Source organism: Sturnus vulgaris, unplaced genomic scaffold (genome assembly GCF_052056855.1).
Source record: "Sturnus vulgaris isolate bStuVul1 unplaced genomic scaffold, bStuVul1.hap1 Scaffold_499, whole genome shotgun sequence".
NCBI classification, from domain to species: Eukaryota; Metazoa; Chordata; class Aves; order Passeriformes; family Sturnidae; genus Sturnus; species Sturnus vulgaris.
Genome location: NW_028276498.1, coordinates 74,612 through 146,179, shown reverse-complemented (window position 1 = coordinate 146,179; position 71,568 = coordinate 74,612). Strand labels below are relative to the sequence as shown.

At 49.3% G+C, this 71,568-nt stretch overlaps 1 protein-coding gene and 1 long non-coding RNA gene across 2 annotated transcripts; both read right to left on the bottom strand.

The window, feature by feature from the left end:
- Window positions 1–42,341: 42,341 nt before the first annotated feature.
- LOC148217682 (uncharacterized) lies at window positions 42,342–45,010 on the bottom strand. The gene is made up of 2 exons (XM_088158515.1): window positions 43,638–45,010; window positions 42,342–43,311 (listed from the first exon to the last, which is right to left on the bottom strand). The coding sequence occupies exon 1, from the start codon at window positions 44,998–45,000 to the stop codon at window positions 44,068–44,070; it is 933 nt and encodes a 310-aa protein (XP_088014641.1). The 5' UTR covers window positions 45,001–45,010; the 3' UTR covers window positions 42,342–43,311; window positions 43,638–44,067.
- A 15,213-nt stretch (window positions 45,011–60,223) lies between these two features.
- Window positions 60,224–62,897, bottom strand: LOC148217681 (uncharacterized). Its single transcript, XR_015800869.1, has 2 exons — window positions 61,521–62,897; window positions 60,224–61,194 (listed from the first exon to the last, which is right to left on the bottom strand). It is a non-coding gene; the product is annotated as an uncharacterized LOC148217681 (long non-coding RNA).
- Between the last annotated feature and the right edge of the window lie 8,671 nt (window positions 62,898–71,568).

Here is a 71,568-nt window from a genome sequence, read left to right as displayed (position 1 = left end):
AGAATTGGAGTGTTGTAGTATATGGGCTGTTATTATATCCTAGGGGTTCTATTTATTTGGTTTGATTGTTTTCTAGTTATGGATAATTTTTCTCAAAAAACCATTTTCAGGATTTCAGGCGTGACACAAAAGAACACTCAGATTGCTGGAAGGGAAACGTGTGCCCAGATTGTCTCGAAGCAGTGCTGCTGTCGGTTCTCGTTCAGTTGTGTCTTCTGAAAATGAGACTGTTGTATTCATTGCGCTGTGCTAAACACTTGTCATTCTCCAATGCCAGGAAACAGATGAAGCTTGAAGAAAGAGGAAGGAATTTGGAAGCGTACAAACAAGCTGAGAAGAGGTTCAGAGATCAGGGTGCTCACTGGCAGCAGGGGCTGGGGTTAGGGCTGAGCAGGAGCAAAGCCGGAGCACATCAACCTCACCTCGTGTTTTCTCGGGGGCTTTATGGCCCTGGCAAGAGAGAGATGTTCACTGATGAGTCCCAGGCCGAGCCGTGAGCACAGCATGTTGTGTTGGAGCTGGGGGTTTTTTTTGAGACGTTCAGCAGCCACACTCTCTAGTCAAGAGTCCTGAGGTTTGTTGCTGCTCCACTTTCATCCTCATATCCAGCTTCCAGCCCTTTTCTTCTCTCTGTCCAGTGTGTCTTTTGTGTTCCTTTCTTGTCCTGTGTGCTCCCCATCCCATTCCCGTTCCCTACGGAGGGGGAGGGTGTGGAGACTGGGGGCTCCGACGTGGTTTGGGGCACCCCAAGGTCCCTGGGAAAGGGAGCCGGGCTGCGCTGGAGGAGCAGGTGAGTCGGGCATGGGGGGGGGGGGGGGGGGGGGGGGGGGGGGGTCATGGTGGGTGCCAGAACATTGAGAGGGAGGGGTGGGTGTAGAATGCATGAAAAACAGAACCATAAAAAATACCTAAATATAGTCTAAAAGGAATGTTTAAATGCTTTTTATTTGGGTAGAGGCACGGTTTTTATAGCTAATATAAAAATAAAATATAAAGAATAGAACTAGATTGGTATACATGTAAAGTATCATGAAATATAAGTAGCAAATATCTATGAAAAATCTAGTGTATAACAGAAATAATGCAAATATAAGAATATGTATAAATATAAAATAGAGCTATGAGAATGGTAATAAGAATGGGGTAAAACATCAGTGAGAAATGGAAAAAAACCACATGAAAAATGGGGAAAATCAGTGAGAAATGGAGAAAAATCAGTGAAAAACGGGGGGGGAATCTTTGAAAAATGGGGAAAAAAAATCCGTGAGAAATGGGGGAAAAAAAATCCATGAAAAATGGGGGAATAAATCAGTGAGAAACGGGGAAAAGTGGGGGAAAAAATCAATGAGAAATGGGGAAAAAATCAGTGAGAAATGGGGGAAAAAATCCGTGACGAATGGCGGGAAAAGTCATTAAGAAATGGGGGAAAAATCAGTGAGAAACAGGGAAAAAAAATCAATGAGAAATGGGGGAAAATTTGGGACAAAATCAGCGAGAAATGGGGGAAAAAGCAGTGGTAAATGGGGGAATATTCAGTGAAAAATGGGGGAATATTCAGTGAGAAATGGGGGGGGGGGGGAAATCAGTGAGAAAGGGGAAAAAATCCATGGAAAACAGGCAAACAATCCATGGGCAATGGCGGGAACAGAGCGAGCTGTTGTCGCTCGTGCTGTGGTGGCCGATGCTGTGGGAAAAAATAAGTGAAAATGGGGCAATAATCATGAAATGGGGAGAAAATCAGTGATTAATGAAGGGGGGAAAAATGCATGGAAAATGGGGGGAAAATTCAGAGAGAAATGGGGGCAAAAATCAGTGAGCAATGGGGGGGGAAAATCGGGAAATATCCATGGAAAAATGGGGGGAAAAAATCAGTGAGAAATGGGGGAAAAAATCAGTGAGAAATGGGGGAAACATCATGGTGAAATGGGGAAAAAAAAATCTTTGATAAATTGGGGAAACAAATCATTGAGAAATGGGGGAAAAAAATCAGTGAGAAATGGGGAAAATATGGGAAAAAATCCACGAAAATTGCGGGAAAAAATGCATGAAAAATTGGGGAAAAATCAGTAAGAAATGGGGGAAAAAATCCATGAAAAATGGCGGGAAAAATCAGATCGGCGATCGATAGCTAATGCGTGCCTATGGATTAGATCGGCGATCGATTGATCACGACTACCGATCGATTATATCGGCGTTCGATTGCTAATGCCTGCCGATCGATTAGATCGGCGATCGATTGATCGCGCCTGCCGATCGATTAGATCGGCGATCGATTGCTAATGCCTGCCGATCGATTAGATCGGCGATCGATTGATCGCGCCTGCCGATCGATTAGATCGGCGATCGATTGCTAATGCCTGCCGATCGATTAGATCGGCGATCGATTGATCGCGCCTGCCGATCGATTAGATCGGCGATCGATTGCTAATGCCTGCCGATCGATTAGATCGGCGATCGATTGATCGCGCCTGCCGATCGATTAGATCGGCGATCGATTGCTAATGCCTGCCGATCGATTAGATCGGCGATCGATTGATCGCGCCTGCCGATCGATTAGATCGGCGATCGATTGCTAATGCCTGCCGATCGATTAGATCGGCGATCGATTGATCGCGCCTGCCGATCGATTAGATCGGCGATCGATTGCTAATGCCTGCCGATCGATTAGATCGGCGATCGATTGATCGCGCCTGCCGATCGATTAGATCGGCGATCGATTGCTAATGCCTGCCGATCGATTAGATCGGCGATCGATTGATCGCGCCTGCCGATCGATTAGATCGGCGATCGATTGCTAATGCCTGCCGATCGATTAGCTCGGCGATCGATTGCTAATGCCTGCCGATCGATTAGCTCGGCGATCGATTGATCGCGCCTGCCGATCGATTAGATCGGCGATCGATTGCTAATGCCTGCCGATCGATTAGATCGGCGATCGATCGATTCGCGCCTGCCGATCGATTAGCTCGGCGATCGATTGCTAATGCCTGCCGATCGATTAGATCGGCGATCGATTGATCGCGCCTGCCGATCGATTAGATCGGCGATCGCTTTCCAATGCCTGCCGATCGATTGCTAATGCACACTATTTGCACACTCCTTGCACACCCTTTGCACTCATACAGAGGCAGGAGGTTTCTCAGTTCTGGTCGGGGTTTCTTGGGGCGTTCATTCCGGGGGGATTTCCTCAAGGATTGGGACACTCCTTGATTCCATCCCTTGCCTGTCTCCCAAGCGCCACCCTGTGGGCAGAGCGCGGTACTTGCGCGCCTGCCTCTCCCAAGATGGCGGCTTGGGTGTCGCTCCCCCGACCTTCTAACTCTGGCTGCAAAAGGAGGGGGACACAGCAAGGAGCCCGCTCGCTCTAGTGGGATGCCTGCGCACGACGCCGACACCGATCCCACGGGTGCGATTTTCGGCGGCGTTTCCAATCGTGCGGACATCTCCTTCAGCCCGCTTCGGCCCGGGGGAGAGGGGCGGGGCCGCCAGCGATGGTCCCGGCGCAGCCCGGGCAGGCTCGGGGCGGAGCCGGGGCTTGGCGAGGCGGGGCACGGAGGTCCCGGGGACGGGACCGGGCGGGGGCCGGGGCGGTGCTTTAGGGGCGGTCCCCAGTGGTCCCCGGGCGGCACCGGGGGCGGGGCCGGGTGATCCCGGAGCGGTACCGAGCTGTGCTGGGGACGGTGCTGCAGGGGCGGTGCCGGGCCCGCCTCAGGGTGATTGAATGCCCAGAAATCGCCTCATCTGCCCCGTGCTCACACTGAGCTGCGGGCTGCAGCGTGCTGTCGGAGCTCCGCACACAGCACGGATTTGGGCTTCCCCTCCTCTCAAACCCTCTCCCCCTTCTTCCTCCTCCTCATCTTCCTCTTTGTCCTCTGTCACTGCTGAGGCTCTGGAAAGAACTGAAATTCTGCAGGGAGAGATGTCCTCCTCGTGGCCCCAGGGACTTGCCTCGGCACGGGCCACGAGCGCCTCCGGCCCCTGCCTTCTCCTGCTTGAAAAGATCACCTGGAGCCCGAGCTCGGGGGGGTGAAATCAGCTGAAATCCAGGTAACTCTGTCAAGTGCCCCCCAGGGACATCGGCGGGGCCTGGGGGATGAGGGTTTGAAACAGCAAATTCTTTGGAATATACACCTGTCCCTGTGCCGATGCTGCTGAGCTTCCTGCCACAGTATATCCCCACTCCATGAGGCGCTGTGAGGTTATGGCAGTGGGAATTGAGCAGGGAATTCGGGGCTATGGGCATAATTCACGGGAGCTAGCAAAGCTGACAGCCAACCCCAAATCGGGGCACAGCACAGAGAACAATCTGTGTGCTGCCCTGTCAGCTCAAGCTCCTGGGCTGGGAAGTATTGGGAGTTAAATGTATGGAATTACACAAATCACAGCAACTGGCATCACCCAATCCAAGGGACAATCCAAGGCCCAAACAATTCCTCCACAGTCCACTCTGGGAAAAACACCCTGTGCCTGCCAGGATCTCTGACCCTGCTTTTCCTACCAGCTCCTGAGCAGTGTCAGGGCCACCACGACGCCTTTAAAATCCAGATAAACCCCAAATCCTACACAGTGAATAATCCAAAGAAAGTACTGAATTGTTGTCATTAAAAGCTCAAAACTCATTAAGAATTCTATGACAACAGTGTAATGGACTCCCAGGAACCTCATGAATGCTCTCGGTTTCATTTTTGTGTATTTTTACTCCCTCATTTGGCAGCTTGTAAAACTTATCCTGGAATTCAGAGGTCAAGCAGGATCGACTTTGGATTGACCTTCACCTCTGTTCCCACTTTGTGCAAACACAACTCGTGCCCAGGTGGGTGAACTCATCACCTCAGCTTTTCACTCCAGAGTATCCCCTCCTTATTTCCCTGTAGATGAACTCAGATCCACTCCTCACCTCCACTGGTCATCCAAGCGTCCATTCTGTTCCCCACAGGCCCTGGTGGCCCCAGGGAGCTCCCTTGGCCTTTCTCCTGCCCCTCTGCAGCCCGAGGTCGCTACACAAACAGTTCTTGTGTCCCCTCTAAATGACCCCGGGTTTTCTGCTCAATGAATGGCATGACCCGTGCCCACTGCTCATGATTCACCCAACCAAAATCAAGAGCAAATGTTGCTTGGGCTTTAAGAACTTGAAATAACTCTGAAGCAAAAGAAATCACCTTTTTCTTCTGGTTTTTATTTTTATTTTTTCATTTAAGATGCTGGACTTGCCTCTGTGGATGTGTGCTGAGCTCTCACTGCAGGGGACTGTCAGGCCTGAATGGCTGTGAGTTCGTGTTCTTCTCAGTAGGGAATCAGGAATTATTCTTAGACCATAGAATTGTTTTCTGAAACCTTTCCCCTTTCCTCTTTGTGCCTTTGAATTTTTCAGCTGTTCCCTGTTGTCACTTCCCCTGCCTGACTTCTGTGCAGCTCCTAGCTGGGAAAAACTGGGAAAACTTAGGGGGTACAGAGGTGGAATTTTTGGCTGGATTTTTCTAAACATTTCTAATTTTGCTGAACTTATTTCCCCAGTGAGAAGAGCACGAACTCACAGCCATGCAGGCCTGACAGTCACTGCGGGAAATCTGACACAGTATTAATAAGTAACCTTTCCTGAGAGCAGTCACCACCCCAGTCCTCCAGCCTTGTCAAATGTTTGCAATGAATGGAGCCAAGTTCTAATCCTTAATCTAAATTTATGTCAGCTTTTGTTAGAAAGATACCGGACAGTAAATCATACAAGAGAATTTAAAAATTGCACAAAGAATAACAGGCCCAGACCAAACCCAACCACCCCCATCACCGCTCCACCCCAATTTTGGGAGAAACAGTGATACAGTTTATAAATACTCTCCTTCCACACTATTCAGTCCTTCACCGCACATCCCCAGAGAGGAGTCCCTCAGACCTTGCTCCCCTGAACACCAGGAGAGCTGGAGTTTCACCCAGATCCCACATTCCCATGGCAGTTAATCCCAGCAGGGAGGCAAAGAGGAACCCTGCATCCTCTGACATAGCCCACAGCACGGGCAGCACCAGGAGCCCTCCAGGCTCAGACCTCTGGTGCTGAAGCCTCTGGGCTTTGGCTGATCAAACACCACAGCTCTTGGCAAAGATGGCAGGAGAGTCGTGATTCTTCCTGTCCTGAAAGAGAGGAGGAAAAGAAAATTAAGTCGACTGCAGAAGGATTCCAGCTCTCAACTTCTGCTCTGATTCCTCACTCTGGGGTTTTATCCATGACAAGTGACACCAATTCAGAGTGCCCTTTTCCAGCATTTTATTCCTAACTATTTCAGACATTAAAAGGATGCTCATTTCTCTTATTGTATTCTTTGCTTAATTTTATTAGAGGCATTTTCATCCCAGACCCCACTTGTCAGTTCTTCAATCCTTTAGCACTGGACTTGGCACAAAGGGATACCCGTGGTGCTGCATCACAAGAAATCCCAAAGAGAAACCCCTTCCAAACCTGACGGAGAAAGCTTTCAAGGCACTCCAGAACACAGACAGCTTTTCCTGCCTTGTCAGGCCACACCAATTCTGTCCCATCCACCTGAACTGTGCAGGTGAGGAAAAGGCTTTCCTTGCTCCTCGGGAATCACTGTCTGAGACCACAGATGTCCATCCTGGGCAGCACCTGGAAACAACGTGGGAAAGGCAAAATGAGAGTGTTTTCTATCAGAAAATTACTACTACTAATAAAAATAACAATCAGAACTTCTGGACAAATTTAGTAACATCACTTTGATATGAGAAATACAGGCCATGCCCATCCTTGTAGCCCAGGTGAAAACAGGAAGGAGAACTAGAGGAAAAGCAGAGTCCCTTATTTGATCTCTGGACACAAACTGAGGCCTTTTCCCTGTGAAACCAAACTCACCCTTCCAGGGTTCCTGAGATCAGCTACGAGGAGGCTTTTGGCACTCCAAGAGCAGCTGGGTCACAGCTGGATGCGGCTTGGGTCTGGGAGACACCGTGCTCCTTCTGGAATTATAGCACGCAAATGCCTGCTCCTGGCCCCAGGCCCGGAGATAAAATCTGTGGGGTTTTTCCTGTGCAACATTGTTCACCCCTCCCAGGTTCCTGAGATCTGCACAGAGGAGGCTTTGGGCACCCCAAAGGCAGCCAGGGTTACAGGTGGGGGCAGCTTGGGGCTGGGAGAAATCCTCATCCATTTGGAATTTTATCAGGCAGAAACCTGGCTGGGTGCACAGGTCTCTGGACACGACCAGTGGCCCTTTCCCCTGTGAAACAAAACTCACCCTGCCAGGCTCCTGAGACCACTTAGGAGGAGGGGTTTGACTCTCCAAGAGCAGTCGCAACGAGAGATGCTCACACAGAAGGCCATGCAGAAGAGGAAACGAGCGCACCCGCAGCCCCCCAAGGCGCGCCCCAACACGCCCCAGACCCGGCACCGCCAGCTCGGGCAGTCCCATAAAGCATCCCCCGCCTCCGCAGCGGCGGGACAGGCGGGGCCCGGGGTCCCGAGGAAACCGAGCGTGCCCGGAGGCGCGGCAGGACGGCAGCGCAGCGCCGCCTGGCGGCGGAGCAGGAGAGCAGCGCCGGGCCCCATGGCAGTATCGGTACCCGTGCGCCCCCTGCTGTCCGCGGCGATGCAGCGCCCGATGCCGAGTTCCACGCCCGTGTCGCCGAGGGAGAGGGGCACCGCTGGCTGGGGCCTCCCCGCCGACACGGACAGAAGCCGAAGCAGAAGCCCCGGTGCCATTGGCGGCCCCTACCCAGCGGGCCGGGCTCCGCCGGGCCCGCGGCCCCGCGCGGTATCGGGTCGGCCCGCTCCCGTCTTCGTCGCACCCGGCCCTGCTCCTGGCATGAAGCGCGTCACCGCCCCGCGCCGTCCCGCCCCCCGCGCGTCATCGCGTGCGTTCGGCGGCCCGCCCCGGGGGCGGTGCCGGGGGCGCTACCCGGGGCGGTGCCGGGGCAGTGCCGGGGGCGGCACCGGGGGCGGTGCCGGGGCGGTGCCGGGGGCGTTCCCGGTCGCCGTGCCGGGGTAGCCCGGGGAGCGGTTCCGGGAGCGGTTCGGGGGGCGGTGCCGATTGCAGTCCCGGTCACTGTCCCCAGTCCCCGTCCCCAGTCCTGGTCCCGGTCCCAGTCCCCGGTTCCTGTCCCCGATCCTGGTCCCAGTCCCAGTTCCCCGTCCCGGAACCCGATCACGGTCCTGGTCCCAGTCCCCAATCCCGGTCCCGGTCCCTGTCTCCAGTCCCCGTCCCCGATCCCGGTTCCGGTCCCTGTCCCTGTCCCAGGTCCCCGTCCGCGATCCCGGTCCCTGTCCCATTTCCCCGTCCCGGTCCCCGATCCCAGTCCCGGTCCACGTCCCCGATCCCGATTTTTCCCCCCCTTTCACACTGATTTTTCCCCCGATTTATCAATGATTTTTTTCCCCATTTTTTCCCATTTCTCACTGATATTTTCCCCCATTTTTCAGGGATTTTTTTCCCCATTTCTCACTGATTTTTTTCCCCATTCTTCATGGAGTTTTCCCCCCGTTTTTCACTGACTTTTCCCCATTTCTCACTGACTTTTTCCCCATTTTCCCCCATTTCTCACTGATATTTTCCCCCATTTTTCATGGATTTTTTCCAGATTTATCCCCATTTCCCACTGATTTTTCCCCATTTTTCATGGACTTTTCCCCCCCGTTTCTTACTTATGTTTTTCCCCGATTTCTCATTGATTCCCCCCCCCCATTTCGCACTGATTTTTTACCCATTTTTCCCCATTTCTCACTGATTTCTTTCGCCATTTTTCATGGAATTTCCCCACCCATTTCTAACGGATTTTTTCCCCACTTTTCCCCATTTCTCACTGATTTTTCCCCCCATTCTTCAGGGATTTTTTTTCCCCATTTCTCACTGATTTTTCCCCCCATTCTTCATGATTTACAGGATACTCTATCGTGAATGGAAAGCAATTAAAGGAAGGGGGGAGGTTACCAGCCACCTGGTCAGCTCAGACAGCAGAGCTGCACACGCTTGTGAGAGCCTGTGAATTATAGCAGGACAAGACATTAAATATATTTACTGATTCTAAATATGCATATGCGGTAATACATGCATTTGGAAAACTATGGGGAAAAAAAGAGGTTTATTAAGCTGCAGAAGAAAGAAGAAAAAAATTGGTTTACAAGGGATGGCAAGCAGTGGATACCAAAAGCTCTAGCCTTACAATTGTTAAAACAGCTTCATTAAAGGAGTCGTTCTGTGCCTTCTTTGGGGTGAGGAAAAAAGGCTGAGGGGGGCTCCGACGTGGTTTGGGGCACCCCAAGGTCCCTGGGAGAGGGAGCCGGGCTGCGCTGGAGGAGCAGGTGAGTCGGGCATGGGGGGGGGTCATGGTGGGTGCCAGAACATTGAGAGGGAGGGGTGGGTGTAGAATGCATGAAAAACAGAACCTTAAAAAATAGCTAAATATAGTCTAAAAGGAATGTTTTATTGGCTTGTGTTTGGATAGAGGTAGGGTTTTTTTATAGATACTGTAAATAGAAAAGATAAAGAATAAAAATATAGAAGCAAATATAAGAAACCAATATATAAATATATTACATTACATTATATTATGTTATGAAAATAGAAATATATAAATACTCAGACTTTAAAAGGAATGTTTTATTGGTTTTTATTTGGTTAGAGGAGGGTTTTTTGAAAATAATATAGGCAAAAATATACAAATATGCAAAAATAGATACTGACATAAAATGATTATAACTATATATGCATATATATATGTAAGTATAAATATATAGAAATAAATATAAATATAAAATACATGTATGTAGTAGGTAATAGAAATAATTTATCGATTTTAATATGTTATATTAAATAGTATGTTATAATAGAATGTAAATAGCATCTAGTATATTAATATACTAGTAAAAACTACATTAAATAGTATATAAATATAGAATACACAATATAGACATATAAATCTACAGATATAAATATGAAAACTAAATAGAAAAATATATTCAAATATAATTTAAAATAATCGAGTTTTTTGTTTCTATTTGGTTAGAGGCAGAGCTTTTAAAGAAATAATATTAAAAACTATGAACCTCCAAATATAGATGGATATAGATAAAATAGAAATAACATTAGTAATATAAATCTATGTATATAATGAATAATAAAAGAATATTGTATATATGATAAATAGAATAGCAATTAAATTGAATATATGAAATATGTCTAGATTATGACTAGAAATTAAATATTAAAAAATAGATGATTTATATATATAAAAGGTTTTTTTTTTTCATTTGGTCAGAGGCAGGGCATTTTTAGTTTGGGTCGGGGTTTTTTTGGGGCGTTCATTGAGAGGATTTTATGACGGGTGGGGACTCTGGTGCTTGGAACTCTCTCCCTTCTCTGGCTGTCCCTGACAGGGCGGCAGTGCCGGGCTGAGTTGGGCGGCAGTGCTGCCGCCGTGTGGACACAGGCGGGTACTGCACCGTGCCCCTCTCAGGATGGCGGAAGGGCCCGCGGGCCGGGACCCAGCCGTGCGGCAGCGCTCAAGATGGCGGCCTCTCTAGGACCCCGGCGGATAGGCGTTTACATAAAACGCCTGTCCGCGCTCGCCGGCGCCCTCACGCCCGCGGCACCGCGGACCGCGCGGCCGTTGTCGGCACGCTCTGACACGTCCGGGAAAATTGTCGGCGAGCGGATCGGCGTCGGCGATTTAATCAGGCATCTTATGCCTACACACCGGGGTCCTGATTTTTTCCCGCCCTTTCTGCCGCCATTTTTGGCAGGTCAGCCGGAGTGCCTCCCGAGCCGCCATTTTGAGAGTGCGGACACACTCAAGATGGCGGCCTCTCTAGGACCCCGGCGGATAGGCGTTTACATAAAACGCCTGTCCGCGCCCGCCGGCGCCCTCACGCCCGCGGCACCGGGGACCGCGCGGCCGTTGTCGGCACGCTCTGAAACATTCGGGAAAATTGTCGGCGAGCGGATCGGCGTCGGCGATTTAATCAGGCATCTTATGCCTACACACCGGGGTCCTGATTTTTTCCCGCCCTTTCTGCCGCCATTTTTGGCAGGTCAGCCGGGGTGCCGCCCGAGGCGCCATTTTGAGAGTCCCGACACGCTCAAGATGGCGGCCTCTCTAGGACCCCGGCGGATAGGCGTTTACATAAAACGCCTGCCCGCGTTCGCCGGCATAAAAATAAATATGCATAAATATAAACATAGACATAAACATGCACAAACGTTAACCTGCATAGATATAAACATAAACATAAACATAAACATAAACATAAACATAAACATAAACATAAACATAAACATAAACATAAACATGCAAAACAATAATAATAAATATAAACATAAATAGAAATAGAAATACAAACATTAATAAAATCAGTGAGAAAGGGGGTAAAATCAGTGAGAAATGGGGGGGAAAAACCATGAAAAATGATGGAAAAATCAGAGAGAAATGGGGGAAAAATCGGTGAGGAATGGGGAAAAAGATCAACGAAAAATTGGGAAAAATCAGTCAGAAGTGGGGGATAAAAATCAGTGAGAAATGGGGGGAAAAGTCGGTGGGAAATGGGGAAAAAATCAGTGATTAATGGGCGGGAAAATGCATGAAAAATGGGGGGAATAATTCAGAGAGAAATGGGGGCAAATATCAGTGAGAAATGGGGGGGAAAATCAGGAAATATCCATGAAAATTGGGGGAAACATCCATGAAAAATGGCGGAAAAAATCAATGAAAAATGGCGGAAAAAATCAGTGAGAAATGGGGAAAAATGGGGGAAAAATCCACGAAAAATGGGTGGAAAAATCCATGAAAAATCAACGGAAAAATCAGTGAGAAATGGGGAAAACATCATGGTGAAATGGGGCAAAAATCAGAGAGAAATGGGGAAAAATCATTGAAAAATGGGGGATAAAAATCAGTGAGAAATGGGGGGAAAATGGGGAAAAACATCAGTGAGAAATGGGGAAAAAAAATCTTTGATAAATTGGGGCAAAAATCATTGAGAAATGGGGAAAATAATCAGTGAGAAATGGGGAAAATTTGGGAAAAATCCAGGAAAATTGCGGGGAAAAATGCTTGAGAAATTGGGGAAAAAATCCGAGAGAAAATCCCCGGGAATCCCCGGGAAAAACCCCCCGGAATCCCCGAGAAAATCCCCCGGAATTCCCCGGGAAAATCCCCCCGGAATCCCCTGGAAAATCCCCCTGAATTCCCCGAGAAACTCATCCCGGAATCACCGTGATAATCCGTCCGCTATCCCCGAGAAAATCCCCCAGGAATCCCCCAGAAAATCTCCCCGAAATCCCCGGGATAATCTCCCCGGAATCCCCGAGAAAATCCGCCCCGAATCCCCTGGAAGATTCCCCCGGAATCCCCGAGAAAATCCCTCGGAATTCCCCGGGAAAATCAACCCGGAATCCCCGAGAAAATCCCCCGGAATCCCCGGGAAAATCCCCCAGGAAAATCCCCGGGATAATCACCCCGGAATCCCCTGGAAAATCCCCTAGGAATCCCCGAGAAAATCCCCCCGGAATTCGCCGGGAAAATCCCCCCGGAATCCCCCAGAAAATCCCCCCGGAATACTCTGCAATATCCCCCCGGAATCCCCTGGATAATCCCCCCGGAATCCCCAGGAAAATGCCCCGGGAATACGTGAGAAAATCTCCCCGGAATCCCCGAGAAAATCCCCCCGGAATCCCGTGGAAAATCCCCCCTGAATCCCCGAGAAAATCCCCCCGGAATCCCCGAGAAAATCCCCCCGGATTCCCCTGAAAATCCCTCGGAATTCCCCGGGAAAATCCTCCCGGAATCCAAGAGAAAATCCGCCCGGAATCCCCGGGAAAATCCTCCAGAAATCCCCGAGAAAATCCCCCGGAGTCCCCGGGAAAATCAACCCGGAATCGCCGGGAAAATCCCCCCAGAATCCCCGAGAAAATTCCCCGGAATTCCCCTAGAAAATCCCCCCGGACTCCCCGAGAAATTTCCCCCGGAATCCCCGGGAAAATAGCCCCCGGAATCCGCGAGAAAATCCCCCCGGAATCCACGCGAAAATCCCCCAGAAATCCCTGTGAAAGCCCCCCCGGAATCCCCAAGAAAATCTCCCCGGAATCCCCGAGAAAATTCGCCCGTAATACTCGGGAAAATATGCCCGGAATCCCCTGGAAAAACCCCCCGGAATCCCCTGGATAATCCCCCCGGAATCCCCGATAAAATCCCCCTGGAATCTCCAGGAAAATGCCCCGGGAATACGCGAGAAAATCTCCCCGGAATCCCCGAGAAAATCCCCCCGGAATCCCCTGGAAAAACCCCCCTGAATCCCCGAGAAAATCCCCCCGGATTCCCCTGAAAATCCCTCGGAATCCCCGGGCAAATCTCCCCGGACTCCCCGAGAAAATCCTCCCGGAATTCCCCGGGAAAATCCCCCCGGAATCCCCGAGAAAATCCCCCCGCAATCGCCGAGAAAATCCCCCCGGAATCGCCGGAATAATCCCCTGGAATTCCCCGGGAAAATCATCCCGGAATCCCCGAGAATATCCCCCCGGTATCGCCGAGAAAACCCCCCCGGAATTCCTCGTAAAATCCCCCCGGAATCCCCGGGAAAATCCCTCCGGACTCCCCGAAAAAATCCCCCGGAATACTCGGGAAAATCCCCCGGGAATCCCCGAGAAAATCCCCCGGAATTTCCCGGGAAAATCACCCCGGAATCCCCGAGAAAATTCTCCCGAAATACTCGGCAAAATCCCCCAAGAATCCACGGAAAATTCCCCGGAATCCAGGAGAAAATACCCCGGAATCCCCATGAAAATCCCCCCGGAATCTCCGAGAAAATCCCCCGGAATCCCCGCGAATATCCCCCCGGAATCCCCGGGAAAATCCCCATGAATTCCCCGGGAAAATAATCTCGGAATCCCCGAGAAAATCTCCCCGGAATCACCGAGATAATGGCCCCGGAATACCCGAGAACATCCCCCGGAATTGCCCGAGAAAATCATCCCGTAATCCCCGAGGAAATCCCCCCGGAACACTCGGGAAAATCCCCCCGGAATTCCTCGTCAAATCACCCCGGATACCCCGGGAAAATCCCTCCGGACTCCCCGAAAAATTCCCCCCGGAATACTCGGGAAAATCCCCCCGGAATCCCCGAGAAAATCCACCCGGAATCCCCTGGAAAATCCACCGGGAATTCCCCGGGAAATTCCTCGCTGAAACCCCTGGAAAATCCCCCCGGAATCCCGGAGAAAATCCCCCCGGAATTCCCCGGGAATATCCCCTCGGAATCCCCGGGAAAATCCCCCCGGACTCCCCGAAAAAATCCCCCCGGAATACTCGGGAAAATCCTCCCGGAATTCCCGAGAAAATCCCCCGGAATTCCCTGAGAAAATCGCCCCGGAATCCCAGTGAAAATCCCCCCGGAATCCCCGTGAAAATCCCCCCGGAATCCCCGGGAAAATCCCCCAGGAATCCCCAGGAAAATCCCCCAGGTATCCCCGATAAAATCCCCCTGGAATCCCCTGGAAAATCCCCCTGGAATCGCGGGGAAAAAGCCCCCCGCATTTCCCGGGAAAAATCCCCCCGGAATCCCCGATAAAATCTCCCCGGAATCCCTGAGAAAATCCCCCCGGAATCCGCGAGAAAATATGCCCAGAATCCCCGATAAAATCCCCCCGGAATCCCCGGGAATATCCCCCAGGAATCCCCGATAAAATCCCCCCGGAATCCCCCAGAAATTCCCCCCGGAATCCCCGACAAAATCCCCCCGGAATTCCCGACAAAATCCTCCCGGAATCCCCAGAAAATCCCCCCGGAATCCCCGGAAAATCCCCGCGGAATTCCGGTCCATTTCTGTAGGAGAATAGTTTGTAAGGATAGTGCAGAAGGCACTAGTTGCCAACGAGTTACAGCTGTACTGATTAGCAAGGAGTGGAAACAGCCTTGCCTGCCCAGTGAGGCTGGTTGTTATAAAAGCGTGGGTCAGCTGGCTGCCAGTTTCACTAAGCACAGCTCCAGCTGGAGGTGCAGAGCCTGCTGCAGTGTGGGCTGGAGCCTGCTGGCTGTGCTGCGAGGAGGAAGGGACACGTGGCCGTGCAAGGGATGGACAAGGTGAGAGGATGCTGTGTGTGGGACAGACAGGCTCAGGTGGCTGGGGAAGGGACAGGCTGGGGTTTAGCCAGTCGTACAGAGGAGAGGAGGAGTCGGTGCTGTGTGGAGCTGCCTGTGAGAAAAGGAGTCAGAGTTGCCTCAAAGAAATCTGTGGAGAGAAGGCGTGAAAAGTGTGTAATGAAAGACTAATGTTGGTGCCTGTCATGTCTGTCTTGATATAATTGCTACACGTTTTCTCGGAATGCTTGAATTTAGACATAAAATGAAAACTTTATTGTAAGAAAGGAATGCATTTCTCACCAAAGTGGTGTAGGGTGGGGGATCACAACTCACAGATGGCCTGGAAGCGGAACGGCCACAGGGGTTACTGTAACTGGGCCTCCAGTACCAAAGCCCCAGTGGGTTTAAAGGCTAGAGCTGGGCTGGGATTAGCACGGGCTATGCAGCTGGGCTCATGCACAGGTCTGTCAGCACTCCTACCCGAGGACAGTCCCTCACCTAGGGAGAGGTTCTAGGCCTGGAGATGAGGCTGAGTTTGGGAAGGGTGATGAGGACATGGTTAGGGAGGGATGTAAATGCATATCAAAAGACTTAATTTTGAGGGGTGGCAAGCATTAGCTATAAAACAGTAAGTATTTACAGCTAAAGGCTGGAGGTGGGGGCTGTCTGAGGAGGACAGGACTGTTTAAGGCTGAAGTTGGAAGAGAAACCTTGGTGAAGCTTTTGCGTTAGAAACGGCCTCACCTGCCAAATCAGATTTTTGTCTTCAGGATTGCATGAGTGAGGATGCCACAGCCAAGGAAAAGGTTCAGGTTTGGGAGGCAAAGGCGAGTTAGGCAGGGCTGCAGGGCTGGGGCTTGGCTGTTTCCATACTGCTCAGGGCAGCAAAGGGTAGCTGGCTCACTGGGCCTTGGATCTAGAACTCTTTCCGGAACAAGGTGGAGAGCTGAGGTTCATGCAAGGAAGGGGCCAGGAATTCTTTGTCTGACTGGAAAATGCCAGAGGGGCAGTGTGTGACTCGGATAGGATGATATGTTCGTCTGGCGAGAGTCACAAAAGAATATTTTGGTTTACTGATAACTGGGCAGCTCAGAAGTTACTACTTGACTTAGTTGCTGCTCCCATCTGTTGCACACATAAACAGAGCAAAGCAGACGAATTCTCTCGGAGCCTGAGGTCTTTGACTGGCCCTCCAAAAATGCTGCCCGCTAAAAAACAGACGTGGGGGAGGAAAGTTGTCAGATACAATAGAGCAAGAAAAGGCCACGGGCTTCAAAGTGCCCTCCAGCAGACCATGGAAGTGACGTGTCTGGAAGTGAAACCAGCAGTCTGCTTCCCCAGCCTCCTGGAAGCCTCTAACAGCTACACAGGCAGTGAGGGGAGAGAACAATTCAACCTAAAAATAATTTTCAGTAGCGTTCTGCACTGCTGTTAAAAATACTGCAACCAGGGAATGTGGTGTGGTGATAACTATTAGGCCTGTAAGTCTGGTAACTGGGGCTTTTAGCTCAAACATCTCGGTATGGCTACTTTGAGCCTTGTAAAAGCTGCGTTAAGTCCAATTTCTTGGGTAGTTCTACTAGCTCTAGCCTTGCTTTTCATCCCCTCAGTAACAAAGCAACTCCCTCTCGAGAATGTTATTTACTTTCCATATTATGTGCCTACCAATTTCTGGAATTGCAAATGTCTTTGGATACATGTGTAAATTTAAGTTTCAAGAAAGCTGTCAAGCTAAAACAAAGGCTTGCCATAATGCAGAAGAAAATGTTTTATGGAAGAACTGAGAGGTCCCTACCTGGGCATAGAATTTGCTATACGAAGGTGTGTTCCAAACGGATCTGCCATCTAAACAAGCAGAAAAATAGTTGGAATGTAGTGAGTTCAATTTAACTATTGCTAGAAATAGGAATTATTAGCAGAGCTTGGAGCATGATATCACTAGCAGCAGTAAGACGCTTTTAGCTTGCTTCTCATAAATTACTTGTCAAAAGCATTTGTACCTAGTGTGTAGCAATTAATATTTCCCCATTTTCTTCCCCCCCGCCCCCCAGTCTCAGGTACTCCTTTTATTTTACCCTTTTCTGTCTTGTAACATCACCTTCCTTTATTTTATTCTATCTTCTGTTCTCAGAACATCGCAGCATCCTCTGTCAATGTGAAAGCATTTGTTCATCCTGTCTTGGAATGGCTGTCAATGTTGCCCTCTTCTGGATCACTTTTTTTTTTTTTTTTTTTTTTTTTTTTTTTTTTTTTTTTGACAATATGTTGCTAAATGTCAGGAAAATTAATCCACAAACACCAGCGGTTTATGTCCAAAAAGGAAACAGAGGAGTCCTTTTTGCTTTATTCGAATAAAGGGAGAGGCCATGGGACATTCCCCTGGGATCTCTCAAATTTTTGGAGGACGCAGCCTCCTTTTTATCCTATTTTCCCGGCCGCATTTCCCTCTCTCTTTTCCCATTGGCTGAGGTACTTGAGAGGCACAGACTTCCCGGAACGCCTGATACCTGAAATTCCCCTCTAATGTATAACCCTCCCTTTTAATTTTTAATTCTTATAGAATTCATAGTTTCCCCCCGTTGCTTCTTTCATCTTTCGATATCCAATTTCATTTATCAGCAGCCCTGCAGTTTGTTTGTAAAGGCAACTATCTCTTTCCATTCATCAATCAGTGGAATCCATCCCATTGTTTCTTTTATCTCTCAGTGCTAGCCTTATCTACAGGCTGATCCACAGCTCATTTGTAAAGACAAATTCAACATTCCTCTCAGCTAATAAATGAGAAGTTAGCTGAAAAAAGTAAAAACTGGATTTTTTTTCCGGTGTGTGTCGGACAATACAGTGGAGAGAATTTGCGGGAGGATGATCGAGGATATCCTATTATAATATCGTTCTCGGACATTTTACTATTTTAGATCATCAGTTGTATTCTGAAAGAAATCTATTTTAATGATATGTGTACGTTTGCACGAAGTTATAGTTAAATATAGCTTGCGGCTGGGCTCTTTAATGAATAGGGGTATTTTTGGTTTTAATTCAATATTTTAGGCTTGTGGTGTGTAGTGTGCTGATTTATTTTTTAATGTTATTTACTACGTGCGCTTTTGTTTTTGAGTGAAGGTAACTTTCTGGATGGCTTTGTATTTGAGGCAGAATGAATTGAAGTAGGTTTTTAAAACTGATTTTTCATATGTACGATGGGGAGTTTAGTAGGGGCAGCTCTGATGGTGGGGGCTTGGTTGTTAATTTTATCAGACGGCTTTTGTTAGATACAGCTTTTAATTCTGGAAAGTTTTTTTTTCTAATGTCGTGCTTTGAAGGTGGTTTTCGAGGATGTATGGTATAGCTTTATTTTGTTTGTAGATGGTGTATGATAAGGGCTATGGTCTATTTATCTAATGCCATGTTTTTTCATTCAGGTGTTGATAAGGGAGTTCTTGAATGGCGTTTTGTGTTGTTTTTGTTTTTGGTGGGGCGTTGTTTTTAAAGGATACCTTGATAAGGTTTGCCGATGGCGTTCTAGGCTGTAGCATAAGGCATAGGGTAGTTTTTGAATTATTTTGTGGTGGCTTTGATTCTTGCCAGTATGTAGTGTTTGTTTGAGGTAATGCTGTGTAGCTAATTTCTGTTTTCTTATTAATATTAGAATTGGAGTGTTGTAGTATATGGGCTGTTATTATATCCTAGGGGTTCTATTTATTTGGTTTGATTGTTTTCTAGTTATGGATAATTTTTCTCAAAAAACCATTTTCAGAATTTCAGGCGTGACACAAAAGAACGCTCAGATTGCTGGAAGGGAAACGTGTGCCCAGATTGTCTCGAAGCAGTGCTGCTGTCGGTTCTCGTTCAGTTGTGTCTTCTGAAAATGAGACTGTTGTATTCATTGCGCTGTGCTAAACACTTGTCATTCTCCCAATGCCAGGAAACAGATGAAGCTTGAAGAAAGAGGAAGGAATTTGGAAGCGTACAAACAAGCTGAGAAGAGGTTCAGAGATCAGGGTGCTCACTGGCAGCAGGGGCTGGGGTTAGGGCTGAGCAGGAGCAAAGCCGGAGCACATCAACCTCACCTCGTGTTTTCTCGGGGGCTTTATGGCCCTGGCAAGAGAGAGATGTTCACTGACGAGTCCCAGGCCGAGCCGTGAACACAGCATGTTGTGTTGGAGCTGGGGGTTTTTTTTGAGACGTTCAGCAGCCACACTCTCTAGTCAAGAGTCCTGAGGTTTGTTGCTGCTCCACTTTCATCCTCATATCCAGCTTCCAGCCCTTTTCTTCTCTCTGTCCAGTGTGTCTTTTGTGTTCCTTTCTTGTCCTGTGTGCTCCCCATCCCATTCCCGTTCCCTACGGAGGGGGAGGGTGTGGAGACTGGGGGCTCCGACGTGGTTTGGGGCACCCCAAGGTCCCTGGGAAAGGGAGCCGGGCTGCGCTGGAGGAGCAGGTGAGTCGGGCATGGGGGGGGGGGGGGGGGGTGTGTCATGCTGGGTGCCAGAACATTGAGAGGGAGGGGTGGGTGTAGAATGCATGAAAAACAGAACCATAAAAAATACCTAAATATAGTCTAAAAGGAATGTTTAAATGCTTTTTATTTGGGTAGAGGCACGGTTTTTATAGCTAATATAAAAATAAAATATAAAGAATAGAAATAGATTGGTATACATGTAAAATATAATGAAATATAAGTAGCAAATATCTATGAAAAATCTAGTGTATAACAGAAATAATGCAAATATAAGAATATGTATAAATATAAAATAGAGCTATGAGAATGGTAATAAGAATGGGGTAAAACATCAGTGAGAAATGGAAAAAAACCACATGAAAAATGGTGGGAAAATCAGTGAGAAATGGAGAAAAATCAGTGAAAAACGGGGGGGGAATCTTTGAAAAATGGGGAAAAAAATCAGTGAGAAATGGGGGAAAAAAAATCCATGAAAAATGGGGGAAAAATCAGTGAGAAACAGGGAAAAAAATCAATGAGAAATGGGGGAAAATTTGGGACAAAATCAGCGAGAAATGGGGGAAAAATCAGTGGTAAATGGGGGAAAAGTCGATGAAAAATGGGGGAATATTCAGTGAGAAATGGGGGGGGGGGGGGAATCAGTGAGAAATGGGGAAAAAATCCATGGAAAACAGGCAAACAATCCATGGGCAATGGCGGGAACAGAGCGAGCTGTTGTTGCTCGTGCTGTGGTGGCCGATGCTGTGGGGAAAAAATAAGTGAAAAATGGGGGCAATAATCAGTGATAAATGGGGAGAAAATCAGTGATTAATGGGCGGAAAAATGCATGAAAAATGGAAGGAAAAATTCAGAGAGAAATGGGGGCAAATATCAGTGATAAATGGGGAAAAAAAAATCAGTGATTAATGGGGGAAAAATGCATGGAAAATGGGGGGAAAATTCAGAGAGAAATGGGGGCAAAAATCAGTGAGCAATGGGGGGGGAAATCGGGAAATATCCATGGAAAAATGGGGGGAAAAATCAGTGAGAAATGGGGGAAAAAATCAGTGAGAAATGGGGGAAACATCATGGTGAAATGGGGAAAAAAAATCTTTGATAAATTGGGGAAACAAATCATTGAGAAATGGGGGAAAAAAATCAGTGAGAAATGGGGAAAATATGGGAAAAAATCCACGAAAATTGCGGGGAAAAATGCATGAAAAATTGGGGAAAAATCAGTAAGAAATGGGGGAAAAAATCCATGAAAAATGGCGGGAAAAATCAGATCGGCGATCGATAGCTAATGCCTGCAGATCGATTAGATCGGCGATCGATTGATCGCGCCTGCCGATCGATTAGATCGGCGTTCGATTGCTAATGCCTGCCGATCGATTATATCGGCGTTCGATTGCTAATGCCTGCCGATCGATTAGATCGGCGATCGATTGCTAATGCCTGCCGATCGATTAGATCGGCGATCGATTGATCGCGCCTGCCGATCGATTAGATCGGCGTTCGATTGCTAATGCCTGCCGATCGATTAGATCGGCGATCGATTGCTAATGCCTGCCGATCGATTAGATCGGCGATCGATTGCTAATGCCTGCCGATCGATTAGATCGGCGATCGATTGATGGCGCCTGCCGATCGATCAGCTCGGCGATCGATTGCTAATGCCTGCCGATCGATTAGATCGGCGATCGATTGCTAATGCCTGCCGAGCGATTAGATCGGCGATCGATTGATCGCGCCTGCCGATCGATTAGATCGGCGATCGATTGCTAATGCCTGCCGATCGATTAGATCGGCGATCGATTGCTAATGCCTGCCGATCGATTAGATCGGCGATCGATTGATGGCGCCTGCCGATCGATTAGCTCGGCGATCGATTGCTAATGCCTGCCGATCGATTAGATCGGCGATCGATTGCTAATGCCTGCCGATCGATTAGATCGGCGATCGATTGATCGCGCCTGCCGATCGATTAAATCGGCGATCGATTGCTAATGCCTGCCGATCGATTAGCTCGGCGATCGATTGATCGCGCCTGCCGATCGATTAGATCGGCGATCGCTTTCCAATGCCTGCCGATCGATTGCTAATGCACACTATTTGCACACTCCTTGCACACCCTTTGCACTCATACAGAGGGAGGAGGTTTGTCAGTTCTGGTCGGGGTTTTTTGGGGCGTTCATTCAGGGGGATTTCCTCAAGGATTGGGACACTCCTTGATTCCATCCCTTGCCTGTCTCCCAAGCGCCACCCTGTGGGCAGAGCGCGGTACTGCGCGCGTGCCTCTCCCAAGATGGCGGCTCGGGTGTCGCTCCCCGACCTTCTAACTCTGGCTGCAAAAGGAGGGGGGCACAGCAAGGAGCCCGCTCGCTCTAGTGGGATGCCTGCACACGACGCCGACACCGATCCCACGGGTGCGATTTTCGGCGGCGTTTCCAATCGTGCGGACATCTCCTTCAGCCCGCTTCGGCCCGGGGGAGAGGGGCGGGGCCGCCAGCGATGGTCCCGGCGCAGCCCGGGCAGGCTCGGGGCGGAGCCGGGGCTTGGCGAGGCGGGGCACGGAGGTCCCGGGGACGGGACCGGGCGGGGCCGGGGCGGTGCTTTAGGGGCGGTCCCCAGTGGTCCCGGGCGGCACCGGGGGCGGGGCCGGGTGATCCCGGAGCGGTACCGAGCTGTGCTGGGGACGGTGCTGCAGGGGCGGTGCCGGGCCCGCCTCAGGGTGGTTGAATGCCCAGAAATCGCCTCCTCTGCCCCGTGCTCACACTGAGCTGCGGGCTGCAGCGTGCTGTCGGAGCTCCGCACACAGCACGGATTTGGGCTTCCCCTCCTCTCAAACCCTCTCCCCCTTCTTCCTCCTCCTCATCTTCCTCTTTGTCCTCTGTCACTGCTGAGGCTCTGGAAAGAACTGAAATTCTGCAGGGAGAGATGTCCTCTCGTGGCCCCAGGGACTGCCTCGGCACGGGCCACGAGCGCCTCCGGCCCCTGCCTTCTCCTGCTTGAAAAGATCACCTGGAGCCCGAGCTCGGGGGGGTGAAATCAGCTGAAATCCAGGTAACTCTGTCAAGTGCCCCCCAGGGACATCGGCGGGGCTGGGGGATGAGGGTTTGAAACAGCAAATTCTTTGGAATATACACCTGTCCCTGTGCCGATGCTGCTGAGCTTCCTGCCACAGTATATCCCCACTCCATGAGGCGCTGTGAGGTTATGGCAGTGGGAATTGAGCAGGGAATTCGGGGCTATGGGCATAATTCACGGGAGCTAGCAAAGCTGACAGCCAACCCCAAATCGGGGCACAGCACAGAGAACAATCTGTGTGCTGCCCTGTCAGCTCAAGCTCCTGGGCTGGGAAGTATTGGGAGTTAAATGTATGGAATTACACAAATCACAGCAACTGGCATCACCCAGAGGGACAATCCAAGGCCCAAACAATTCCTCCACAGTCCACTCTGGGAAAAACACCCTGTGCCTGCCAGGAGCTCTGACCCTGCTTTTCCTACCAGCTCCTGAGCAGTGTCAGGGCCACCACGACGCCTTTAAAATCCAGATAAACCCCAAATCCTACACAGTGAATAATCCAAAGAAAGTACTGAATTGTTGTCATTAAAAGCTCAAAACTCATTAAGAATTCTATGACAACAGTGTAATGGACTCCCAGGAACCTCATGAATGCTCTCAGTTTCATTTTTGTGTATTTTTACTCCCTCATTTGGCAGCTTGTAAAACTTATCCTGGAATTCAGAGGTCAAGCAGGATCGACTTTGGATTGACCTTCACCTCTGTTCCCACTTTGTGCAAACACAACTCGTGCCCAGGTGGGTGAACTCATCACCTCAGCTTTTCACTCCAGAGTATCCCCTCCTTATTTCCCTGTAGATGAACTCAGATCCACTCCTCACCTCCACTGGTCATCCAAGCGTCCATTCTGTTCCCCACAGGCCCTGGTGGCCCCAGGGAGCTCCCTTGGCCTTTCTCCTGCCCCTCTGCAGCCCGAGGTCGCTACACAAACAGTTCTTGTGTCCCCTCTAAATGACCCCGGGTTTTCTGCTCAATGAATGGCATGACCCGTGCCCACTGCTCATGATTCACCCAACCAAAATCAAGAGCAAATGTTGCTTGGGCTTTAAGAACTTGAAATAACTCTGAAGCAAAAGAAATCACCTTTTTCTTCTGGTTTTTATTTTTATTTTTTCATTTAAGATGCTGGACTTGCCTCTGTGGATGTGTGCTGAGCTCTCACTGCAGGGGACTGTCAGGCCTGAATGGCTGTGAGTTCGTGTTCTTCTCAGTAGGGAATCAGAAATTATTCTTAGACCATAGAATTGTTTTCTGAAACCTTTCCCCTTTCCTCTTTGTGCCTTTGAATTTTTCAGCTGTTACCTGTTGTCACTTCCTCTGCCTGACTTCTGTGCAGCTCCTAGCTGGGAAAAACTGGGAAAACTTAGGGGGTACAGAGGTGGAATTTTTGGCTGGATTTTTCTAACATTTCTAATTTTGCTGAACTTATTTCCCCAGTGAGAAGAGCACGAACTCACAGCCATGCAGGCCTGACAGTCACTGCGGGAAATCTGACACAGTATTAATAAGTAACCTTTCCTGAGAGCAGTCACCACCCCAGTCCTCCAGCCTTGTCAAATGTTTGCAATGAATGGAGCCAAGTTCTAATCCTTAATCTAAATTTATGTCAGCTTTTGTTAGAAAGATACCGGACAGTAAATCATACAAGAGAATTTAAAAATTGCACAAAGAATAACCGGCCCAGACCAAACCCAACCGCCCCCATCAGTGCTCCACCCCAATTTTGGGAGAAACAGTGATACAGTTTATAAATACTCTCCTTCCACACTATTCAGTCCTTCACCGCACATCCCCAGAGAGGAGTCCCTCAGACCTTGCTCCCCTGAACACCAGGAGAGCTGGAGTTTCACCCAGATCCCACATTCCCATGGCAGTTAATCCCAGCAGGGAGGCAAAGAGGAACCCTGCATCCTCTGACATAGCCCACAGCACGGGCAGCACCAGGAGCCCTCCAGGCTCAGACCTCTGGTGCTGAAGCCTCTGGGCTTTGGCTGATCAAACACCACAGCTCTTGGCAAAGATGGCAGGAGAGTCGTGATTCTTCCTGTCCTGAAAGAGAGGAGGAAAAGAAAATTAAGTCGACTGCAGAAGGATTCCAGCTCTCAACTTCTGCTCTGATTCCTCACTCTGGGGTTTTATCCATGACAAGTGACACCAATTCAGAGTGCCCTTTTCCAGCATTTTTATTCCTAACTATTTCAGACATTAAAAGGATGCTCATTTCTCTTATTGTATTCTTTGCTTAATTTTATTAGAGGCATTTTCATCCCAGACCCCACTTGTCAGTTCTTCAATCCTTTAGCACTGGACTTGGCACAAAGGGATACCCGTGGTGCTGCATCACAAGAAATCCCAAAGAGAAACCCCTTCCAAACCTGACGGAGAAAGCTTTCAAGGCACTCCAGAACACAGACAGCTTTTCCTGCCTTGTCAGGCCACACCAATTCTGTCCCATCCACCTGAACTGTGCAGGTGAGGAAAAGGCTTTCCTTGCTCCTCGGGAATCACTGTCTGAGACCACAGATGTCCATCCTGGGCAGCACCTGGAAACAACGTGGGAAAGGCAAAATGAGAGTGTTTTCTATCAGAAAATTACTACTACTAATAAAAATAACAATCAGAACTTCTGGACAAATTTAGTAACATCACTTTGATATGAGAAATACAGGCCATGCCCATCCTTGTAGCCCAGGTGAAAACAGGAAGGAGAACTAGAGGAAAAGCAGAGTCCCTTATTTGATCTCTGGACACAAACTGAGGCCTTTTCCCTGTGAAACCAAACTCACCCTTCCAGGGTTCCTGAGATCAGCTACGAGGAGGCTTTTGGCACTCCAAGAGCAGCTGGGTCACAGCTGGATGCGGCTTGGGTCTGGGAGACACCGTGCTCCTTCTGGAATTATAGCACGCAAATGCCTGCTCCTGGCCCCAGGCCCGGAGATAAAATCTGTGGGGTTTTTCCCTGTGCAACATTGTTCACCCCTCCCAGGTTCCTGAGATCTGCACAGAGGAGGCTTTGGGCACCCCAAAGGCAGCCAGGGTTACAGGTGGGGGCAGCTTGGGGCTGGGAGAAATCCTCATCCATTTGGAATTTTATCAGGCAGAAACCTGGCTGGGTGCACAGGTCTCTGGACACGACCAGTGGCCCTTTCCCCTGTGAAACAAAACTCACCCTGCCAGGCTCCTGAGACCACTTAGGAGGAGGGGTTTGACTCTCCAAGAGCAGTCGCAACGAGAGATGCTCACACAGAAGGCCATGCAGAAGAGGAAACGAGCGCACCCGCAGCCCCCCAAGGCGCGCCCCAACGCCCCAGACCCGGCACCGCCAGCTCGGGCAGTCCCATAAAGCATCCCCCGCCTCCGCAGCGGCGGGACAGGCGGGGCCCGGGGTCCCGAGGAAACCGAGCGTGCCCGGAGGCGCGGCAGGACGGCAGCGCAGCGCCGCCTGGCGGCGGAGCAGGAGAGCAGCGCCGGGCCCCATGGCAGTATCGGTACCCGTGCGCCCCCTGCTGTCCGCGGCGATGCAGCGCCCGATGCCGAGTTCCACGCCCGTGTCGCCGAGGGAGAGGGGCACCGCTGGCTGGGGCCTCCCCGCCGACACGGACAGAAGCCGAAGCAGAAGCCCCGGTGCCATTGGCGGCCCCTACCCAGCGGGCCGGGCTCCGCCGGGCCCGCGGCCCCGCGCGGTATCGGGTCGGCCCGCTCCCGTCTTCGTCGCACCCGGCCCTGCTCCTGGCATGAAGCGCGTCACCGCCCCGCGCCGTCCCGCCCCCCGCGCGTCATCGCGTGCGTTCGGCGGCCCGCCCCGGGGGCGGTGCCGGGGGCGCTACCCGGGGCGGTGCCGGGGCAGTGCCGGGGGCGGCACCGGGGGCGGTGCCGGGGCGGTGCCGGGGGCGTTCCCGGTCGCCGTGCCGGGGTAGCCCGGGGAGCGGTTCCGGGAGCGGTTCGGGGGGCGGTGCCGATTGCGGTCCCGGTCACTGTCCCCAGTCCCCGTCCCCAGTCCTGGTCCCGGTCCCAGTCCCCGGTTCCTGTCCCCGATCCTGGTCCCAGTCCCAGTTCCCCGTCCCGGAACCCGATCACGGTCCTGGTCCCAGTCCCCAATCCCGGTCCCGGTCCCTGTCTCCAGTCCCCGTCCCCGATCCCGGTTCCGGTCCCTGTCCCTGTCCCAGGTCCCCGTCCGCGATCCCGGTCCCTGTCCCATTTCCCCGTCCCGGTCCCCGATCCCAGTCCCGGTCCACGTCCCCGATCCCGATTTTTCCCCCCCTTTCACACTGATTTTTCCCCCGATTTATCAATGATTTTTTTCCCCATTTTTTCCCATTTCTCACTGATATTTTCCCCCATTTTTCAGGGATTTTTTTCCCCATTTCTCACTGATTTTTTTCCCCATTCTTCATGGAGTTTTCCCCCCGTTTTTCACTGACTTTTCCCCATTTCTCACTGACTTTTTCCCCATTTTCCCCCATTTCTCACTGATATTTTCCCCCATTTTTCATGGATTTTTTCCAGATTTATCCCCATTTCCCACTGATTTTTCCCCATTTTTCATGGACTTTTCCCCCCCGTTTCTTACTTATGTTTTTCCCCGATTTCTCATTGATTCCCCCCCCCCATTTCGCACTGATTTTTTACCCATTTTTCCCCATTTCTCACTGATTTCTTTCGCCATTTTTCATGGAATTTCCCCACCCATTTCTAACGGATTTTTTCCCCACTTTTCCCCATTTCTCACTGATTTTTCCCCCCATTCTTCAGGGATTTTTTTTCCCCATTTCTCACTGATTTTTCCCCCCATTCTTCATGATTTACAGGATACTCTATCGTGAATGGAAAGCAATTAAAGGAAGGGGGGAGGTTACCAGCCACCTGGTCAGCTCAGACAGCAGAGCTGCACACGCTTGTGAGAGCCTGTGAATTATAGCAGGACAAGACATTAAATATATTTACTGATTCTAAATATGCATATGCGGTAATACATGCATTTGGAAAACTATGGGGAAAAAAAGAGGTTTATTAAGCTGCAGAAGAAAGAAGAAAAAAATTGGTTTACAAGGGATGGCAAGCAGTGGATACCAAAAGCTCTAGCCTTACAATTGTTAAAACAGCTTCATTAAAGGAGTCGTTCTGTGCCTTCTTTGGGGTGAGGAAAAAAGGCTGAGGGGGGCTCCGACGTGGTTTGGGGCACCCCAAGGTCCCTGGGAGAGGGAGCCGGGCTGCGCTGGAGGAGCAGGTGAGTCGGGCATGGGGGGGGGTCATGGTGGGTGCCAGAACATTGAGAGGGAGGGGTGGGTGTAGAATGCATGAAAAACAGAACCTTAAAAAATAGCTAAATATAGTCTAAAAGGAATGTTTTATTGGCTTGTGTTTGGATAGAGGTAGGGTTTTTTTATAGATACTGTAAATAGAAAAGATAAAGAATAAAAATATAGAAGCAAATATAAGAAACCAATATATAAATATATTACATTACATTATATTATGTTATGAAAATAGAAATATATAAATACTCAGACTTTAAAAGGAATGTTTTATTGGTTTTTATTTGGTTAGAGGAGGGTTTTTTGAAAATAATATAGGCAAAAATATACAAATATGCAAAAATAGATACTGACATAAAATGATTATAACTATATATGCATATATATATGTAAGTATAAATATATAGAAATAAATATAAATATAAAATACATGTATGTAGTAGGTAATAGAAATAATTTATCGATTTTAATATGTTATATTAAATAGTATGTTATAATAGAATGTAAATAGCATCTAGTATATTAATATACTAGTAAAAACTACATTAAATAGTATATAAATATAGAATACACAATATAGACATATAAATCTACAGATATAAATATGAAAACTAAATAGAAAAATATATTCAAATATAATTTAAAATAATCGAGTTTTTTGTTTCTATTTGGTTAGAGGCAGAGCTTTTAAAGAAATAATATTAAAAACTATGAACCTCCAAATATAGATGGATATAGATAAAATAGAAATAACATTAGTAATATAAATCTATGTATATAATGAATAATAAAAGAATATTGTATATATGATAAATAGAATAGCAATTAAATTGAATATATGAAATATGTCTAGATTATGACTAGAAATTAAATATTAAAAAATAGATGATTTATATATATAAAAGGTTTTTTTTTTTCATTTGGTCAGAGGCAGGGCATTTTTAGTTTGGGTCGGGGTTTTTTTGGGGCGTTCATTGAGAGGATTTTATGACGGGTGGGGACTCTGGTGCTTGGAACTCTCTCCCTTCTCTGGCTGTCCCTGACAGGGCGGCAGTGCCGGGCTGAGTTGGGCGGCAGTGCTGCCGCCGTGTGGACACAGGCGGGTACTGCACCGTGCCCCTCTCAGGATGGCGGAAGGGCCCGCGGGCCGGGACCCAGCCGTGCGGCAGCGCTCAAGATGGCGGCCTCTCTAGGACCCCGGCGGATAGGCGTTTACATAAAACGCCTGTCCGCGCTCGCCGGCGCCCTCACGCCCGCGGCACCGCGGACCGCGCGGCCGTTGTCGGCACGCTCTGACACGTCCGGGAAAATTGTCGGCGAGCGGATCGGCGTCGGCGATGTAATCAGGCATCTTATGCCTACACACAGGGGTCCTGATTTTTTCCCGCCCTTTCTGCCGCCATTTTTGGCAGGTCAGCCGGAGTGCCTCCCGAGCCGCCATTTTGAGAGTGCGGACACACTCAAGATGGCGGCCACTCTAGGACCCCGCCGGATAGGCGTTTACATAAAACGCCTGTCCGCGCCCGCCGGCGCCCTCACGCCCGTGGCACCGGGGACCGCGCGGCCGTTGTCGGCACGCTCTGACACATCCGGGAAAATTGTCGGCGAGCGGATCGGCGTCGGCGATTTAATCAGGCATCTTATGCCTACACACCGGGGTCCTGATTTTTTCCCGCCCTTTCTGCCGCCATTTTTGGCAGGTCAGGCGGGGTGCCGCCCGAGCCGCCATTTTGAGAGTGCGGACACGCTCAAGATGGCGGCCTCTCTAGGACCCCGGCGGATAGGCGTTTACATAAAACGCCTGTCCGCGCTCGCCGGCGCCCTCACGCCCGCGGCACCGGGGACCGCGCGGCCGTTGTCGGCACGCTCTGAAACATTCGGGAAAATTGTTGGCGAGCGGATCGGCGTCGGCGATTTAATCAGGCATCTTATGCCTACACACCGGGGTCCTGATTTTTTCCCGCCCTTTCTGCCGCCATTTTTGGCAGGTCAGCCGGGGTGCCGCCCGAGGCGCCATTTTGAGAGTCCCGACACGCTCAAGATGGCGGCCTCTCTAGGACCCCGGCGGATAGGCGTTTACATAAAACGCCTGCCCGCGTTCGCCGGCATAAAAATAAATATGCATAAATATAAACATAGACATAAACATGCACAAACGTTAACCTGCATAGATATAAACATAAACATAAACATAAACATAAACATAAACATAAACATAAACATAAACATAAACATAAACATAAACATAAACATAAACATAAACATGCAAAACAATAATAATAAATATAAACATAAATAGAAATAGAAATACAAACATTAATAAAATCAGTGAGAAAGGGGGTAAAATCAGTGAGAAATGGGGGGGAAAAACCATGAAAAATGATGGAAAAATCAGAGAGAAATGGGGGAAAAATCGGTGAGGAATGGGGAAAAAGATCAACGAAAAATTGGGAAAAATCAGTCAGAAGTGGGGGATAAAAATCAGTGAGAAATGGGGGGAAAAGTCGGTGGGAAATGGGGAAAAAATCAGTGATTAATGGGCGGGAAAATGCATGAAAAATGGGGGGAATAATTCAGAGAGAAATGGGGGCAAATATCAGTGAGAAATGGGGGGGAAAATCAGGAAATATCCATGAAAATTGGGGGAAACATCCATGAAAAATGGCGGAAAAAATCAATGAAAAATGGCGGAAAAAATCAGTGAGAAATGGGGAAAAATGGGGAAAAAAATCAGTGAGAAATGGGGAAAAATGGGGAAAAAATCCACGAAAAATGGGTGGAAAAATCCATGAAAAATCAACGGAAAAATCAGTGAGAAATGGGGAAAACATCATGGTGAAATGGGGCAAAAATCAGAGAGAAATGGGGAAAAATCATTGAAAAATGGGGGATAAAAATCAGTGAGAAATGGGGGGAAAATGGGGAAAAACATCAGTGAGAAATGGGGAAAAAAATCTTTGATAAATTGGGGCAAAAATCATTGAGAAATGGGGAAAATAATCAGTGAGAAATGGGGAAAATTTGGGAAAAATCCAGGAAAATTGCGGGGAAAAATGCTTGAGAAATTGGGGAAAAAATCCGAGAGAAAATCCCCGGGAATCCCCGGGAAAAACCCCCCGGAATCCCCGAGAAAATCCCCCGGAATTCCCCGGGAAAATCCCCCCGGAATCCCCTGGAAAATCCCCCTGAATTCCCCGAGAAACTCATCCCGGAATCACCGTGATAATCCGTCCGCTATCCCCGAGAAAATCCCCCAGGAATCCCCCAGAAAATCTCCCCGAAATCCCCGGGATAATCTCCCCGGAATCCCCGAGAAAATCCGCCCCGAATCCCCTGGAAGATTCCCCCGGAATCCCCGAGAAAATCCCTCGGAATTCCCCGGGAAAATCAACCCGGAATCCCCGAGAAAATCCCCCGGAATCCCCGGGAAAATCCCCCAGGAAAATCCCCGGGATAATCACCCCGGAATCCCCTGGAAAATCCCCTAGGAATCCCCGAGAAAATCCCCCCGGAATTCGCCGGGAAAATCCCCCCGGAATCCCCCAGAAAATCCCCCCGGAATACTCTGCAATATCCCCCCGGAATCCCCTGGATAATCCCCCCGGAATCCCCAGGAAAATGCCCCGGGAATACGTGAGAAAATCTCCCCGGAATCCCCGAGAAAATCCCCCCGGAATCCCGTGGAAAATCCCCCCTGAATCCCCGAGAAAATCCCCCCGGAATCCCCGAGAAAATCCCCCCGGATTCCCCTGAAAATCCCTCGGAATTCCCCGGGAAAATCCTCCCGGAATCCAAGAGAAAATCCGCCCGGAATCCCCGGGAAAATCCTCCAGAAATCCCCGAGAAAATCCCCCGGAGTCCCCGGGAAAATCAACCCGGAATCGCCGGGAAAATCCCCCCAGAATCCCCGAGAAAATTCCCCGGAATTCCCCTAGAAAATCCCCCCGGACTCCCCGAGAAATTTCCCCCGGAATCCCCGGGAAAATAGCCCCCGGAATCCGCGAGAAAATCCCCCCGGAATCCACGCGAAAATCCCCCAGAAATCCCTGTGAAAGCCCCCCCGGAATCCCCAAGAAAATCTCCCCGGAATCCCCGAGAAAATTCGCCCGTAATACTCGGGAAAATATGCCCGGAATCCCCTGGAAAAACCCCCCGGAATCCCCTGGATAATCCCCCCGGAATCCCCGATAAAATCCCCCTGGAATCTCCAGGAAAATGCCCCGGGAATACGCGAGAAAATCTCCCCGGAATCCCCGAGAAAATCCCCCCGGAATCCCCTGGAAAAACCCCCCTGAATCCCCGAGAAAATCCCCCCGGATTCCCCTGAAAATCCCTCGGAATCCCCGGGCAAATCTCCCCGGACTCCCCGAGAAAATCCTCCCGGAATTCCCCGGGAAAATCCCCCCGGAATCCCCGAGAAAATCCCCCCGCAATCGCCGAGAAAATCCCCCCGGAATCGCCGGAATAATCCCCTGGAATTCCCCGGGAAAATCATCCCGGAATCCCCGAGAATATCCCCCCGGTATCGCCGAGAAAACCCCCCCGGAATTCCTCGTAAAATCCCCCCGGAATCCCCGGGAAAATCCCTCCGGACTCCCCGAAAAAATCCCCCGGAATACTCGGGAAAATCCCCCGGGAATCCCCGAGAAAATCCCCCGGAATTTCCCGGGAAAATCACCCCGGAATCCCCGAGAAAATTCTCCCGAAATACTCGGCAAAATCCCCCAAGAATCCACGGAAAATTCCCCGGAATCCAGGAGAAAATACCCCGGAATCCCCATGAAAATCCCCCCGGAATCTCCGAGAAAATCCCCAGGAATCCCCGCGAATATCCCCCCGGAATCCCCGGGAAAATCCCCATGAATTCCCCGGGAAAATAATCTCGGAATCCCCGAGAAAATCTCCCCGGAATCACCGAGAACATCCCCCGGAATTGCCCGAGAAAATCATCCCGTAATCCCCGAGGAAATCCCCCCGGAACACTCGGGAAAATCCCCCCGGAATTCCTCGTCAAATCACCCCGGATACCCCGGGAAAATCCCTCCGGACTCCCCGAAAAATTCCCCCCGGAATACTCGGGAAAATCCCCCCGGAATCCCCGAGAAAATCCACCCGGAATCCCCTGGAAAATCCACCGGGAATTCCCCGGGAAATTCCTCGCTGAAACCCCTGGAAAATCCCCCCGGAATCCCGGAGAAAATCCCCCCGGAATTCCCCGGGAATATCCCCTCGGAATCCCCGGGAAAATCCCCCCGGACTCCCCGAAAAAATCCCCCCGGAATACTCGGGAAAATCCTCCCGGAATTCCCGAGAAAATCCCCCGGAATTCCCTGAGAAAATCGCCCCGGAATCCCAGTGAAAATCCCCCCGGAATCCCCGTGAAAATCCCCCCGGAATCCCCGGGAAAATCCCCCAGGAATCCCCTGGAAAATCCCCCAGGTATCCCCGATAAAATCCCCCTGGAATCCCCTGGAAAATCCCCCTGGAATCGCGGGGAAAAAGCCCCCCGCATTTCCCGGGAAAAATCCCCCCGGAATCCCCGATAAAATCTCCCCGGAATCCCTGAGAAAATCCCCCCGGAATCCGCGAGAAAATATGCCCAGAATCCCCGATAAAATCCCCCCGGAATCCCCGGGAATATCCCCCAGGAATCCCCGATAAAATCCCCCCGGAATCCCCCAGAAATTCCCCCCGGAATCCCCGACAAAATCCCCCCGGAATTCCCGACAAAATCCTCCCGGAATCCCCAGAAAATCCCCCCGGAATCCCCGGAAAATCCCCGCGGAATTCCGGTCCATTTCTGTAGGAGAATAGTTTGTAAGGATAGTGCAGAAGGCACTAGTTGCCAACGAGTTACAGCTGTACTGATTAGCAAGGAGTGGAAACAGCCTTGCCTGCCCAGTGAGGCTGGTTGTTATAAAAGCGTGGGTCAGCTGGCTGCCAGTTTCACTAAGCACAGCTCCAGCTGGAGGTGCAGAGCCTGCTGCAGTGTGGGCTGGAGCCTGCTGGCTGTGCTGCGAGGAGGAAGGGACACGTGGCCGTGCAAGGGATGGACAAGGTGAGAGGATGCTGTGTGTGGGACAGACAGGCTCAGGTGGCTGGGGAAGGGACAGGCTGGGGTTTAGCCAGTCGTACAGAGGAGAGCAGGAGTCGGTGCTGTGTGGAGCTGCCTGTGAGAAAAGGAGTCAGAGTTGCCTCAAAGAAATCTGTGGAGAGAAGGCGTGAAAAGTGTGTAATGAAAGACTAATGTTGGTGCCTGTCATGTCTGTCTTGATATAATTGCTACACGTTTTCTCGGAATGCTTGAATTTAGACATAAAATGAAAACTTTATTGTAAGAAAGGAATGCATTTCTCACCAAAGTGGTGTAGGGTGGGGGATCACAACTCCCAGATGGCCTGGAAGCGGAACGGCCACAGGGGTTACTGTAACTGGGCCTCCAGTACCAAAGCCCCAGTGGGTTTAAAGGCTAGAGCTGGGCTGGGATTAGCACGGGCTATGCAGCTGGGCTCATGCACAGGTCTGTCAGCACTCCTACCCGAGGACAGTCCCTCACCTAGGGAGAGGTTCTAGGCCTGGAGATGAGGCTGAGTTTGGGAAGGGTGATGAGGACATGGTTAGGGAGGGATGTAAATGCATATCAAAAGACTTAATTTTGAGGGGTGGCAAGCATTAGCTATAAAACAGTAAGTATTTACAGCTAAAGGCTGGAGGTGGGGGCTGTCTGAGGAGGACAGGACTGTTTAAGGCTGAAGTTGGAAGAGAAACCTTGGTGAAGCTTTTGCGTTAGAAACGGCCTCACCTGCCAAATCAGATTTTTGTCTTCAGGATTGCATGAGTGAGGATGCCACAGCCAAGGAAAAGGTTCAGGTTTGGGAGGCAAAGGCGAGTTAGGCAGGGCTGCAGGGCTGGGGCTTGGCTGTTTCCATACTGCTCAGGGCAGCAAAGGGTAGCTGGCTCACTGGGCCTTGGATCTAGAACTCTTTCTGGAACAAGGTGGAGAGCTGAGGTTCATGCAAGGAAGGGGCCAGGAATTCTTTGTCTGACTGGAAAATGCCAGAGGGGCAGTGTGTGACTCGGATAGGATGATATGTTCGTCTGGCGAGAGTCACAAAAGAATATTTTGGTTTACTGATAACTGGGCAGCTCAGAAGTTACTACTTGACTTAGTTGCTGCTCCCATCTGTTGCACACATAAACAGAGCAAAGCAGACGAATTCTCTCGGAGCCTGAGGTCTTTGACTGGCCCTCCAAAAATGCTGCCCGCTAAAAAACAGACGTGGGGGAGGAAAGTTGTCAGATACAATAGAGCAAGAAAAGGCCACGGGCTTCAAAGTGCCCTCCAGCAGACCATGGAAGTGACGTGTCTGGAAGTGAAACCAGCAGTCTGCTTCCCCAGCCTCCTGGAAGCCTCTAACAGCTACACAGGCAGTGAGGGGAGAGAACAATTCAACCTAAAAATAATTTTCAGTAGCGTTCTGCACTGCTGTTAAAAATACTGCAACCAGGGAATGTGGTGTGGTGATAACTATTAGGCCTGTAAGTCTGGTAACTGGGGCTTTTAGCTCAAACATCTCGGTATGGCTACTTTGAGCCTTGTAAAAGCTGCGTTAAGTCCAATTTCTTGGGTAGTTCTACTAGCTCTAGCCTTGCTTTTCATCCCCTCAGTAACAAAGCAACTCCCTCTCGAGAATGTTATTTACTTTCCATATTATGTGCCTACCGATTTCTGGAATTGCAAATGTCTTTGGATACATGCGTAAATTTAAGTTTCAAGAAAGCTGTCAAGCTAAAACAAAGGCTTGCCATAATGCAGAAGAAAATGTTTTATGGAAGAACTGAGAGGTCCCTACCTGGGCATAGAATTTGCTATACGAAGGTGTGTTCCAAACGGATCTGCCATCTAAACAAGCAGAAAAATAGTTGGAATGTAGTGAGTTCAATTTAACTATTGCTAGAAATAGGAATTATTAGCAGAGCTTGGAGCATGATATCACTAGCAGCAGTAAGACGCTTTTAGCTTGCTTCTCATAAATTACTTGTAAAAAGCATTTGTACCTAGTGTGTAGCAATTAATATTTCCCCATTTTCTTCCCCCCCGCCCCCCAGTCTCAGGTACTCCTTTTATTTTACCCTTTTCTGTCTTGTAACATCACCTTCCTTTATTTTATTCTATCTTCTGTTCTCAGAACATCGCAGCATCCTCTGTCAATGTGAAAGCATTTGTTCATCCTGTCTTGGAATGGCTGTCAATGTTGCCCTCTTCTGGATCACTTTTTTTTTTTTTTTTTTTTTTTTTTTTTTTTTGACAATATGTTGCTAAATGTCAGGAAAATTAATCCACAAACACCAGCGGTTTATGTCCAAAAAGGAAACAGAGGAGTCCTTTTTGCTTTATTCGAATAAAGGGAGAGGCCATGGGACATTCCCCTGGGATCTCTCAAATTTTTGGAGGACGCAGCCTCCTTTTTATCCTATTTTCCCGGCCGCATTTCCCTCTCTCTTTTCCCATTGGCTGAGGTACTTGAGAGGCACAGACTTCCCGGAACGCCTGATACCTGAAATTCCCCTCTAATGTATAACCCTCCCTTTTAATTTTTAATTCTTATAGAATTCATAGTTTCCCCCCGTTGCTTCTTTCATCTTTCGATATCCAATTTCATTTATCAGCAGCCCTGCAGTTTGTTTGTAAAGGCAACTATCTCTTTCCATTCATCAATCAGTGGAATCCATCCCATTGTTTCTTTTATCTCTCAGTGCTAGCCTTATCTACAGGCTGATCCACAGCTCATTTGTAAAGACAAATTCAACATTCCTCTCAGCTAATAAATGAGAAGTTAGCTGAAAAAAGTAAAAACTGGATTTTTTTTCCGGTGTGTGTCGGACAATACAGTGGAGAGAATTTGCGGGAGGATGATCGAGGATATCCTATTATAATATCGTTCTCGGACATTTTACTATTTTAGATCATCAGTTGTATTCTGAAAGAAATCTATTTTAATGATATGTGTACGTTTGCACGAAGTTATAGTTAAATATAGCTTGCGGCTGGGCTCTTTAATGAATAGGGGTATTTTTGGTTTTAATTCAATATTTTATGCTTGTGGTGTGTAGTGTGCTGATTTATTTTTTAATGTTATTTACTACGTGCGCTTTTGTTTTTGAGTGAAGGTAACTTTCTGGATGGCTTTGTATTTGAGGCAGAATGAATTGAAGTAGGTTTTTAAAACTGATTTTTCATATGTACGATGGGGAGTTTAGTAGGGGCAGCTCTGATGGTGGGGGCTTGGTTGTTAATTTTATCAGACGGCTTTTGTTAGATACAGCTTTTAATTCTGGAAAGTTTTTTTTTCTAATGTCGTGCTTTGAAGGTGGTTTTCGAGGATGTATGGTATAGCTTTATTTTGTTTGTAGATGGTGTATGCTAAGGGCTATGGTCTATTTATCTAATGCCATGTTTTTTCATTCAGGTGTTGATAAGGGAGTTCTTGAATGGCGTTTTGTGTTGTTTTTGTTTTTGGTGGGGCGTTGTTTTTAAAGGATACCTTGATAAGGTTTGCCGATGGCGTTCTAGCCTGTAGCATAAGGCATAGGGTAGTTTTTGAATTATTTTGTGGTGGCTTTGATTCTTGCCAGTATGTAGTGTTTGTTTGAGGTAATGCTGTGTAGCTAATTTCTGTTTTCTTATTAATATTAGAATTGGAGTGTTGTAGTATATGGGCTGTTATTATATCATAGGGGTTCTATTTATTTGGTTTGATTGTTTTCTAGTTATGGATAATTTTTCTCAAAAAACCATTTTCAGGATTTCAGGCGTGACACAAAAGAACGCTCAGATTGCTGGAAGGGAAACGTGTGCCCAGATTGTCTCGAAGCAGTGCTGCTGTCGGTTCTCGTTCAGTTGTGTCTTCTGAAAATGAGACTGTTGTATTCATTGCGCTGTGCTAAACACTTGTCATTCTCCCAATGCCAGGAAACAGATGAAGCTTGAAGAAAGAGGAAGGAATTTGGAAGCGTACAAACAAGCTGAGAAGAGGTTCAGAGATCAGGGTGCTCACTGGCAGCAGGGGCTGGGGTTAGGGCTGAGCAGGAGCAAAGCCGGAGCACATCAACCTCACCTCGTGTTTTCTCGGGGGCTTTATGGCCCTGGCAAGAGAGAGATGTTCACTGACGAGTCCCAGGCCGAGCCGTGAACACAGCATGTTGTGTTGGAGCTGGGGGTTTTTTTTGAGACGTTCAGCAGCCACACTCTCTAGTCAAGAGTCCTGAGGTTTGTTGCTGCTCCACTTTCATCCTCATATCCAGCTTCCAGCCCTTTTCTTCTCTCTGTCCAGTGTGTCTTTTGTGTTCCTTTCTTGTCCTGTGTGCTCCCCATCCCATTCCCGTTCCCTACGGAGGGGGAGGGTGTGGAGACTGGGGGCTCCGACGTGGTTTGGGGCACCCCAAGGTCCCTGGGAAAGGGAGCCGGGCTGCGCTGGAGGAGCAGGTGAGTCGGGCATGGGGGGGGGGGGGGGGGGTGTGTCATGGTGGGTGCCAGAACATTGAGAGGGAGGGGTGGGTGTAGAATGCATGAAAAACAGAACCATAAAAAATACCTAAATATAGTCTAAAAGGAATGTTTAAATGCTTTTTATTTGGGTAGAGGCACGGTTTTTATAGCTAATATAAAAATAAAATATAAAGAATAGAAATAGATTGGTATACATGTAAAATATAATGAAATATAAGTAGCAAATATCTATGAAAAATCTAGTGTATAACAGAAATAATGCAAATATAAGAATATGTATAAATATAAAATAGAGCTATGAGAATGGTAATAAGAATGGGGTAAAACATCAGTGAGAAATGGAAAAAAACCACATGAAAAATGGTGGGAAAATCAGTGAGAAATGGAGAAAAATCAGTGAAAAACGGGGGGGGAATCTTTGAAAAATGGGGAAAAAAATCAGTGAGAAATGGGGGAAAAAAAATCCATGAAAAATGGGGGAATAAATCAGTGAGAAACGGGGAAAAGTGGGGGAAAAAATAATTGAGAAATGGGGGAAAAAATCCGTGACGAATGGCGGGAAAAGTCATTAAGAAATGGGGGAAAAATCAGTGGTAAATGGGGGAAAAGTCGATGAAAAATGGGGGAATATTCAGTGAGAAATGGGGGGGGGGAAATCAGTGAGAAATGGGGAAAAAATCCATGGAAAACAGGCAAACAATCCATGGGCAATGGCGGGAACAGAGCGAGCTGTTGTTGCTCGTGCTGTGGTGGCCGATGCTGTAGGGAAAAAATAAGTGAAAAATGGGGGCAATAATCAGTGATAAATGGGGAGAAAATCAGTGATTAATGGGCGGAAAAATGCATGAAAAATGGAAGGAAAAATTCAGAGAGAAATGGGGGCAAATATCAGTGATAAATGGGGAAAAAAAAATCAGTGATTAATGGGGGGAAAAATGCATGGAAAATGGGGGGAAAATTCAGAGAGAAATGGGGGCAAAAATCAGTGAGCAATGGGGGGGAAAATCGGGAAATATCCATGGAAAAATGGGGGGAAAAATCAGTGAGAAATGGGGGAAAAAATCAGTGAGAAATGGGGGAAACATCATGGTGAAATGGGGAAAAAAAATCTTTGATAAATTGGGGAAACAAATCATTGAGAAATGGGGGAAAAAAATCAGTGAGAAATGGGGAAAATATGGGAAAAAATCCACGAAAATTGCGGGGAAAAATGCATGAAAAATTGGGGAAAAATCAGTAAGAAATGGGGGAAAAAATCCATGAAAAATGGCGGGAAAAATCAGATCGGCGATCGATAGCTAATGCGTGCCGATCGATTAGATCGGCGATCGATTGATCACGACTACCGATCGATTATATCGGCGATCGATTGCTAATGACTGCCGATCGATTAGATCGGCGATCGATTGCTAATGCCTGCCGATCGATTAGATCGGCGATCGATTGATCGCGCCTGCCGATCGATTAGATCGGCGATCGATTGATCGCGCCTGCCGATCGATTAGATCGGCGATCGATTGGTAATGCCTGCCGATCGATTAGATCGGCGATCGATTGATCGCGCCTGCCGATCGATTAGATCGGCGATCGATTGATCGCGCCTGCCGATCGATTAGATCGGCGATCGATTGCTAATGCCTGCCGATCGATTAGATCGGCGATCGATTGATCGCGCCTGCCGATCGATTAGATCGGCGATCGATTGATCGCGCCTGCCGATCGATTAGATCGGCGATCGATTGCTAATGCCTGCCGATCGATTAGATCGGCGATCGATTGATCGCGCCTGCCGATCGATCAAATCGGCGATCGATTGCTAATGCCTGCCGATCGATTAGCTCGGCGATCGATTGATCGCGCCTGCCGATCGATTAGATCGGCGATCGATTGATCGCGCCTGCCGATCGATTGCTAATGCACACTATTTGCACACTCCTTGCACACCCTTTGCACTCATACAGAGGGAGGAGGTTTGTCAGTTCTGGTCGGGGTTTTTTGGGGCGTTCATTCAGGGGGATTTCCTCAAGGATTGGGACACTCCTTGATTCCATCCCTTGCCTGTCTCCCAAGCGCCACCCTGTGGGCAGAGCGCGGTACTGCGCGCGTGCCTCTCCCAAGATGGCGGCTCGGGTGTCGCTCCCCGACCTTCTAACTCTGGCTGCAAAAGGAGGGGGGCACAGCAAGGAGCCCGCTCGCTCTAGTGGGATGCCTGCGCACGACGCCGACACCGATCCCACGGGTGCGATTTTCGGCGGCGTTTCCAATCGTGCGGACATCTCCTTCAGCCCGCTTCGGCCCGGGGGAGAGGGGCGGGGCCGCCAGCGATGGTCCCGGCGCAGCCCGGGCAGGCTCGGGGCGGAGCCGGGGCTTGGCGAGGCGGGGCACGGAGGTCCCGGGGACGGGACCGGGCGGGGCCGGGGCGGTGCTTTAGGGGCGGTCCCCAGTGGTCCCGGGCGGCACCGGGGGCGGGGCCGGGTGATCCCGGAGCGGTACCGAGCTGTGCTGGGGACGGTGCTGCAGGGGCGGTGCCGGGCCCGCCTCAGGGTGATTGAATGCCCAGAAATCGCCTCCTCTGCCCCGTGCTCACACTGAGCTGCGGGCTGCAGCGTGCTGTCGGAGCTCCGCACACAGCACGGATTTGGGCTTCCCCTCCTCTCAAACCCTCTCCCCCTTCTTCCTCCTCCTCATCTTCCTCTTTGTCCTCTGTCACTGCTGAGGCTCTGGAAAGAACTGAAATTCTGCAGGGAGAGATGTCCTCTCGTGGCCCCAGGGACTGCCTCGGCACGGGCCACGAGCGCCTCCGGCCCCTGCCTTCTCCTGCTTGAAAAGATCACCTGGAGCCCGAGCTCGGGGGGGTGAAATCAGCTGAAATCCAGGTAACTCTGTCAAGTGCCCCCCAGGGACATCGGCGGGGCTGGGGGATGAGGGTTTGAAACAGCAAATTCTTTGGAATATACACCTGTCCCTGTGCCGATGCTGCTGAGCTTCCTGCCACAGTATATCCCCACTCCATGAGGCGCTGTGAGGTTATGGCAGTGGGAATTGAGCAGGGAATTCGGGGCTATGGGCATAATTCACGGGAGCTAGCAAAGCTGACAGCCAACCCCAAATCGGGGCACAGCACAGAGAACAATCTGTGTGCTGCCCTGTCAGCTCAAGCTCCTGGGCTGGGAAGTATTGGGAGTTAAATGTATGGAATTACACAAATCACAGCAACTGGCATCACCCAGAGGGACAATCCAAGGCCCAAACAATTCCTCCACAGTCCACTCTGGGAAAAACACCCTGTGCCTGCCAGGAGCTCTGACCCTGCTTTTCCTACCAGCTCCTGAGCAGTGTCAGGGCCACCACGACGCCTTTAAAATCCAGATAAACCCCAAATCCTACACAGTGAATAATCCAAAGAAAGTACTGAATTGTTGTCATTAAAAGCTCAAAACTCATTAAGAATTCTATGACAACAGTGTAATGGACTCCCAGGAACCTCATGAATGCTCTCAGTTTCATTTTTGTGTATTTTTACTCCCTCATTTGGCAGCTTGTAAAACTTATCCTGGAATTCAGAGGTCAAGCAGGATCGACTTTGGATTGACCTTCACCTCTGGTCCCACTTTGTGCAAACACAACTCGTGCCCAGGTGGGTGAACTCATCACCTCAGCTTTTCACTCCAGAGTATCCCCTCCTTATTTCCCTGTAGATGAACTCAGATCCACTCCTCACCTCCACTGGTCATCCAAGCGTCCATTCTGTTCCCCACAGGCCCTGGTGGCCCCAGGGAGCTCCCTTGGCCTTTCTCCTGCCCCTCTGCAGCCCGAGGTCGCTACACAAACAGTTCTTGTGTCCCCTCTAAATGACCCCGGGTTTTCTGCTCAATGAATGGCATGACCCGTGCCCACTGCTCATGATTCACCCAACCAAAATCAAGAGCAAATGTTGCTTGGGCTTTAAGAACTTGAAATAACTCTGAAGCAAAAGAAATCACCTTTTTCTTCTGGTTTTTATTTTTATTTTTTCATTTAAGATGCTGGACTTGCCTCTGTGGATGTGTGCTGAGCTCTCACTGCAGGGGACTGTCAGGCCTGAATGGCTGTGAGTTCGTGTTCTTCTCAGTAGGGAATCAGAAATTATTCTTAGACCATAGAATTGTTTTCTGAAACCTTTCCCCTTTCCTCTTTGTGCCTTTGAATTTTTCAGCTGTTACCTGTTGTCACTTCCTCTGCCTGACTTCTGTGCAGCTCCTAGCTGGGAAAAACTGGGAAAACTTAGGGGGTACAGAGGTGGAATTTTTGGCTGGATTTTTCTAACATTTCTAATTTTGCTGAACTTATTTCCCCAGTGAGAAGAGCACGAACTCACAGCCATGCAGGCCTGACAGTCACTGCGGGAAATCTGACACAGTATTAATAAGTAACCTTTCCTGAGAGCAGTCACCACCCCAGTCCTCCAGCCTTGTCAAATGTTTGCAATGAATGGAGCCAAGTTCTAATCCTTAATCTAAATTTATGTCAGCTTTTGTTAGAAAGATACCGGACAGTAAATCATACAAGAGAATTTAAAAATTGCACAAAGAATAACCGGCCCAGACCAAACCCAACCGCCCCCATCAGTGCTCCACCCCAATTTTGGGAGAAACAGTGATACAGTTTATAAATACTCTCCTTCCACACTATTCAGTCCTTCACCGCACATCCCCAGAGAGGAGTCCCTCAGACCTTGCTCCCCTGAACACCAGGAGAGCTGGAGTTTCACCCAGATCCCACATTCCCATGGCAGTTAATCCCAGCAGGGAGGCAAAGAGGAACCCTGCATCCTCTGACATAGCCCACAGCACGGGCAGCACCAGGAGCCCTCCAGGCTCAGACCTCTGGTGCTGAAGCCTCTGGGCTTTGGCTGATCAAACACCACAGCTCTTGGCAAAGATGGCAGGAGAGTCGTGATTCTTCCTGTCCTGAAAGAGAGGAGGAAAAGAAAATTAAGTCGACTGCAGAAGGATTCCAGCTCTCAACTTCTGCTCTGATTCCTCACTCTGGGGTTTTATCCATGACAAGTGACACCAATTCAGAGTGCCCTTTTCCAGCATTTTTATTCCTAACTATTTCAGACATTAAAAGGATGCTCATTTCTCTTATTGTATTCTTTGCTTAATTTTATTAGAGGCATTTTCATCCCAGACCCCACTTGTCAGTTCTTCAATCCTTTAGCACTGGACTTGGCACAAAGGGATACCCGTGGTGCTGCATCACAAGAAATCCCAAAGAGAAACCCCTTCCAAACCTGACGGAGAAAGCTTTCAAGGCACTCCAGAACACAGACAGCTTTTCCTGCCTTGTCAGGCCACACCAATTCTGTCCCATCCACCTGAACTGTGCAGGTGAGGAAAAGGCTTTCCTTGCTCCTCGGGAATCACTGTCTGAGACCACAGATGTCCATCCTGGGCAGCACCTGGAAACAACGTGGGAAAGGCAAAATGAGAGTGTTTTCTATCAGAAAATTACTACTACTAATAAAAATAACAATCAGAACTTCTGGACAAATTTAGTAACATCACTTTGATATGAGAAATACAGGCCATGCCCATCCTTGTAGCCCAGGTGAAAACAGGAAGGAGAACTAGAGGAAAAGCAGAGTCCCTTATTTGATCTCTGGACACAAACTGAGGCCTTTTCCCTGTGAAACCAAACTCACCCTTCCAGGGTTCCTGAGATCAGCTACGAGGAGGCTTTTGGCACTCCAAGAGCAGCTGGGTCACAGCTGGATGCGGCTTGGGTCTGGGAGACACCGTGCTCCTTCTGGAATTATAGCACGCAAATGCCTGCTCCTGGCCCCAGGCCCGGAGATAAAATCTGTGGGTTTTTCCCTGTGCAACATTGTTCACCCCTCCCAGGTTCCTGAGATCTGCACAGAGGAGGCTTTGGGCACCCCAAAGGCAGCCAGGGTTACAGGTGGGGGCAGCTTGGGGCTGGGAGAAATCCTCATCCATTTGGAATTTTATCAGGCAGAAACCTGGCTGGGTGCACAGGTCTCTGGACACGACCAGTGGCCCTTTCCCCTGTGAAACAAAACTCACCCTGCCAGGCTCCTGAGACCACTTAGGAGGAGGGGTTTGACTCTCCAAGAGCAGTCGCAACGAGAGATGCTCACACAGAAGGCCATGCAGAAGAGGAAACGAGCGCACCCGCAGCCCCCCAAGGCGCGCCCCAACGCCCCAGACCCGGCACTGCCAGCTCGGGCAGTCCCATAAAGCATCCCCCGCCTCCGCAGCGGCGGGACAGGCGGGGCCCGGGGTCCCGAGGAAACCGAGCGTGCCCGGAGGCGCGGCAGGACGGCAGCGCAGCGCCGCCTGGCGGCGGAGCAGGAGAGCAGCGCCGGGCCCCATGGCAGTATCGGTACCCGTGCGCCCCCTGCTGTCCGCGGCGATGCAGCGCCCGATGCCGAGTTCCACGCCCGTGTCGCCGAGGGAGAGGGGCAACCGCTGGCTGGGGCCTCCCCGCCGACACGGACAGAAGCCGAAGCAGAAGCCCCGGTGCCATTGGCGGCCCCTACCCAGCGGGCCGGGCTCCGCCGGGGCCCGCGGCCCCGCGCGGTATCGGGTCGTCCCGCTCCCGTCTTCGTCGCACCCGGGCCCTGCTCCTGGCATGAAGCGCGTCACCGCCCCGCGCCGTCCCGCCCCCCCGCGCGTCATCGCGTGCGTTCGGGCGGCCCGCCCCGGGGGCGGTGCCGGGGGGCGCTACCCGGGGCGGTGCCGGGGCAGTGCCGGGGGCGGCACCGGGGGCGGTGCCGGGGCGGTGCCGGGGGCGTTCCCGGTCGCCGTGCCGGGGTAGCCCGGGGAGCGGTTCCGGGAGCGGTTCGGGGGGCGGTGCCGATTGCAGTCCCGGTCACTGTCCCCAGTCCCCGTCCCCAGTCCTGGTCCCGGTCCCAGTCCCCGGTTCCGGTCCCCGATCCTGGTCCCAGTCCCAGTTCCCCGTCCCGGAACCCGATCACGGTCCTGGTCCCAGTCCCCAATCCCGGTCCCGGTCCCTGTCTCCAGTCCCCGTCCCCGATCCCGGTTCCGGTCCCTGTCCCAGGTCCCCGTCCGCGATCCCGGTCCCTGTCCCATTTCCCCGTCCCGGTCCCCGATCCCAGTCCCGGTCCACGTCCCCGATCCCGATTTTTCCCCCCCTTTCACACTGATTTTTCCCCCGATTTATCAATGATTTTTTCCCCCATTTTTTCCCATTTCTCACTGATATTTTCCCCCATTTTTCAGGGATTTTTTTCCCCATTTCTCACTGATTTTTTTCCCCATTCTTCATGGAGTTTTCCCCCCGTTTTTCACTGATTTTTCCCCATTTCTCACTGACTTTTTCCCCATTTCCCCCCATTTCTCACTGATATTTTCCCCCATTTTTCATGGATTTTTTCCAGATTTATCCCCATTTCCCACTGATTTTTCCCCATTTTTCATGGACTTTTCCCCCCCCGTTTCTTACTTATGTTTTTCCCCGATTTCTCATTGATTTCCCCCCCCCCCCCCCCCCATTTCGCACTGATTTTTTACCCATTTTTCCCCATTTCTCACTGATTTCTTTCGCCATTTTTCATGGAATTTCCCCACCCATTTCTAACGGATTTTTTCCCCACTTTTCCCCATTTCTCACTGATTTTTCCCCCCATTCTTCAGGGATTTTTTTCCCCATTTCTCACTGATTTTTTCCCCCCATTCTTCATGATTTACAGGATACTCTATCGTGAATGGAAAGCAATTAAAGGAAGGGGGGAGGTTACCAGCCACCTGGTCAGCTCAGACAGCAGAGCTGCACACGCTTGTGAGAGCCTGTGAATTATAGCAGGACAAGACATTAAATATATTTACTGATTCTAAATATGCATATGCGGTAATACATGCATTTGGAAAACTATGGGGAAAAAAAGAGGCTTTATTAAGCTGCAGAAGAAAGAAGAAAAAAATTGGTTTACAAGGGATGGCAAGCAAGTGGATACCAAAAGCTCTAGCCTTACAATTGTTAAAACAACTTCATTAAAGGAGTCGTTCTGTGCCTTCTTTGGGGTGAGGAAAAAAGGCTGAGGGGGGCTCCGACGTGGTTTGGGGCACCCCAAGGTCCCTGGGAGAGGGAGCCGGGCTGCGCTGGAGGAGCAGGTGAGTCGGGCATGGGGGGGGGGGTCATGGTGGGTGCCAGAACATTGAGAGGGAGGGGTGGGTGTAGAATGCATGAAAAACAGAACCTTAAAAAATAGCTAAATATAGTCTAAAAGGAATGTTTTATTGGCTTGTGTTTGGATAGAGGTAGGGTTTTTTTATAGATACTGTAAATAGAAAAGATAAAGAATAAAAATATAGAAGCAAATATAAGAAACCAATATATAAATATATTACATTACATTATATTATGTTATGAAAATAGAAATATATAAATATTCAGACTTTAAAAGGAATGTTTTATTGGTTTTTATTTGGTTAGAGGAGGGTTTTTTGAAAATAATATAGGCAAAAATATACAAATATGCAAAAATAGATACTGACATAAAATTATTATAACTATATATGCATATATATATGTAAGTATAAATATATAGAAAAAAATATAAATATAAAATACATGTATGTAGTATGTAATATAAATAATTTATCGATTTTAATATGTTCTATTAAATAGTATGTTATAATAGAATGTAAATAGCATCTAGTATATTAATATACTAGTAAAAACTACATTAAATAGTATATAAATATAGAATACACAATATAGACATATAAATCTACAGATATAAATATGAAAACTAAATAGAAAAATATATTCAAATAGAATTTAAAATAATCGAGTTTTTTGTTTCTATTTGGTTAGAGGCAGAGCTTTTAAAGAAATAATATTAAAAACTATGAACCTCCAAATATAGATGGATATAGATAAAATAGAAATAACATTAGTAATATAAATCTATGTATATAATGAATAATAAAATAATATTGTATATATGATAAATAGAATAGCAATTAAATTGAATATATGAAATATGTATAGATTATGACTAGAAATTAAATATTAAAAAATAGATGATTTATATATATAAAAGGGTTTTTTTTTCATTTGGTCAGAGGCAGGGCATTTTTAGTTTGGGTCGGGGTTTTTTTGGGGCGTTCATTGAGAGGATTTTATGACGGGTGGGGACTCTGGTGCTTGGAACTCTCTCCCTTCTCTGTCTGTCCCTGACAGGGCGGCAGTGCCGGGCTGAGTTGGGCGGCAGTGCTGCCGCCGTGTGGACACGGGCGGGTACTGCACGGTGCCCCTCTCAGGATGGCGGAAGGGCCCGCGGGCCGGGACCCAGCCCTGCGGCAGCGCTCAAGATGGCGGCCTCTCTAGGACCCCGGCGGATAGGCGTTTACATAAAACGCCTGCCCGCGCCCGCCGGCGCCCTCACGCCCGCGGCACCGCGGACCGCGCGGCCGTTGTCGGCACGCTCTGAAACATCCGGGAAAATTGGCGGCGAGCGGATCGGCGTCGGCGATGTAATCAGGCATCTTATGCCTACACACTGGGGTCCTGATTTTTTCCCGCCCTTTCTGCCGCCATTTTTGGCAGGTCAGCCGGGGTGCCGCCCGAGGCGCCATTTTGAGAGTCCCGACACGCTCAAGATGGCGGCCTCTCTAGGACCCCGGCGGATAGGCGTTTACATAAAACGCCTGCCCGCGTTCGCCGGCATAAAAATAAATATGCATAAATATAAACATAGACATAAACATGCACAAACGTTAACCTGCATAGATATAAACATAAACATAAACATAAACATAAACATAAACATAAACATAAACATGCAAAACAATAATAATAAATATAAATATAAACAGAAATAGAAATAGAAATACAAACATTAATAAAATCAGTGAGAAAGGGGGTAAAATCAGTGAGAAATGTGGGGGAAAAACCATGAAAAATGATGGAAAAATCAGAGAGAAATGGGGGAAAAATCGGTGAGGAATGGGGAAAAAGATCAACGAAAAATTGGGAAAAATCAGTCAGAAGTGGGGGATAAAAATCAGTGAGAAATGGGGGGAAAAGTCGGTGAGAAATGGGGAAAAAATCAGTGATTAATGGGCGGGAAAATGCATGAAAAATGGGGGGAATAATTCAGAGAGAAATGGGGGCAAATATCAGTGAGAAATGGGGGGGAAAATCAGGAAATATCCATGAAAATTGGGGGAAACATCCATGAAAAATGGCGGAAAAAATCAATGAAAAATGGCGGAAAAAATCAGTGAGAAATGGGGAAAAATGGGGAAAAAGGAGTGATAAATGGGGGAAAAAATCAGTGAGAAATGGGGAAAAATGAGGAAAAAATCCACGAAAAATGGGTGGAAAAATCCATGAAAAATCAACGGAAAAATCAGTGAGAAATGGGGAAAACATCATGGTGAAATGGGGCAAAAATCAGAGAGAAATGGGGAAAAATTATTGAAAAATGGGGGATAAAAATCAGTGAGAAATGGGGGGAAAATGGGGAAAAACATCAGTGAGAAATGGGGAAAAAAAATCTTTGATAAATTGGGGCAAAAATCATTGAGAAATGGGGAAAATAATCAGTGAGAAATGGGGAAAATTTGGGAAAAATCCAGGAAAACTGCGGGAAAAATGCTTGAAAAATTGGGGAAAAAATCCGAGAGAAAATCCCCGGGAATCCCCGGGAAAAACCCCCCGGAATCCCCGAGAAAATCCCCCGGAATTCCCCGGGAAAATCCCCCCGGAATCCCCTGGAAAATCCCCCTGAATTCCCCGAGAAACTCATCCCGGAATCCCCGTGATAATCCGTCCGCTATCCCCGAGAAAATCCCCCAGGAATCCCCCAGAAAATCTCCCCGGAATCCCCGGGATAATCTCCCCGGAATCCCCGAGAAAATCCCTCGGAATTCCCCGGGAAAATCCTCCCGGAATCCAAGAGAAAATCCTCCCGGAATCCACGAGAAAATCCGCCCGGAATCCCCGGGAAAATCCTCCAGAAATCCCCGAGAAAATCCCCCGGAGTCCCCGGGAAAATCAACCCGGAATCGCCGGGAAAATCCCCCCAGAATCCCCGAGAAAATCCCCCGGAATTCCCCTAGAAAATCCCCCCGGACTCCCCGAGAAATTTCCCCCGGAATCCCCGGGAAAATAGCCCCCGGAATCCGCGAGAAAATCCCCCCGGAATCCACGCGAAAATCCCCCAGAAATCCCTGTGAAAGCCCCCCCGGAATCCCCAAGAAAATCTCCCCGGAATCCCCGAGAAAATTCGCCCGTAATACTCGGGAAAATATGCCCGGAATCCCCTGGAAAAACCCCCCGGAATCCCCTGGATAATCCCCCCGGAATCCCCGATAAAATCCCCCTGGAATCTCCAGGAAAATGCCCCGCCCCGGAATCCCCGATAAAATCCCCCTGGAATCTCCAGGAAAATGCCCCGGGAATACGCGAGAAAATCCCCCCGGAATCCCCTGGAAAATCCCCCCTGAATCCCCGAGAAAAACCCCCCTGAATCCCCGAGAAAATCCCCCCGGATTCCCCTGAAAATCCCTCGGAATCCCCGGGCAAATCTCCCCGGACTCCCCGAGAAAATCCCCCGGAATTCCCCGGGAAAATCCCCCCGGAATCCCCGAGAAAATCCCCTAGAATTCCCCGGGATAATCCCCCCCGAATCCCCGAGAAAATCCCCCCGGAATCGCCGGAATAATCCCCTGGAATTCCCCGGGAAAATCATCCCCGAGAATATCCCCCGGTATCGCCGAGAAAACCCCCCCCGGAATTCCTCGTAAATCCCCCCCGGAATCCCCGGGAAAATCCCTCCGGACTCCCCGAAAAAATCCCCCGGAATACTCGGGAAAATCCCCCGGGAATCCCCGAGAAAATCCCCCGGAATTTCCCGGGAAAATCACCCCCGGAATCCCCGAGAAAATTCTCCCGAAATACTCGGCAAAATCCCCCAGGAATCCACGGAAAATTCCCCGGAATCCAGGAGAAAATACCCCGGAATCCCCATGAAAATCCCCCCGGAATCTCCGAGAAAATCCCCCGGAATCCCCGCGAATATCCCCCCGGAATCCCCGGGAAAATCCCCATGAATTCCCCGGGAAAATAATCTCGGAATCCCCGAGAAAATCTCCCCGGAATCACCGAGATAATGGCCCCGGAATACCCGAGAACATCCCCCGGAATTGCCCGAGAAAATCATCCCCGTAATCCCCGAGGAAATCCCCCCGGAACACTCGGGAAAATCCCCCCGGAATTCCTCGTAAAATCACCCCGGATACCCCGGGAAAATCCCTCCGGACTCCCCGGAAAATTCCCCCCGGAATACTCGGGAAAATCCCCCCGGAATCCCCGAGAAAATCCACCCGGAATCCCCTGGAAAATCCACCGGAATTCCCCGGGAAATTCCTCGCTGAAACCCCTGGAAAATCCCCCGGAATTCCCTGAGAAAATCGCCCCCGGAATCCCAGTGAAAATCCCCCCGGAATCCCCGTGAAAATCCCCCCCGGAATCCCCGGGAAAATCCCCCAGGAATCCCCTGGAAAATCCCCCAGGTATCCCCGATAAAATCCCCCTGGAATCCCCTGGAAAATCCCCCTGGAATCGCGGGGAAAAAGCCCCCCGCATTTCCCGGGAAAAATCCCCCCCGGAATCCCCGATAAAATCTCCCCGGAATCCCTGAGAAAATCCCCCCGGAATCCGCGAGAAAATATGCCCAGAATCCCCCGATAAAATCCCCCCGGAATCCCCGGGAATATCCCCCAGGAATCCCCGATAAAATCCCCCCGGAATCCCCCAGAAATTCCCCCCGGAATCCCCGACAAAATCCCCCCGGAATTCCGACAAAATCCTCCCGGAATCCCCAGAAAATCCCCCCGGAATTCCCGAGAAAATCCCCCCGGAATCCCCGGAAAATCCCCGCAGAATTCCGGTCCATTTCTCTGTAGGAGAATAGTTTGTAAGGATAGTGCAGAAGGCACTAGTTGCCAACGAGTTACAGCTGTAGTGATTAGCAAGGAGTGGAAACAGCCTTGCCTGCCCAGTGAGGCTGGTTGTTATAAAAGCGTGGGTCAGCTGGCTGCCAGTTTCACTAAGCACAGCTCCAGCTGGAGGTGCAGAGCCTGCTGCAGTGTGGGCTGGAGCCTGCTGGCTGTGCTGCGAGGAGGAAGGGACACGTGGCCGTGCAAGGATGGACAAGGTGAGAGGATGCTGTGTGTGGGACAGACAGGCTCAGGTGGCTGGGGAAGGGGACAGGCTGGGGTTTAGCCAGTCGTACAGAGGAGAGGAGGAGTCGGTGCTGTGTGGAGCTGCCTGTGAGAAAAGGAGTCAGAGTTGCCTCAAAGAAATCTGTGGAGAGAAGGCCTGAAAAGTGTGTAATGAAAGACTAATGTTGGTGCCTGTCATGTCTGTCTTGATATAATTGCTACACCGTTTTCTCGGAATGCTTGAATTTAGACATAAAATGAAAACTTTATTGTAAGAAAGGAATGCATTTCTCACCAAAGTGGTGTAGGGTGGGGATCACAACTCCCAGATGGCCTGAAGCGGAAACGGCCACAGGGGTTTACTGTAACTGGGCCTCCAGTACCAAAGCCCCAGTGGGTTTAAAGGCTAGAGCTGGGCTGGGATTAGCACGGGCTATGCAGCTGGGCTCATGCACAGGTCTGTCAGCACTCCTACCCGAGGACAGTCCCTCACCTAGGGAGAGGTTCTAGGCCTGGAGATGAGGCTGAGTTTGGGAAGGGTGATGAGGACATGGTTAGGGAGGGATGTAAATGCATATCAAAAGACTTAATTTTGAGGGGTGGCAAGCATTAACTATAAACCAGTAAGTATTTACAGCTAAAGGCTGGAGGTGGGGGCTGTCTGAGGAGGACAGGACTGTTTAAGGCTGAAGTTGGAAGAGAAACCTTGGTGAAGCTTTTGCGTTAGAAACGGCCTCACCTGCCAAATCAGATTTTTGTCTTCAGGATTGCATGAGTGAGGATGCCACAGCCAAGGAAAAGGTTCAGGTTTGGGAGGCAAAGGCGAGTTAGGCAGGGCTGCAGGGCTGGGGCTTGGCTGTTTCCATACTGCTCAGGGCAGCAAAGGGTAGCTGGCTCACTGGGCCTTGGATCTAGAAACTCTTTCTGGAACAAGGTGGAGAGCTGAGGTTCATGCAAGGAAGGGGCCAGGAATTCTTTGTCTGACTGGAAAATGCCAGAGGGGCAGTGTGTGACTCGGATAGGATGATATGTTCGTCTGGCGAGAGTCACAAAAGAATATTTTGGTTTACTGATAACTGGGCAGCTCAGAAGTTACTACTTGACTTAGTTGCTGCTCCCATCTGTTGCACACATAAACAGAGCAAAGCAGACGAATTCTCTCGGAGCCTGAGGTCTTTGACTGGCCCTCCAAAAATGCTGCCCGCTAAAAAACAGACGTGGGGGAGGAAAGTTGTCAGATACAATAGAGCAAGAAAAGGACACGGGCTTCAAAGTGCCCTCCAGCAGACCACGGAAGTGACCTGTCTGGAAGTGAAACCAGCAGTCTGCTTCCCCAGCCTCCTGGAAGCCTCTAACAGCTACACAGGCAGTGAGGGGAGAGAACAATTCAACCTAAAAATGATTTTCAGTAGCGTTCTGCACTGCTGTTAAAAATACTGCAACCAGGGAATGTGTGTGGTGATAACTATTAGGCCTGTAAGTCTGGTAACTGGGGCTTTTAGCTCAAACATCTCGGTATGGCTACTTTGAGCCTTGTAAAAGCTGCGTTAAGTCCAATTTCTTGGGTAGTTCTACTAGCTCTAGCCTTGCTTTTCATCCCCTCAGTAACAAAGCAACTCCCTCTCGAGAATGTTATTTACTTTCCATATGATGTGCCTACCAATTTCTGGAATTGCAAATGTCTTTGGATACATGCGTAAATTGAAGTTTCAAGAAAGCTGTCAAGCTAAAACAAAGGCTTGCCATAATGCAGAAGAAAATGTTTTATGGAAGAACTGAGAGGTCCCTACCTGGGCATAGAATTTGCTATACTAAGGTGTGTTCCAAACGGATCTGCCATCTAAACAAGCAGAAAAATAGTTGGAATGTAGTGAGTTCAATTTAACTATTGCTAGAAATAGGAATTATTAGCAGAGCTTGGAGCATGATATCACTAGCAGCAGTAAGACGCTTTTAGCTTGCTTCTCATAAATTACTTGTAAAAAGCATTTGTACCTAGTGTGTAGCAATTAATATTTCCCCATTTTCTTCCCCCCCGCCCCCCAGTCTCAGGTACTCCTTTTATTTTACCCTTTTCTGTCTTGTAACATCACCTTCCTTTATTTTATTCTATCTTCTGTTCTCAGAACATCGCAGTATCCTCTGTCAATGTGAAAGCATTTGTTCATCCTGTCTTGGAATGGCTGTCAATGTTGCCCTCTTCTGGATCACTTTTTTTTTTTTTTTTTTTTAACAATATGTTGCTAAATGTCAGGAAAATTAATCCACAAACACCAGCGGTTTATGTCCAAAAAGGAAACAGAGGAGTCCTTTTTGCTTTATTCGAATAAAGGGAGAGGCCATGGGACATTCCCCTGGGATCTCTCAAATTTTTGGAGGACGCAGCCTCCTTTTTATCCTATTTTCCCCGGCCGCATTTCCCTCTCTCTTTTCCCATTGGCTGAGGTACTTGAGAGGCACAGACTTCCCGGAACGCCTGATACCTGAAATTCCCCTCTAATGTATAACCCCTCCCTTTTAATTTTTAATTCTTATAGAATTCATAGCTTCCCCCCGTTGCTTCTTTCATCTTACCAATTTCATTTATCAGCAGCCCTGCAGTTTGTTTGTAAAGGCAACTATCTCTTTCCATTCATCAATCAGTGGAATCCATCCCATTGTTTCTTTTATCTCTCAGTGCTAGCCTTATCTACAGGCTGATCCACAGCTCATTTGTAAAGACAAATTCAACATTCCTCTCAGCTAATAAATGAGAAGTTAGCTGAAAAAAGTAAAAACTGGATTTTTTTTCCGGTGTGTGTCGGACAATACAGTGGAGAGAATTTGCGGGAGGATGATCGAGGATATCCTATTATAATATCGTTCTCGGACATTTTACTATTTTAGATCATCAGTTGTATTCTGAAAGAAATCTATTTTAATGATATGTGTACGTTTGCACGAAGTTATAGTTAAATATAGCTTGCGGCTGGGCTCTTTAATGACTAGGGGTATTTTTGGTTTTAATTCAATATTTTATGCTTGTGGTGTGTAGTGTGCTGATTTATTTTTTAATGTTATTTACTACGTGCGCTTTTGTTTTTGAGTGAAGGTAACTTTCTGGATGGCTTTCTATTTGAGGCAGAATGAATTGAAGTAGGTTTTTAAAACTGATTTTTCATATGTATGATGGGGAGTTTAGTAGGGGCAGCTCTGATGGTGGGGGCTTGGTTGTTAATTTTATCAGACGGCTTTTGTTAGATACAGCTTTTAATTCTGGAAAGTTTTTTTTTCTAATGTCGTGCTTTGAAGGTGGTTTTCGAGGATGTATGGTATAGCTTTATTTTGTTTGTAGATGGTGTATGATAAGGGCTATGGTCTATTTATCTAATGCCATGTTTTTTCATTCAGGTGTTGATAAGGGAGTTCTTGAATGGCGTTTTGTGTTGTTTTTGTTTTTGGTGGGGCGTTGTTTTTAAAGGATACCTTGATAAGGTTTGCCGATGGCGTTCTAGCCTGTAGCATAAGGCATAGGGTAGTTTTTGAATTATTTTGTGGTGGCTTTGATTCTTGCCAGTATGTAGTGTTTGTTTGAGGTAATGCTGTGTAGCTAATTTCTGTTTTCTTATTAATATTAGAATTGGAGTGTTGTAGTATATGGGCTGTTATTATATCATAGGGGTTCTATTTATTTGGTTTGATTGTTTTCTAGTTATGGATAATTTTTCTCAAAAAACCATTTTCAGAATTTCAGGCGTGACACAAAAGAAGACTCAGATTGCTGGAAGGGAAACGTGTGCCCAGATTGTCTCGAAGCAGTGCTGCTGTTGGTTCTCGTTCAGTTGTGTCTTCTGAAAATGAGACTGTTGTATTCATTGCGCTGTGCTAAACACTTGTCATTCTCCCAATGCCAGGAAACAGATGAAGCTTGAAGAAAGAGGAAGGAATTTGGAAGCGTACAAACAAGCTGAGAAGAGGTTCAGAGATCAGGGTGCTCACTGGCAGCAGGGGCTGGGGTTAGGGCTGAGCAGGAGCAAAGCCGGAGCACATCAACCTCACCTCGTGTTTTCTCGGGGGCTTTATGGCCCTGGCAAGAGAGAGATGTTCACTGACGAGTCCCAGGCCGAGCCGTGAGCACAGCATGTTGTGTTGGAGCTGGGGTTTTTTTTTGAGACGTTCAGCAGCCACACTCTCTAGTCAAGAGTCCTGAGGTTTGTTGCTGCTCCACTTTCATCCTCATATCCAGCTTCCAGCCCTTTTCTTCTCTCTGTCCAGTGTGTCTTTTGTGTTCCTTTCTTGTCCTGTGTGCTCCCCATCCCATTCCCGTTCCCTACGGAGGGGGAGGGTGTGGAGACTGGGGGCTCTGACGTGGTTTGGGGCACCCCAAGGTCCCTGGGAAAGGGAGCCGGGCTGCGCTGGAGGAGCAGGTGAGTCGGGCATGGGGGGGGGGGGGGGGGGGGGGTCATGGTGGGTGCCAGAACATTGAGAGGGAGGGGTGGGTGTAGAATGCATGAAAAACAGAACCATAAAAAATACCTAAATATAGTCTAAAAGGAATGTTTAATTGCTTTTTATTTGGGTAGAGGCACGGTTTTTATAGCTAATATAAAAATAAAATATAAAGAATAGAACTAGATTGGTATACATGTAAAATATAATGAAATATAAGTAGCAAATATCTATGAAAAATCTAGTGTATAACAGAAATAATGCAAATATAAGAATATGTATAAATATAAAATAGAGCTATGAGAATGGGAATAAGAATGGGGTAAAACATCAGTGAGAAATGGAAAAAAACCACATGAAAAATGGTGGGAAAATCAGTGAGAAATGGAGAAAAATCAGTGAAAAACGGGGGGGGAATCTTTGAAAAATGGGGAAAAAAATCAGTGAGAAATGGGGGAAAAAAAATCCATGAAAAATGGGGGAATAAATCAGTGAGAAACGGGGAAAAGTGGGGGAAAAAATAATTGAGAAATGGGGAAAAAATCAGTGCGAAATGGGGGAAAAAATCCGTGACGAATGGCGGGAAAAGTCATTAAGAAATGGGGGAAAAATCAGTGAGAAACAGGGAAAAAAATCAATGAGAAATGGGGGAAAATTTGGGACAAAATCAGCGAGAAATGGGGGAAAAAGCAGTGGTAAATGGGGGAAAAGTCGATGAAAAATGGGGGAATATTCAGTGAGAAATGGGGGGGGGGGGGGGGAAATCAGTGAGAAATGGGGAAAAAAATCCATGGAAAACAGGCAAACAATCCATGGGCAATGGCGGGAACAGAGCAAGCTGTTGTTGCTCGTGCTGTGGTGGCCGATGCTGTGGGGAAAAAATAAGTGAAAAATGGGGGCAATAATCAGTGATAAATGGGGAGAAAATCAGTGATTAATGGGCGGAAAAATGCATGAAAAATGGAAGGAAAAATTCAGAGAGAAATGGGGGCAAATATCAGTGATAAATGGGGAAAAAAAATCAGTGATTAATGGGGGGAAAAATGCATGGAAAATGGGGGGAAAATTCAGAGAGAAATGGGGGCAAAAATCAGTGAGCAATGGGGGGGAAAATCGGGAAATATCCATGGAAAAATGGGGGGAAAAAATCAGTGAGAAATGGGGGAAACAATCAGTGAGAAATGGGGGAAACATCATGGTGAAATGGGGAAAAAAAATCTTTGATAAATTGGGGAAACAAATCATTGAGAAATGGGGGGAAAAAATCAGTGAGAAATGGGGAAAATATGGGAAAAAATCCACGAAAATTGCGGGAAAAAATGCATGAAAAATTGGGGAAAAATCAGTAAGAAATGGGGGAAAAAATCCATGAAAAATGGCGGGAAAAATCAGATCGGCGATCGATAGCTAATGCGTGCCGATCGATTAGATCGGCGATCGATTGATCGCGCCTGCTGATCGATTAGATCGGCGATCGATTGATCGCGCCTGCCGATCGATTAGATCGGCGTTCGATTGCTAATGCCTGCCGATCGATTAGATCGGCGATCGATTGATCGCGCCTGCCGATCGATTAGATCGGCGATCGATTGGTAATGCCTGCCGATCGATTAGATCGGCGATCGATTGATCGCGCCTGCCGATCGATTAGATCGGCGATCGATTGGTAATGCCTGCCGATCGATTAGATCGGCGATCGATTGATCGCGCCTGCCGATCGATTAGATCGGCGATCGATTGCTAATGCCGGCCGATCGATTAGATCGGCGATCGATTGATGACGCCTGCCGATCGATTAGATCGGCGATCGATTGCTAATGCCTGCCGATCGATTAGATCGGCGATCGATTGATCGCGCCTGCCGATCGATTAGATCGGCGATCGATTGCTAATGCCTGCCGATCGATTAGATCGGCGATCGATTGCTAATGCCTGCCGATCGATTATATCGGCGATCGATTGATCGCGCCTGCCGATCGATTAGATCGGCGATCGATTGCTAATGCCTGCCGATCGATTAGATCGGCGATCGATTGATCGCGCCTGCCGATCGATTAGATCGGCCATCGATTGCCAATGCCTGCCGATCGATTAGCTCGGCGATCGATTGCCAATGCCTGCCGATCGATTATATCGGCGGTCGATTGCCAATGCCTGCCGATCGATTGCTAATGCACACTATTTGCACACTCCTTGCACACCCTTTGCACTCATACAGAGGCAGGAGGTTTCTCAGTTCTGGTCGGGGTTTTTTGGGGCGTTCATTCTGGGGGATTTCCTCAAGGATTGGGACACTCCTTGATTCCATCCCTTGCCTGTCTCCCAAGCGCCACCCTGTGGGCAGAGCGCGGTACTGCGCGCCTGCCTCTCCCAAGATGGCGGCTCGGGTGTCGCTCCCCGACCTTCTAACTCTGGCTGCAAAAGGAGGGTGGCACAGCAAGGAGCCCGCTCGCTCTAGTGGGATGCCTGCGCACGACGCCGACACCGATCCCACGGGTGCGATTTTCGGCGGCGTTTCCAATCGTGCGGACATCTCCTTCAGCCCGCTTCGGCCCGGGGAAGAGGGGCGGGGCCGCCAGCGATGGTGCCGGCGCAGCCCGGGCAGGCTCGGGGCGGAGCCGGGGCTTGGCGAGGCGGGGCACGGAGGTCCCGGGGACGGGACCGGGCGGGGCCGGGGCGGTGCTTTAGGGGCGGTCCCCAGTGGTCCCGGGCGGCACCGGGGGCGGGGCCGGGTGATCCCGGAGCGGTACCGAGCTGTGCTGGGGACGGTGCTGCAGGGGCGGTGCCGGGCCCGCCTCAGGGTGATTGAATGCCCAGAAATCGCCTTCTCTGCCCCGTGCTCTGAGCTGCGGGCTGCAGCGTGCTGTCGGAGCTCCGCACACAGCACGGATTTGGGCTTCCCCTCCTCTCAAACCCTCTCCCCCTTCTTCCTCCTCCTCATCTTCTCTTTGTCCTCTGTCACTGCTGAGGCTCTGGAAAGAACTGAAATTCTGCAGGGAGAGATGTCCTCTCGTGGCCCCAGGGACTGCCTCGGCACGGGCCACGAGCGCCTCCGGCCCCTGCCTTCTCCTGCTTGAAAAGATCACCTGGAGCCCGAGCTCGGGGGGGTGAAATCAGCTGAAATCCAGGTAACTCTGTCAAGTGCCCCCCAGGGACATCGGCGGGCTGGGGGATGAGGGTTTGAAACAGCAAATTCTTTGGAATATACACCTGTCCCTGTGCCGATGCTGCTGAGCTTCCTGCCACAGTATATCCCCACTCCATGAGGCGCTGTGAGGTTATGGCAGTGGGAATTGAGCAGGGAATTCGGGGCTATGGGCATAATTCACGGGAGCTAGCAAAGCTGACAGCCAACCCCAAATCGGGGCAGAGCACAGAGAACAATCTGTGTGCTGCCCTGTCAGCTCAAGCTCCTGGGCTGGCAAGTATTGGGAGTTAAATGTATGGAATTACACAAATCACAGCAACTGGCATCACCCAGAGGGACAATCCAAGGCCCAAACAATTCCTCCACAGTCCACTCTGGGAAAAACACCCTGTGCCTGCAGGAGCTCTGACCCTGCTTTTCCTACCAGCTCCTGAGCAGTGTCAGGGCCACCACGACGCCTTTAAAATCCAGATAAACCCCAAATCCTACACAGTGAATAATCCAAAGAAAGTACTGAATTGTTGTCATTAAAAGCTCAAAACTCATTAAGAATTCTATGACAACAGTGTAATGGACTCCCAGGAACCTCATGAATGCTCTCGGTTTCATTTTTGTGGTATTTTTACTCCCTCATTTGGCAAGCTTGTAAAACTTATCCTGGAATTCAGAGGTCAAGCAGGATCGACTTTGGATTGACCTTCACCTCTGTTCCCACTTTGTGCAAACACAACTCGTGCCCAGGTGGGTGAACTCATCACCTCAGCTTTTCACTCCAGAGTATCCCCTCCTTATTTCCCTGTAGATGAACTCAGATCCACTCCTCACCTCCACTGGTCATCCAAGCGTCCATTCTGTTCCCCACAGGCCCTGGTGGCCCCAGGGAGCTCCCTTGGCCTTTCTCCTGCCCCTCTGCAGCCCGAGGTCGCTACACAAACAGTTCTTGTGTCCCCTCTAAATGACCCCGGGTTTTCTGCTCAATGAATGGCATGACCCGTGCCCACTGCTCATGATTCACCCAACCAAAATCAAGAGCAAATGTTGCTTGGGCTTTAAGAACTTGAAATAACTCTGAAGCAAAAGAAATCACCTTTTTCTCCTGGTTTTTATTTTTATTTTTTCATTTAAGATGCTGGACTTGCCTCTGTGGATGTGTGCTGAGCTCTCACTGCAGGGGACTGTCAGGCCTGAATGGCTGTGAGTTCGTGTTCTTCTCAGTAGGGAATCAGAAATTATTCTTAGACCATAGAATTGTTTTCTGAAACCTTTCCCCTTTCCTCTTTGTGCCTTTGAATTTTTCAGCTGTTCCCTGTTGTCACTTCCCCTGCCTGACTTCTGTGCAGCTCCTAGCTGGGAAAAACTGGGAAAACTTAGGGGTACAGAGGTGGAATTTTTGGCTGGATTTTTCTAACATTTCTAATTTTGCTGAACTTATTTCCCCAGTGAGAAGAGCACGAACTCACAGCCATGCAGGCCTGACAGTCACTGCGGGAAATCTGACACAGTATTAATAAGTAACCTTTCCTGAGAGCAGTCACCACCCAGTCCTCCACCAGCCTTGTCAAATGTTTGCAATGAATGGACCCAAGTTCTAATCCTTAATCTAAATTTATGTCAGCTTTTGTTAGAAAGATACCGGACAGTAAATCATACAAGAGAATTTAAAAATTGCACAAAGAATAACAGGCCCAGACCAAACCCAACCGCCCCCATCAGTGCTCCACCCCAATTTTGGGAGAAACAGTGATACAGTTTATAAATACTCTCCTTCCACACTATTCAGTCCTTCACCGCACATCCCCAGAGAGGAGTCCCTCAGACCTTGCTCCCCTGAACACCAGGAGAGCTGGAGTTTCACCCAGATCCCACATTCCCATGGCAGTTAATCCCAGCAGGGAGGCAAAGAGGAACCCTGCATCCTCTGACATAGCCCACAGCACGGGCAGCACCAGGAGCCCTCCAGGCTCAGACCTCTGGTGCTGAAGCCTCTGGGCTTTGGCTGATCAAACACCACAGCTCTTGGCAAAGATGCCAGGAGAGTCGTGATTCTTCCTGTCCTGAAAGAGAGGAGGAAAAGAAAATTAAGTCGACTGCAGAAGGATTCCAGCTCTCAACTTCTGCTCTGATTCCTCACTCTGGGGTTTTATCCATGACAAGTGACACCAATTCAGAGTGCCCTTTTCCAGCATTTTTATTCCTAACTATTTCAGACATTAAAAGGATGCTCATTTCTCTTATTGTATTCTTTGCTTAATTTTATTAGCGGCATTTTCATCCCAGACCCCACTTGTCAGTTCTTCAATCCTTTAGCACTGGACTTGGCACAAAGGGATACCCGTGGTGCTGCATCACAAGAAATCCCAAAGAGAAACCCCTTCCAAACCTGACGGAGAAAGCTTTCAAGGCACTCCAGAACACAGACAGCTTTTCCTGCCTTGTCAGGCCACACCAATTCTGTCCCATCCACCTGAACTGTGCAGGTGAGGAAAAGGCTTTCCTTGCTCCTCGGGAATCACTGTCTGAGACCACAGATGTCCATCCTGGGCAGCACCTGGAAACAACGTGGGAAAGGCAAAATGAGAGTGTTTTCTATCAGAAAATTACTACTACTAATAAAAATAACAATCAGAACTTCTGGACAAATTTAGTAACATCACTTTGATATGAGAAATACAGGCCATGCCCATCCTTGTAGCCCAGGTGAAAACAGGAAGGAGAACTAGAGGAAAAGCAGAGTCCCTTATTTGATCTCTGGACACAAACTGAGGCCTTTTCCCTGTGAAACCAAACTCACCCTTCCAGGGTTCCTGAGATCAGCTACGAGGAGGCTTTTGGCACTCCAAGAGCAGCTGGGTCACAGCTGGATGCGGCTTGGGTCTGGGAGACACCGTGCTCCTTCTGGAATTATAGCACGCAAATGCCTGCTCCTGGCCCCAGGCCCGGAGATAAAATCTGTGGGGTTTTTCCCTGTGCAACATTGTTCACCCCTCCCAGGTTCCTGAGATCTGCACAGAGGAGGCTTTGGGCACCCCAAAGGCAGCCAGGGTTACAGGTGGGGGCAGCTTGGGGCTGGGAGAAATCCTCATCCATTTGGAATTTTATCAGGCAGAAACCTGGCTGGGTGCACAGGTCTCTGGACACGACCAGTGGCCCTTTCCCCTGTGAAACAAAACTCACCCTGCCAGGCTCCTGAGACCACTTAGGAGGAGGGGTTTGACTCTCCAAGAGCAGTCGCAACGAGAGATGCTCACACAGAAGGCCATGCAGAAGAGGAAACGAGCGCACCCGCAGCCCCCCAAGGCGCGCCCCAACGCCCCAGACCCGGCACCGCCAGCTCGGGCAGTCCCATAAAGCATCCCCCGCCTCCGCAGCGGCGGGACAGGCGGGGCCCGGGGTCCCGAGGAAACCGAGCGTGCCCGGAGGCGCGGCAGGACGGCAGCGCAGCGCCGCCTGGCGGCGGAGCAGGAGAGCAGCGCCGGGCCCCATGGCAGTATCGGTACCCGTGCGCCCCCTGCTGTCCGCGGCGATGCAGCGCCCGATGCCGAGTTCCACGCCCGTGTCGCCGAGGGAGAGGGGCACCGCTGGCTGGGGCCTCCCCGCCGACACGGACAGAAGCCGAAGCAGAAGCCCCGGTGCCATTGGCGGCCCCTACCCAGCGGGCCGGGCTCCGCCGGGCCCGCGGCCCCGCGCGGTATCGGGTCGGCCCGCTCCCGTCTTCGTCGCACCCGGCCCTGCTCCTGGCATGAAGCGCGTCACCGCCCCGCGCCGTCCCGCCCCCCGCGCGTCATCGCGTGCGTTCGGCGGCCCGCCCCGGGGGCGGTGCCGGGGGCGCTACCCGGGGCGGTGCCGGGGCAGTGCCGGGGGCGGCACCGGGGGCGGTGCCGGGGCGGTGCCGGGGGCGTTCCCGGTCGCCGTGCCGGGGTAGCCCGGGGAGCGGTTCCGGGAGCGGTTCGGGGGGCGGTGCCGATTGCAGTCCCGGTCACTGTCCCCAGTCCCCGTCCCCAGTCCTGGTCCCGGTCCCAGTCCCCGGTTCCGGTCCCCGATCCTGGTCCCAGTCCCAGTTCCCCGTCCCGGAACCCGATCACGGTCCTGGTCCCAGTCCCCAATCCCGGTCCCGGTCCCTGTCTCCAGTCCCCGTCCCCGATCCCGGTTCCGGTCCCTGTCCCAGGTCCCCGTCCGCGATCCCGGTCCCTGTCCCATTTCCCCGTCCCGGTCCCCGATCCCAGTCCCGGTCCACGTCCCCGATCCCGATTTTTCCCCCCCTTTCACACTGATTTTTCCCCCGATTTATCAATGATTTTTTTCCCCATTTTTTTCCCATTTCTCACTGATATTTCCCCCCATTTTTCAGGGATTTTTTTCCCCCATTTCTCACTGATTTTTTTTTCCCATTCTTCATGGAGTTTTCCCCCCGTTTTTCACTGATTTTTCCCCATTTCTCACTGACTTTTTCCCCATTTTCCCCCATTTCTCACTGATATTTTCCCCCATTTTTCATGGATTTTTTCCAGATTTATCCCCATTTCCCACTGATTTTTCCCCATTTTTCATGGATTTTTCCCCCCCCCGTTTCTTACTTATGTTTTTCCCCGATTTCTCATTGATCCCCCCCCCCCCCCCCCCCCCCATTTCGCACTGATTTTTTACCCATTTTTCCCCATTTCTCACTGATTTCTTTCGCCATTTTTCATGGAATTTCCCCACCCATTTCTCACTGATTTTTCCCCCATTTCTCACGGATTTTTTCCCCACTTTTCCCCATTTCTCACTGATTTTTTTCCCCATTCTTCAGGGATTTTTTTCCCCATTTCTCACTGATTTTTTACCCATTTCTCAATTAACTTTTCCCCACTTTTCCCCGTTGCTCACTGATTTGTTCCCCCATTTTTCATGAATTTTTTTCCCCATTTCTCACTGATTTTTCCCCCCCATTCTTCATGATTTACAGGATACTCTATCGTGAATGGAAAGCAATTAAAGGAAGGGGGGAGGTTACCAGCCACCTGGTCAGCTCAGACAGCAGAGCTGCACACGCTTGTGAGAGCCTGTGAATTATAGCAGGACAAGACATTAAATATATTTACTGATTCTAAATATGCATATGCGGTAATACATGCATTTGGAAAACTATGGGGAAAAAAAGAGGTTTATTAAGCTGCAGAAGAAAGAAGAAAAAAATTGGTTTACAAGGGATGGCAAGCAGTGGATACCAAAAGCTCTAGCCTTACAATTGTTAAAACAACTTCATTAAAGGAGTCGTTCTGTGCCTTCTTTGGGGTGAGGAAAAAAGGCTGAGGGGGGCTCCGACGTGGTTTGGGGCACCCCAAGGTCCCTGGGAGAGGGAGCCGGGCTGCGCTGGAGGAGCAGGTGAGTCGGGCATGGGGGGGGGGTCATGGTGGGTGCCAGAACATTGAGAGGGAGGGGTGGGTGTAGAATGCATGAAAAACAGAACCTTAAAAAATAGCTAAATATAGTCTAAAAGGAATGTTTTATTGGCTTGTGTTTGGATAGAGGTAGGGTTTTTTTATAGATACTGTAAATAGAAAAGATAAAGAATAAAAATATAGAAGCAAATATAAGAAACCAATATATAAATATATTACATTACATTATATTATGTTATGAAAATAGAAATATATAAATATTCAGACTTTAAAAGGAATGTTTTATTGGTTTTTATTTGGTTAGAGGAGGGTTTTTTGAAAATAATATAGGCAAAAATATACAAATATGCAAAAATAGATACTGACATAAAATTATTATAACTATATATGCATATATATATGTAAGTATAAATATATAGAAAAAAATATAAATATAAAATACATGTATGTAGTATGTAATATAAATAATTTATCGATTTTAATATGTTCTATTAAATAGTATGTTATAATAGAATGTAAATAGCATCTAGTATATTAATATACTAGTAAAAACTACATTAAATAGTATATAAATATAGAATACACAATATAGACATATAAATCTACAGATATAAATATGAAAACTAAATAGAAAAATATATTCAAATATAATTTAAAATAATCGAGTTTTTTGTTTCTATTTGGTTAGAGGCAGAGCTTTTAAAGAAATAATATTAAAAACTATGAACCTACAAATATAGATGGATATAGATAAAATAGAAATAACATTAGTAATATAAATCTATGTATATAATGAATAATAAAATAATATTGTATATATGATAAATAGAATAGCAATTAAATTGAATATATGAAATATGTCTAGATTATGACTAGAAATTAAATATTAAAAAATAGATGATTTCTATATATAAAAGGTATTTTTTTCATTTGGTCAGAGGCAGGGCATTTTTAGTTTGGGTCGGGGTTTTTTTGGGGCGTTCATTGAGAGGATTTTATGACGGGTGGGGACTCTGGTGCTTGGAACTCTCTCCCTTCTCTGTCTGTCCCTGACAGGGCGGCAGTGCCGGGCTGAGTTGGGCGGCAGTGCTGCCGCCGTGTGGACACAGGCGGGTACTGCACCGTGCCCCTCTCAGGATGGCGGAAGGGCCCGCGGGCCGGGACCCAGCCGTGCGGCAGCGCTCAAGATGGCGGCCTCTCTAGGACCCCGGCGGATAGGCGTTTACATAAAACGCCTGTCCGCGCTCGCCGGGCGCCCTCACGCCCGCGGCACCGGGGACCGCGCGGCCGTTGTCGGCACGCTCTGACACGTCCGGGAAAATTGTCGGCGAGCGGATCGGCGTCGGCGATTTAATCAGGCATCTTATGCCTACACACCGGGGTCCTGATTTTTTCCCGCCCTTTCTGCCGCCATTTTTGGCAGGTCAGGCGGGGTGCCGCCCGAGCCGCCATTTTGAGAGTGCGGACACACTCAAGATGGCGGCCTCTCTAGGACCCCGGCGGATAGGCGTTTACATAAAACGCCTGTCCGCGCCCGCCGGCGCCCTCACGCCCGCGGCACCGCGGACCGCGCGGCCGTTGTCGGCACGCTCTGACACGTCCGGGAAAATTGTCGGCGAGCGGATCGGCGTCGGCGATGTAATCAGGCATCTTATGCCTACACACCGGGGTCCTGATTTTTTCCCGCCCTTTCTGCCGCCATTTTTGGCAGGTCAGCCGGGGTGCCGCCCGAGCCGCCATTTTGAGAGTGCGGACACACTCAAGATGGCGGCCTCTCTAGGACCCCGGCGGATAGGCGTTTACATAAAACGCCTGTCCGCGCCCGCCGGCGCCCTCACGCCCGCGGCACCGCGGACCGCGCGGCCGTTGTCGGCACGCTCTGAAACATCCGGGAAAATTGTCGGCGAGCGGATCGGCGTCGGCGATGTAATCAGGCATCTTATGCCTACACACCGGGGTCCTGATTTTTTCCCGCCCTTTCTGCCGCCATTTTTGGCAGGTCAGCCGGGGTGCCGCCCGAGCCGCCATTTTGAGAGTCCCGACACGCTCAAGATGGCGGCCTCTCTAGGACCCCGGCGGATAGGCGTTTACATAAAACGCCTGCCCGCGTTCGCCGGCATAAAAATAAATATGCATAAATATAAACATAGACATAAACATGCACAAACGTTAACCTGCATAGATATAAACATAAACATAAACATAAACATAAACATAAACATAAACATAAACATAAACATAAACATAAACATAAACATAAACATAAACATAAACATAAACATAAACATGCAAAACAATAATAATAAATAGAAATAGAAATAGAAATAGAAATACAAACATTAATAAAATCAGTGAGAAAGGGGGTAAAATCAGTGAGAAATGGGGGGGAAAAACCATGAAAAATGATGGAAAAATCAGAGAGAAATGGGGGAAAAATCGGTGAGGAATGGGGAAAAAGATCAACGAAAAATTGGGAAAAATCAGTCAGAAGTGGGGGATAAAAATCAGTGAGAAATGGGGGGAAAAGTCGGTGAGAAATGGGGAAAAAATCAGTGATTAATGGGCGGGAAAATGCATGAAAAATGGGGGGAATAATTCAGAGAGAAATGGGGGCAAATATCAGTGAGAAATGGGGGGGAAAATCAGGAAATATCCATGAAAATTGGGGGAAACATCCATGAAAAATTGCGGAAAAAATCAGTGAGAAATGGGGAAAAATGGGGAAAAAGGAGTGATAAATGGGGGAAAAAATCAGTGAGAAATGGGGAAAAATGGGGAAAAAATCCACGAAAAATGGGTGGAAAAATCCATGAAAAATCAACGGAAAAATCAGTGAGAAATGGGGAAAACATCATGGTGAAATGGGGAAAAAATCAGAGAGAAATGGGGAAAAATCATTGAAAAATGGGGGATAAAAATCAGTGAGAAATGGGGGGAAAATGGGGAAAAACATCAGTGAGAAATGGGGAAAAAAAATCTTTGATAAATTGGGGCAAAAATCATTGAGAAATGGGGAAAATAATCAGTGAGAAATGGGGAAAATTTGGGAAAAATCCAGGAAAATTGCGGGAAAAAATGCTTGAAAAATTGGGGAAAAAATCCGAGAGAAAATCCCCGGGAATCCCCGGGAAAAACCCCCCGGAATCCCCGAGAAAATCCCCCGGAATTCCCCGGGAAAATCCCCCCGGAATCCCCTGGAAAATCCCCCTGAATTCCCCGAGAAACTCATCCCGGAATCCCCGTGATAATCCGTCCGCTATCCCCGAGAAAATCCCCCAGGAATCCCCGAGAAAATCTCCCCGGAATCCCCGGGATAATCTCCCCGGAATCCCCGAGAAAATCCCTCGGAATTCCCCGGGAAAATCCTCCCGGAATCCAAGAGAAAATCCTCCCGGAATCCACGAGAAAATCCGCCCGGAATCCCCGGGAAAATCCTCCAGAAATCCCCGAGAAAATCCCCCGGAGTCCCCGGGAAAATCAACCCGGAATCGCCGGGAAAATCCCCCCAGAATCCCCGAGAAAATCCCCCGGAATTCCCCTAGAAAATCCCCCCGGACTCCCCGAGAAATTTCCCCGGAATCCCCGGGAAAATAGCCCCCGGAATCCACGCGAAAATCCCCCAGAAATCCCTGTGAAAGCCCCCCCGGAATCCCCAAGAAAATCTCCCCGGAATCCCCGAGAAAATTCGCCCGTAATACTCGGGAAAATATGCCCGGAATCCCCTGGAAAAACCCCCCGGAATCCCCTGGATAATCCCCCGGAATCCCCGATAAAATCCCCCTGGAATCTCCAGGAAAATGCCCCGGGAATACGCGAGAAAATCCCCCCGGAATCCCCTGGAAAATCCCCCCTGAATCCCCGAGAAAAACCCCCCTGAATCCCCGAGAAAATCCCCCCGGATTCCCCTGAAAATCCCTCGGAATCCCCGGGCAAATCTCCCCGGACTCCCCGAGAAAATCCCCCCGGAATTCCCCGGGAAAATCCCCCCGGAATCCCCGAGAAAATCCCCTAGAATTCCCCGGGATAATCCCCCCGGAATCCCCGAGAAAATCCCCCCGCAATCGCCGAGAAAATCCCCCCGGAATCGCCGGAATAATCCCCTGGAATTCCCCGGGAAAATCATCCCGGAATCCCCGAGAATATCCCCCCGGTATCGCCGAGAAAACCCCCCCGGAATCCCCGGGAAAATCCCCCCGCAATCGCCGAGAAAATCCCCCCGGAATCGCCGGAATAATCCCCTGGAATTCCCCGGGAAAATCATCCCGGAATCCCCGAGAAAATCCCCCCGGAATCGCCGGAATAATCCCCTGGAATTCCCCGGGAAAATCATCCCGGAATCCCCGAGAATATCCCCCCGGTATCGCCGAAAAAATCCCCCGGAATCCCCGAGAAAATCCCCCGGAATTTCCCGGGAAAATCACCCCGGAATCCCCGAGAAAATTCTCCCGAAATACTCGGCAAAATCCCCCAGGAATCCACGGAAAATTCCCCGGAATCCAGGAGAAAATACCCCGGAATCCCCATGAAAATCCCCCCGGAATCTCCGAGAAAATCCCCCGGAATCCCCGCGAATATCCCCCCGGAATCCCCGGGAAAATCCCCATGAATTCCCCGGGAAAATAATCTCGGAATCCCCGAGAAAATCTCCCCGGAATCACCGAGATAATGGCCCCGGAATACCCGAGAACATCCCCCGGAATTGCCCGAGAAAATCATCCCGTAATCCCCGAGGAAATCCCCCCGGAACACTCGGGAAAATCCCCCCGGAATTCCTCGTAAAATCACCCCGGATACCCCGGGAAAATCCCTCCGGACTCCCCGAAAAATTCCCCCCGGAATACTCGGGAAAATCCCCCCGGAATCCCCGAGAAAATCCACCCGGAATCCCCTGGAAAATCCACCGGGAATTCCCCGGGAAATTCCTCGCTGAAACCCCTGGAAAATCCCCCGGAATTCCCTGAGAAAATCGCCCCGGAATCCCAGTGAAAATCCCCCCGGAATCCCCGTGAAAATCCCCCCGGAATCCCCGGGAAAATCCCCCAGGAATCCCCTGGAAAATCCCCCAGGTATCCCCGATAAAATCCCCCTGGAATCCCCTGGAAAATCCCCCTGGAATCGCGGGGAAAAAGCCCCCCGCATTTCCCGGGAAAAATCCCCCCGGAATCCCCGATAAAATCTCCCCGGAATCCCTGAGAAAATCCCCCCGGAATCCGCGAGAAAATATGCCCAGAATCCCCGATAAAATCCCCCCGGAATCCCCGGGAATATCCCCCAGGAATCCCCGATAAAATCCCCCCGGAATCCCCCAGAAATTCCCCCCGGAATCCCCGACAAAATCCCCCCGGAATTCCCGACAAAATCCTCCCGGAATCCCCAGAAAATCCCCCCGGAATTCCCGAGAAAATCCCCCCGGAATCCCCGGAAAATCCCCGCAGAATTCCGGTCCATTTCTGTAGGAGAATAGTTTGTAAGGATAGTGCAGAAGGCACTAGTTGCCAACGAGTTACAGCTGTAGTGATTAGCAAGGAGTGGAAACAGCCTTGCCTGCCCAGTGAGGCTGGTTGTTATAAAAGCGTGGGTCAGCTGGCTGCCAGTTTCACTAAGCACAGCTCCAGCTGGAGGTGCAGAGCCTGCTGCAGTGTGGGCTGGAGCCTGCTGGCTGTGCTGCGAGGAGGAAGGGACACGTGGCCGTGCAAGGGATGGACAAGGTGAGAGGATGCTGTGTGTGGGACAGACAGGCTCAGGTGGCTGGGGAAGGGACAGGCTGGGGTTTAGCCAGTCGTACAGAGGAGAGGAGGAGTCGGTGCTGTGTGGAGCTGCCTGTGAGAAAAGGAGTCAGAGTTGCCTCAAAGAAATCTGTGGAGAGAAGGCATGAAAAGTGTGTAATGAAAGACTAATGTTGGTGCCTGTCATGTCTGTCTTGATAGAATTGCTACACGTTTTCTCGGAATGCTTGAATTTAGACATAAAATGAAAACTTTATTGTAAGAAAGGAATGCATTTCTCACCAAAGTGGTGTAGGGTGGGGGATCACAACTCCCAGATGGCCTGGAAGCGGAACGGCCACAGGGGTTACTGTAACTGGGCCTCCAGTACCAAAGCCCCAGTGGGTTTAAAGGCTAGAGCTGGGCTGGGATTAGCACGGGCTCTGCAGCTGGGCTCATGCACAGGTCTGTCAGCACTCCTACCCGAGGACAGTCCCTCACCTAGGGAGAGGTTCTAGGCCTGGAGATGAGGCTGAGTTTGGGAAGGGTGATGAGGACATGGTTAGGGAGGGATGTAAATGCATATCAAAAGACTTAATTTTGAGGGGTGGCAAGCATTAGCTATAAACCAGTAAGTATTTACAGCTAAAGGCTGGAGGTGGGGGCTGTCTGAGGAGGACAGGACTGTTTAAGGCTGAAGTTGGAAGAGAAACCTTGGTGAAGCTTTTGCGTTAGAAACGGCCTCACCTGCCAAATCAGATTTTTGTCTTCAGGATTGCATGAGTGAGGATGCCACAGCCAAGGAAAAGGTTCAGGTTTGGGAGGCAAAGGCGAGTTAGGCAGGGCTGCAGGGCTGGGGCTTGGCTGTTTCCATACTGCTCAGGGCAGCAAAGGGTAGCTGGCTCACTGGGCCTTGGATCTAGAACTCTTTCTGGAACAAGGTGGAGAGCTGAGGTTCATGCAAGGGGCCAGGAATTCTTTGTCTGACTGGAAAATGCCAGAGGGGCAGTGTGTGACTCGGATAGGATGATATGTTCGTCTGGCGAGAGTCACAAAAGAATATTTTGGTTTACTGATAACTGGGCAGCTCAGAAGTTACTACTTGACTTAGTTGCTGCTCCCATCTGTTGCACACATAAACAGAGCAAAGCAGACGAATTCTCTCGGAGCCTGAGGTCTTTGACTGGCCCTCCAAAAATGCTGCCCGCTAAAAAACAGACGTGGGGGAGGAAAGTTGTCAGATACAATAGAGCAAGAAAAGGCCACGGGCTTCAAAGTGCCCTCCAGCAGACCACGGAAGTGACCTGTCTGGAAGTGAAACCAGCAGTCTGCTTCCCCAGCC

Bases quoted from the DNA above. Each gene is read 5' to 3' on its own strand.
- LOC148217682 (XM_088158515.1), bottom strand. From the start codon at position 45,000: ATGCCAGGAGCAGGGCCCGGGTGCGACGAAGACGGGAGCGGGACGACC.